At 38.8% G+C, this 72,089-nt stretch overlaps 1 protein-coding gene across 4 annotated transcripts; it reads left to right on the top strand.

The window, feature by feature from the left end:
* The first annotated feature begins 23,076 nt into the window (after positions 1–23,076).
* Positions 23,077–65,982, top strand: sfswap (splicing factor SWAP). Of its 4 annotated transcripts, none has more exons than XM_051072854.1 (20): positions 23,340–23,467; positions 24,418–24,557; positions 25,020–25,183; positions 26,820–26,951; positions 28,814–28,890; positions 31,005–31,230; positions 31,470–31,570; positions 32,386–32,536; positions 35,526–35,778; positions 36,105–36,257; positions 36,408–36,501; positions 42,562–42,628; positions 43,430–43,533; positions 43,653–43,782; positions 47,255–47,451; positions 52,659–53,113; positions 54,863–54,994; positions 55,470–55,610; positions 58,652–58,724; positions 65,225–65,982. In XM_051072854.1, exons 2-20 carry the CDS (start codon positions 24,529–24,531, stop codon positions 65,288–65,290), a joined length of 2,745 nt encoding a protein of 914 aa, XP_050928811.1. In that variant the 5' UTR covers positions 23,340–23,467; positions 24,418–24,528; the 3' UTR covers positions 65,291–65,982. The 4 variants fall into 4 exon arrangements, with proteins under 4 accessions (XP_050928808.1, XP_050928809.1, XP_050928811.1 ...); XM_051072853.1 differs by having other exon boundaries at positions 23,357–23,467; positions 24,414–24,557; XM_051072851.1 differs by lacking the exon at positions 24,418–24,557 and having other exon boundaries at positions 23,077–23,467.
* Positions 65,983–72,089: the final 6,107 nt, after the last annotated feature.

Here is a 72,089-nt window from a genome sequence, read left to right as displayed (position 1 = left end):
TTTTGAACTTACTCAAATGGTTCCATATTATTTTACTTGTTATTACCCGTGTTGTGCAATGCTTTTGTCATTGTTTCTTTATTGTTTTCCCAGTACAGCTATTCTTACATTTAATTGTACATGGTCCATGCTTTAGTTGATGTTTATTAAAGCAAGTTCTCCAGCAGATCTGTGGGTAACATGTTTAGAGATAATCTGTTTGTTAATAGTACCAAGTGCTATTGCTTGGTTTTCAGAATTAAAGCATACCTTGGGAATTAACTGTTGCTTCTTGTCCCTCTATTCAAAAATAATCAGTCAAGCTGTGCCAGACTTTTGCTGGCACAGAATACTACCACGCATTCCACATTCCAAGATCGGTCCTCTGAAGTGGTGAATCATGCTTTTACACTTCAGTCGTGGAAGGGATTTTAACACTTTTACAGTTTGCTTGATGGTAGGCCCATTAGGTATGTGCCAGCCAAAGGTAATTTATAAATTAGCCTAAGTTAATTATTTCCCTGTGTTTGCAGGTGATCTCCCTGGGTATTTTTGTCCAAACCTATGTTTTTGGCCATTGTCTTGCTTCAGCTTTGTTTTTCACTTGACAGTTCAATTCTGCCTTCCCCATATCCAGGTCCTCTTGTAAGCCAACTGGATTCTGTGATGGGCAAAATGGTTTGTTGTAGTGAGTCTGGAGACAGTAAAATCCTAGAGTGAGGGCTCAGGCTATAAGGGTTGTGTTTCTCTGCATGCCATCATGTTAGTTGCTCACTGACTGTTGTTGCACATGGTTGCAGTGTGGTAACTGCAGCAAGAATCATCAGTGGAGCAAGATCATGCCTGGCCAAGGTGCAAACTGCTCTATTCTGCCCCTTGTTTAAACCATATAATTCCTTTGTTATACATGGGCAACGTGGGCACTTTCATGGCTGCCCATGCATACAACTCACTACCAGTTATAAATATGCACCTTTGTCAGTATAACCCCGTTAGAATTCATCCAAAAAGATCCCAGAGAGAACAGGCACATTTTTTGCAGTGTGCACACATGCAACATTCTGTTGCTAAGGAACGCAGTGCTTTCGTGTTTTGTCTTATGTCTTATAATCATTAGTCACCCATCAGCGACTACTAATGGGTGACTAAATAGAACTGTTCACACAGGGTCATCCAGCAAAAAAGCTGAACTTGGCTCAACTTTTGCTGATGTCAACCCGCTAAATGTTATGTTGGCCTATTAAATACATGAACATGCACATTCCTCATAGAATACTCTGTAACATGAACACCGTATTTCTACGGTTTACCTCATTATTGTTGTGATGAAAGATAAAATAGTTACCATCAAGATAACTTTCCACAGTTGTAAAATCCTAGTTGAGTAGGATATTAAAAACCATTGTGCATTGTTATGGTACCCGATATGCTTTTTCACTGGACCTTCAGAGTCTTGTTTTGCAATTCTTACTCTTGCAATACAGCATTTAGTGCAGTCATTTTATTAATTTCTTTCTTTTCTTTCTTATTTCTTTCTGCGCTACATAAGATTCGAATAGTGTAATGTGTGACAGGTCCCTTTGTTGAGAAAGACTGTATGTTAACAATAAGTTTGCAGTGCATACTGCTATTGAGCCTGGCAGGTATATGAATTTTGTTGGTGAATATTTTTACATTGTGAGTGTTCAAAAATCAGTTTGAATGTGTAAGTGTGATCCTGGAATCAGACTTCAATGAAACAGTAATCCCCCAGCAGCAAACTGAACTGTGCCAGAGGAGTGACACACACAGCATTTCAAACAAAATAGGTGCATTTATCTGCTAAAGACTGAGCACTGACAGTGAACAGCAACAATGTAGTTTAAATACTACTAAGGTAAAGGTGTTTGGCCACACAGCATCTAATGTTGTAGACGTGGTCAGACATTAAACTTTAAGGATGGACATACAAGATTTTGTCTATCCTTATAATTTATCTTCAGTTTCAACTCAATAAATATCGAAAAGTAGAAGTGCCTCATTCTCAGTAACTCCTCCAAAGAAATACGCCACCAGCCTCACCTCATCCTACAATCTAAAAACAGTCAGATAGGTTAGTCCCACATCCTGCACACAGCCTTTGAGCCTTTAAACAACTCCCCTCTGGCAAGTGTCTCTGCTGCCTGGGATGGAGGATTGTTTGTTGAGTCAGGTTTGTTTCAGAGGCTATCCGTCTTCTGAAGCTCAGCCTTTGTCCTATCCCATCCTTTACAAACACTGACAGCAACAACGTCAATCAATGTGCACTTTAAGAATTTCAGTAAGAACTAAAGCACTATGAAGTGACCAGACTTTAGCAGGGTTTTCCCCATTTGTAACATTATATTACCACCTCTTACTGCTCCAGATGTCTGTTGGAGGGCTCTCACAAGGTAGTCACGTATGTAAAATGTCATCTATGTTAGCGTTTGTTTGTGTTTGACAGCCCATGATTTTGCTATGAATATGTTTATACAGTCTAGGTTGCAACAGTCTTGCTGTTTATGAAAAAGGAACAGCTCACCATCAAAAAATCATCAGCAATACTCAAAATTGTATTATAGGTGTTTTACAAAAACAACATTTGATAAATCTTAAGGTCCACTTGCTTTTTTTTTTTTTTTTTTACATGACTTTCAATCATTTTAATGTGAGGTGAGGAAGACAACTTAAATCTCCTCTATACCCTTCTCACTCTTTTTCCTTAAGTCTATTCACTTCTACTGCTCTCTGCATTTTTGACTAGGGTTGCAGCTAATGGTTACTTTTGTCATCGCTTCATCTGACAATCAGAAACCCTTTTGGCCATAAATTGTGAGAAAACAGTGAAAAATGGTCATTAAAATTTCCAAAACCCAACAGTGATATATCTAAATTGCTTGTTTTACACACATCCAGAACCCAAATATATTCAATTTATTATCATATATGACAAAGAAAGGCATGAAACAGCATTTGAAATGAGAAGCAGTGAATGTTTTTAGATATTTATATTTTACCAGTGCACTCACAAAGATACTGTGTGTGGATTTTCAGTGTCATTCCTTAATGTCTTATTTTGTTTTTATTTTTATTTTCAGTTTCTTGTTTTCTCTGTATTTCATACTTTGACAGACCAGCAGGTTACTTTCATGGAGATTACAGGTTTTATCCAACATTTTTGACGTCAACAACACAAAAGAAAAAGTAACAGAAGCAAAGCTACTATTATGAGCTGCAGGCAGGTTTTTTTCTTGTGTAAAGGTGCATTTTTATTCACACTTTCAAATCTCCAGTGTTTTCTTGAGGGAAAAGGCACAAGCAAGCCAGTAATTCTAACCTTATATGCTCATTACTGTTCCTGAAAGACGCAGTTGATATTAACATTAACTAAAAACTAAATAAATCACTGCATGTGGCTTAAATATGGACAGCAGCTAAATTTGGACATTTAGGAGGCTGGAGCAAGGAAAACAATGGCTCACATACATAGTGACTTAAACAACAGAAGAAGATGTAGATGCTATGTAAACTCCAGTTTGCATTTAGCAGGCAAGACACACTGTTACCCTCAGATTTCTTTATGGAGGGAAAGTATGTGGCCTGTATTTTTAATGAGACACATGCTCTCTCATTTTGAAAGTTAAAACTGAAGCTATTTGGGCCCCTTCTTGTACAAATATTGACTTGTGCTGCTCCAAGCCTTTCTGAAATCCTCCAGAAGGCAAATAAACCATGTTTGAATGTTGATGCTGTTGCACTTTTCAAGCTAATACACTTACATCCCCTCTGGGAGAGAGGGACATCAATGCTACTGGATCTAACCCACAACCGATTTGCAGCCAGTTGACAGGTGACAGCTTGAATGCTCTGTAGCAGTCAAGTATTTCTAACTGTGCATTCAGTGTCCCAGTTAGAAAACCTCTGGAAAAATTAGGCCAACAGGTTTACATTGTAAGCAATAAGAAATCAAAGGAGACCATTTCTGTTGGATTTGTATGGTCCAAACTGACAGAAAATAAAGATGTAAGAAGTCTGCTTTGTAAACATCAAATACTGTTGCTTTTGACTATACTGCAAAACCTGTTAATAAAAAATAAGACTGACATAGTAATTGGACTACTAGTCTCAACAGTATTTGACACAAGTCTCTTAGTTTTCCTACAACAAGAACTGTTTGAAGGAAACCTACAAATAAAAGATTGGGGGGAAAAAGGATACGGCCATATGTCCTGGTCTTTCTTCAAAAGCACTTTGTGTGCCAACAAACATCCTGTGCCATATGTGCCAACCTGAATACAAACACCTTGACCATATGAAACAGCTTGTGACAACACAACAAAGACTTCACAATTCAAGGAACACTGAACAGCACGTTCAGCACAACAAATTCAGCATGGGTTCAGAAAAAGTGCTGGCAAAGACTTTCTCTGGTTCTATTCACTACTTCACTGGTGGTGTCAGTTACTATTTGACTATGCCTACCTCAAGAGAACATCAGAACTCTTGGGGATCAGTTTCCACCCCATTTGCGTTTAATTTTAACTTAAAAAAGTATTCAGATGGCTTTTTTGAATAATTTACAGCATAAGCAGCACCAACAGTGTCTTTACTGTTGTTTAGTTACTTAAGTCAGTGAATTCACCATTTAGAGCAAATCAGATTTGCTCTGTAAAAGAGCTCTTAAAGAATACAAGCACCAACAAAGATCCTGCTCCCACCTTATTAAAAACTTAGGTCAACATGAAAGCTTAGTCGAGTTAACAATGTGACGACAACAAAGACAGTAACACCAAAAACCTAGCACATAAGGAGGAGATTGGGGTGGTGGAAGGAGCTTCAGCGGCAAACTGTGTTGGCATGAGCATATTAGTATGATAATAATAAGTATCAGGCAATAATGGCTGTTCTGTGTAATGGCATGAATTTAACTTGATGTTCATAGTCAGCTGGTTGCCAAAAAGTTGCTTCAAGCTGTTGAATGAACTCATGATTGGAAAACATGAATGAAGCAGCTGATGGCAATCAGCAAATACAAGTGTGAGATCACTGCGGTGCCTAAATTTAACCCCCCATTTGTTGCTGTTTATAACATAACATAACATGGCCTGTCTACACCACAGTATTGTGGACAGCCTGTAAACCTACGGGAACCAATTACCCACTGAAAATGCTGTTTTCAGTGTGGATTTGCTGGAGTAGCACTTGAAAAAAAAATCAATACCTATCTCTAAATTCCTTCAACACTGAATTTCATGATCCTCAGCGGGAGATTTGTTTGTTGAATTGGCATATAGATTGATGTACAGACTGTGTTCAAATTTTGAAAAATGCTGCTGGTCCTTAGACCTATGTTTTTTTTAATTATTACAGTCAAAACTCCACTACACATAATAGAGCTTGACTTTTCACTGGGTCGTGAATGAATTATTCACTACTAAACGTGAACATATTTCTGTTTGTTCACTTCATTACTACCAGTGCTGCTTCTGAGCATTAAATCACAGTCAAAGATACATTAACGTTTTACCACATACAAGTCTTAACTGTGTTTTTTACTCCAAAACTGACTGTAATTGCTGCTCTCTGGGGCAAATGTCTGACTCTCTGAGCCATTTCTCTAGGGGCTGCCACCTGCCCTTGTCGCAGAGGGAGTTCTTCTTTAATACCATGTACATTTAAATAAGATGCTCATTCCTGTTTCGATCATAGTGGTGGTGGTGGTAGGGGGGTGGCTGTTTACATTTTACCAAGTATAGATTGGCAGGGGTTATGGGATTTAGCAGTTGTGCAGTGGGGGTTATGGGGTTTAGAGGTAGCGTGGAGTGTACAGTTAGCACTGTTGGTTTATATGAGGCTGCCAGTGACATGAATATTTAGAAATGTGTCTGTGAGCATCCATTTGGAAAAGGCACGGGTGGATGAATCTGTATCCTAATGAAGGGGTTTTTCCTGTGAGACAGAGCAAGGAAGTGGCTCTTGAGAAATTCTATGGAAATCAGGGCCCAGTCTCCTTGAATGAGTTGCAGGTTCAGCTATGATATAAGAAGAGAGGATTCAAAAGTTGGTACCTTGAGAGATTGAAAGACACATCAGGAAATAAATCCATCATCTACCTCTTTTGAACACACATCATATGGCTTTCATTTATACATTGAAATGGCACCTGGAGACATTTTCTGCATGTTTTGAATACACTGCTTATGTTCCATTCATTGCGCCTCATGCTCCCCTAGTTGTCCTAATTTTACCTTTGACAGAGAAAATACACACAGTGGTAATTCCCACTCTCCCACATTCCCAGATTTGAATTACAGCATATGACAAAATTGAAACAAAAATGGTAAATCATAACAAATCCTGTATATTTAATATAATTAAATCTCTTTTTCAGTCAAAGTCCAAGAAAACTGAAGCCAAATTGTGGTGTATCAAGGTGTAATATTGGTTTCAAGTCAGGGGACACACAAGTTTTCACTTGTGTGATTTTTGTAGTGTGTTTGGGATCATTGTTGTGTTGGAAATGTCTTCTCCTGCCAAGCTTCTTGAGACTGGGAGTCATCTTTTCATTCAGTATCTGTATATATTATATGATATCAGCACACTCCCACCTCCATGTTTCATGGTCAGCACTGTGCAGTCACTGTGGTTGTCCTGGCAAGGTCCACGCCAAACATGCTGGAACCCATCTGGTCCAAAGAAATTTATTTTGGTTTCATCTGACCAAAGAATGTGCTGCCAATATTCATCAGGCGTCTTTTTATGTCCTTTGTCCAAAGTTTCATGCCATTTTGGGAGCAATGGCTTTCTTTTTGGTCGCCGTCCATAGAGGTTGACTGTATGCAGTGTCCTTTGCACTGTTTTAGCTGTTACTGAAACACCACTTTCCACCCCTTGCCAAGTCAGAAGCACTTACCTGTCTGTTTTTCAATGCAAGGTTGTGTAAACAGTGAATTGTGGCCGCTGTTATTTTTTGAGGACAGCACACTCTGTTATTGATAGTGTTGCTCTTCCCTTTACCTCCTAACCACAGCAGCAACTGTGTTTTGGCTTATGTTCAGTAGCCTACTGATGCTTTCACCCATCTTTCTGAAGTCTCACAATCTGGTTTCTCACTTGTTTTTTATTAATTACATCACCTATTTCACCTTAAAAATAATAGTTATTTTAAGATTTAGTGATATCACAAAGGGGTATACTCAATTTTGTTGCATACTCTATATACCTACGGAATGAAATATCACTCATATTCTGTCTTCAGTTCCCTAAAACTATGAGGTAAGCTATTAGATACACCCACAATATATTGCACTGGCTTGTATACTCTGTTCTGTTGACACTGTTTAAGGGAATTGTTTATTCAACTTGCTGGTTAAAACTAGATGCCATTGAACTTTTAATTATATGCAGAGCTGTGGATAATGATTGTGTGGAGTAAAGTTTAAAATATTCTGATTTTTAATCTATAACTGATGTTACAGGATCAGTTATTTTTCTGAGGGAGACGGTCTGACCCAGTTTTGAACCATTTCCGTCATCAATTTATAAATTTTTGATTATGCCAGTAGAAAATTTGCATTGTTCTTGTACTATCAGATATGTAAAGACATGTTCAGGCATTGACAAGCAGCAATAATCAGCATGAACTTACACGGAAAGTAGAACAGCTGGCAACTACAAAACCACATATCACCACGGCTTAATATTTTCCCTCCAACTATCTGTGCAAAGCAGACAATCCATGCTGCACACATCTCCCTGGGCTTAGATTTATTTGTTGCTTTTTTAGCAAAGACGATTGCACACACAATCAATAACAGCTTTCAGCTGCTGCTCATTCTCAAGCTCAGTTTTTGCACACTTGAGTGAGAAAACAAAGTCATCTTTCCATTCTGTATTCATGAGATGGTAAGATATCTAGATCATAACACCACATATTTTGCTCTCACAATAAAATTTTACGTTGTCCCAAATCTTGTAATGTACAGGTACTGTTACTAAAGTGATGGTGTGTTACAACTGGCTTGTTGCTACTGTGTCTTTTACAGAAACTCATTAAAAAGATGGTTTGGTAGAGTGGAGTTGGTTATTTGACAACCATTTGTTTTTAATGCTTTTGACAAGGTTGGTATTTGATGTCCAGTTGGTGAAGTCCACGTTGCATAATGCCCCTCCATCGACAGAGTTCCTGGAGAATTGTGCCTTTTTCTATGTGTGGAAACCGCATGGTGGTTCCCACTGTTCTGCTGTGGTTCGAAGTCAGACCTTTTCATCAGCTGACAACCATCATTTTTCTTGTACCGCCTTGAGCCAGCTTTCCATTCACTCATAAGAACTAGCAAGTTATAGTATGCAGCCAAGCAAAGGGACCTGTGGAGGATAACCAGTAGTAATGCTTTGCTGCCTCTGTTGACAAAATGCATCTCCTACACATGTCCAGCAGTCTTATTTGTATGTGCCTCATGACTGTAAGTCTAATATTTACTCCTCTTTTACCTCTATTTTACTCTCCACCAATTTTGGAAAGAAATATTTGCTTCTTTAGCTGCTAAATGCACCACTATTCATCAGACAGTCAGTCAGTAGCTGACATGGTAATAAACAGAGGTTTCACTCTCAGCTGTTGACCCAAAAACCCATTTTTCCTTTACTTTGAAATGGAGCAGGGGTGGAAATATGGATATCATGAAAACATAATTTAAATAATCCTTAAGAATTATAGGTTAAACTTAACATTAATTCACTATTTAGCAAAGAAAAACCTCAGAGGAACATTCTTTAATATGATATTTGAGCACACTGTTCAGAATATGTGTGTGTGTGCATGTGCATGCATTCAAGCTCCAAATCAAACAAAAGTAGAAACAGATCTAACTTTCTGACCATTTTGTGCAGTGGGAGATGCTGTGTAAATGAAAATATCGGCACACATCCTTCCTAAATTAGGAGTGGCAAGATTGAAATGTCAAAAACTGTCAATATCATGAGAATAGCGAGGCAGTTCCCATGGAAACACAATAACACTCAGCATGCCAACATAGGCCGGCAGTTGTGCACTTATACACACATGCTGATGTGCTGTGATTTTCAGTGAGTCACACTGAGTGACACAGTTTTATCTAATCATGCTCACAATTAATCACTATATTGCAAAGTTTATAAATAACCACAAGTAAATATGCCTTTCACATATAGGCCCTACACATGATTTAGGTAACAGAACATTCATTAAACCTGTGTTTGATGTTTATAGTTGCTCCAAATGCACAAGATACTTAGGAAATACAATCAGCACCATGGGCAGTTCCATTTAAACTTTAGAGACGATAATGTTCAGCACCAGGGACAGCGACATGGCCCATGTCTATCCCAGATATTAAAAAAAAATTGTTCCTGTTGAAATGCTCTACTTTATGAGAACATGCACCTGAACATACCTGCAGCCATTTCCCTAATTACCCACCCAAAAGCTTTAAATACCAGTCTCTGTAAGAGCCAAATCTCTTGGTCCTTGTAAAACTCAACACTGTGGAAGCCAGACACCCTGGGAATGGAAACTGCAGCAGTGGTTGAGGGCATGCTGATCAGCCAAATGAGCGAGAATCTTTGTGTGTGGGGTCTGTAACCAACGGCAAAGTCTCTCTTTTCCCTAAAGTGGCACTACAGTGCTATAGTTCATGAGGTTTAGAGAGCAGTGAAATCACTTTAGTTTGCTAGGATCACTGTTCACTTTGTTCTAAACAGTATGTCTCTGTCTTTGTGTGTTACAGGTAAAAGTTAATGTCCCAGCTCAAGAACAACAAGCAGAGTAAGGTAAGTCTTACTCCTGTCTGGGAATACTGGGACTGGGAATGAAAAAACAATGAAACTTGTTTGCAGAAAATTCAGTTCCTCTGGGGTTATTGCACTTCTGTATACACACGGGACACGTTGTCATGAATCTTTAATATTATGTAACAATGTTAATGAAACATCAATACCAAAAAAGCAATGGGCTGATATTTGGGGGTTGGAGGAATTTTTATATTTAGCATATACATATGTACAGATACGTATACATGCATATACGTATGTACAGATGTGGATGAGATCTAATGAAAGACATGGGGCCTTGTCTTGGGTCCTTACAAAACTTTGAAAAGTTCAAATCAAAATCTATGTTTATTTATGTTCAGTATGGTTACAGGCTGTTTTTCAAGTTAATAATTCAACATTTCCAACACGTAACCAAAAAAGGTTAACATAATTCTAATCAGATGTGGTATGTATTTTTCATATTTTTAGTCCATATGTTAAGCAGTTTGTTTAATTTTCTGTAAATCTTTTTTTTGTTTGTTTGTGTGGGCATATATGTACCTCATAAATGTTGCATGATAGCTGCAAAGCTGTAAGATAAAAAGTAATGAACACTGCTGCTCTCATTTAGTAGTAGTTGTAAAACAGTAGATCATTAAAGTTTAAACTTTGTTTTGTCTTTTAACTTTTGCTTTTCCTCTAAGCAAATTAAAAAAACTGGTAGCTGTAGATTACATTTCCATATTGTATGGCAAGATAGAGCCATTTATGAGACTTAATTACACGATCAAAACGAATTAAAATTCTATTCTCCATCTCCAGTAATGAGAGGTGTGCCTTCCAAGAATGCATTATTGACAACAGAAGGAACAAATTGACTCATAAATCAGCTCGTGTCAGGGGTGTGGGGAGGGGCAGCTGCCATGTCTAGCTGCAGGGCAGATAATAAAATACGAAAATCAACCGGGCAACAGGTGCCACAAACACAGCACAAGAGACCCATGTTTTCCTATTGGTTGCCATAAAGTATATGTCGCATGTTGTTAGAGAACTGACAGTGAAAAGCAATAGGAGCAATGGGAGGAAAATGCAGGTGGATGACATTTTACCATGTAATCTCCACTTTTATGTCTTTTATGGCTATTAGTGGGTCCTCAGGGCAATCAGAAGCTTAAGTCAGAATAACACTCTCCACGTGGCCTTAAACGTTTTTTCTTTCTGCCCTCTCTCTGGACGATCTGTCAGATCTCAGAGCTTATTAGGTGTCAGGTACAGTGTGCTTAATCATCACAGCTAGTCTTGTTTTCCCTGTGTCATTTTGACAAATGAAAAACAGAAAATGCAGACCTTACTTTATTCCAGGTGATTAATTCTGTTATCGCTTATGCTGGGCTCAGGATTTGCTGACTGATTGACTCCCTGTAGGCAGTAGCGATTACAGTATTTCCACTGTTTGCTCACTCATTATATGTGCATACTTCACCCCTCAAACAGTTTATTACGATGAAACTAAAACAAAGGCAGAAATTAATGATACCTAGATGGAGACTAAGAGAAATAAGATATTTCACTAAGTCGCTGTAGTGTCCAGTGCCAATTCACTGCTAAGTGATGAGTTACGTTTTCAAGCACACAGCAAATGCCATGTGTATATCTCATCATCCCTGCTGTTGGAAATAGATGATGCAGGAAAATCTATCAGCTGCCTCCATCTCCTGTAGCCCAGAGCAGATGCTGCTTCTGTTGCCTGTGGGTCCAGACAGAGCCTGGGGACTATGGAAGTAGAATCCCACAAACAACGTTATTTTTCTCCTCTCTTCCCTCCTAACCCTTTGCAACCCAGGCGGTGGACTGTGGAATCATATCCTCATTACTGGCCTGTCTATGCGACGCCTCATCACAAGTGATCATTTCTCACAATCTGCTGAGGGGAGAAAAAGAGGAAGAGAGTGAGTGGAACTAGATGTTCAATCCTTTTCATGTATGTAACATCTGTGCCTGTCAGATCTGCCAGAACAGGGGTGAAAAAGTATTATGCATGCCACTGAATACATAATGCAGTCACAAAGTGGCAGCACAAACAGCCAAATGTAGTTCCACTTCATGTGGTAAAAAAAAAGAAAAAATAAGTTTTGCAGCAGATTAAGTGGCAATTTACCAAATTTTCAAGTTTTTGTAGTCAGTTACTTCTTTCCTTTTGAACTACATTTCAAGTTTTGATTGTACGTTTGATCTTTATTCTCACTAAACCACATTATGCTTGATTCTTAACAAACATGCTGAGTGCATTTCCAACCTCATAAAACTTTCACAAACCCTTCTTTGTCTTGAAACCTGACTTGTTTACATCAGCTAGCAGATTTCTTCATCTCCATTTATTGGCAAATAAATAAAACCTTTTACGAGTCATTACTGTCACCAGCTGTCGACAGGTGTTACACCCTCTAAAATCAAAAGACATTTGTATCAAATCATCCTCGTACATATATCAACAGTGCTTTTTCAGTAGGGATCAAATACTCCACAGGGTACCTTTAATGTGTGCAGCTCGTGATAGCAGCATGCCTTCTGGTCACTCAGAATAATACTGAAAAGTGCCAGCCAAACCCCCTAGATTAATCAAAATCCAATCACTGATATTTGTTTAGTGCATGAGATTGATGGACAACCAACTGAATGAATGAAGACAGATTAATTCGATGGTCCCCTATCAAATCCATCTTGAAGAACAACAAATTATGGTGACCAATTTAAGTCATGATCATGTATAATAAAATATGTTTGCTGAACAGACTGAAGTTTGAAAAAGACACATGGTGTAATAAATTATTCAGTGACACTGAGATTTAATAGGAAGAAAACAAAACAAAATGTAGGGGGATAAGGACTCGCTGGACACAAAGCAATTGGCTTCCAATTGACTGGCTCTGAACAGGGACCTCATTACATCTCATATTCGATCAATTTGCAAAAAAAAATACATTGCAGACATTCAATAGTTGCCTTTTAGAATCTTTTACACCCGGGTACAAAACAAGCTCTCAGGCCTGTCACAGGGAGTTGAACCAAAGTGGTAAATTAATTCTTCAGCTAAATATTCCCTACAGCAGCAGCTGTGCAGAGACACCATATGCTGACTGCTTTATACAAACAGTGTAATAGAGAGCGGATGCAAGACAATAAATCATTTTTCATGACACTCTCAACAGGTATCTAGAGTTGTTGGTGGAGGAGGCGGTTTCTTCCACTCTTTGTGTGTCTTCAGAGGAAGTATAGGGCTCCTTTCAGGGGATCCAATTTGCTGCTGCCCTCTGTGGCTCTAGACTCCTTCAGTCCATTAACCACTGGGGCTTGTTGATGGAAATCTGAAAGACATTTACTCACATTTTTTGTCACCCATGATGGGTGTTAACTTTGTCTGTAGTTACTGTGTTTTTACTGTAAAAGGTTCTAGACCTTTTAATTTCCACCTATTTCCACAAATTGAAGAAAAAGTGTTTAGTTGGTGGGATTAAGAATGGGGATGTAATCTTCTTGCATAGTTGGCAAGCCACATTCATGAAAAATGGGGACAGAAAAATGGCGACACAGCTGTTAAAGTATATCCGTTTGGTTTTGAATTGCTGTTTGTCTTTGGTCAATGTGAAAAACATTCCTGTGTCAACATAATATGACACTGTAGGGACAGAGAAAGCTCACTCACTACTGATCAATTAAAGCAAAAAACCAAACCCCAACCCCCTCCCAACAAGAAATTAACTAACTAAGAGGAACACAATATCAAGCCATGTGAATTGAGTGAAATGAAAAGGCAGTTCAAACTGATTATTATGCTACTGTGGGTCAAAATAAAGATATAACAAATCCTCAAAACAAAACACTGACCCCAATGCATTTGTCTGCTTTTAATCCCCATTAATGTCCAATATATGTCACAACTGAGGCCTTTTAAGCTGTTCAGCAGTAATGCTTCCATTTTGTGACCACTAGAGTGAGGACCAGCCTAGTTCAGCATGCTGTGATGTCTTGCTTTGCAACTACCTACATATGTTGACACAGACGTAAACAGAGTGACTGAATTATCCTCAGTGATGTCCAGTATTTGAAATATGCCACCATTCTGCCCTCCAGCGCTCTCTCTGTCAAAGACTGTCAGGCTGCCATTCCATTAGATTCCAACCAGGCCAAGATGAAGAATGGGCTCTTTGCTGTGCACTGACCATAGCCCAGTCAGTGCTGCTGAGTTGTCCTATTTATCATTTGCTCAGGGAAAGGCTCACAGTTTTCAATGATTTCCCCCCAGAAATACTCAGTCAAATCTGAAAAGAGGCAAATTTCACCAGTATCTGTCTACTGGCTGTTTTTCTGCCTCTATCCATTTATTGGTTTGTCTCAGTCTGGTGATCACCTTTTGACTTATCCCTCCCTGTCGCTGTCTGTCCATTTCTCTCTCTTTATTTCTCTGCCTTGGCCATTTTCGGTTTGCATTTTCTTCTTTTTGGCAGTCGTAGCAGGGGCAGAAAGTTTATCTTCCTCTCTTGCTCTCTTTCTGCTATTCTGTATCTTTGTGTTTGTCTTTGAAACACATGCTTCTGTGGGATAAAGAACAATTATCCCTCCTGACTGATTACAGTTCATAAATCTTAAGAGTAGCTAACTTCACAGTATAAAAGTATGGCACGTGTGGCTTAGCCTCTGCTCCTCTCTGTCATTCAGCATTTCTTTCTTCACAATGAAGCATGTCCCTGGGGTTTGCTTTCCACGTCTTAAGACAAAATAAATCCACTACAGCAGCTGCAATAAGAAACTGAAACCTTTGTGATTTTAACAAAGTTAAATGATTACTTTGAGAGCACAGGAAACTACAGCTCCCTAAAATGAGTCAGCACAGGTACTTGCATTATCCTTTCTGGGTTTCATCCATATCCATAAAATTGACCAATGTGCAAGTTATTTTTTCTGCTCTTTAGCAGTAATCCTTGTTGTCTCATAGCCTCTATAGTGTTCAGTCATCTCTGTCCTGCTGTTATATCAAATATGTTTTAGCTATAACCGCAACCCCTCAACTCACTCATGGACTCTTTTGTAGAGCTGTGACATTTACACCGCAAACATCCAGGGTTTATGGGAAATGGTGCTAAATATTGAGTATAAGATGATATTATATTTATAAGATACTAGACCGCCCTTTCTAAGCATAGCATTAGCCCTAATGCTGGGTTCATGTCACATGATTACAAGAAAAACTGTTCACATCAACCCCCAACTTGTAGGAGATATTGGAACACCTATGATATCTCCCATATGGTGAAAAGAACTACAGACATGTCAAGATACTATTGACAGAATGGTTGCAAATGCACCGCTACTGGCAGTTAAATACAAATAAAATCAGGAGCTGATGATGGCACTCGATGAAAAGTCAGATCACCAGCTTTATTAAAATTCATCCTGAGGAAAACATGAATATCAGAACCATCCCATAGTTGTTGAGAAAGTTTAACTTAAAACCACGTGTGAAGTTAATGGTCATCATAAATGAAAAGTTAGGGACTCACCAATGTCAGTATGATTCATTCTCAAGAGACCATGAATCTCTGTACAGAATTTCATTGCAAGCTATCCACTAGTTGTTAAGAGATTTCAGTCTGGACCAAAGTGGTGGATTGGCTGACCATTTGACAAAGTGACAGACATTGCCATCCCTAGACCTATGAATAAAAATGACTTCAACTGTAACTCAAAACAAAGCAGAATTTTACTCTCCGCCTGCTCTATGATCAGTGCCAGCTAAGGTGTTTGGTCTCCTGTGCTGTCACAGATACTCTCTGTGATTAAATATCTTGGACCTGCAGCTCAGTGAGTGAAATGCCAAGTCTGGGCTTCATGGAAGCATCTGTATATTCTGAGACGATGGTCAGGAGAAAACAGGTTTTACTCTGCACTAATTCAATCCTGCCAAGAGTTGCTGTCACACAGCATTTCATTTACTCATTGGAAAAGGCTGCAGGCAAAGGTCAATTTACTAGAGGGAAGCTTCTATTGATTATTGATACAATAGTAAGTTTTGATCAGTCCCAGTATAAAACTTCAGAGTTAATGTTTATGACCTGCTGTCTAGTGTGATTTAGGTAGAAGCCAATCTACTTGTGTAGATTAAGTCTTGTATTTGATTGACTTTGACTGAAGAGACTAGATGAGGCTTGATAGGGCGATGGACTCAAAGACCAGAAGTCCTGAAGGAAATTAGAACTCTTGATTTCAATGTGCAATTTCATTCTATTGTTATGACTTTGTGGGACAAAAATCATTAGCATTGATTCAGAGTCTTTGCTCAAACAAATGGCCATTGGTTTCTCTAAGTTAATTGAAGTGCAAATATTGATTTGCAAAATGAAAATAACTGGATGACAAAGGTACCCTCATAGATTCTGATTAGGACTCAACAATGACCTGAATTATAGGCAGAGGTGCAGGTCAGAGAACCAAATTAGAAGGCAGAAAATTCTACATTTATCAATTTATTAGCGTAAATTGAAAATTATAGTCAAACACACTTTTGCGCATAAAAGGACACCTGTTTTCACAGGTAGTCTCTCCTTTCCTTGGCCGAAAATATTGGAAAAATCAGGAAGGCTGTTGATGTAGAGCTTTTCTCCTCATGAAAGTAACACCAGGCATAGTCCAACCGATGAGAATTTGGTTGGACACGAGCATATCGACCAATCAGTCAACCATCACTAACAGACACATTCATCAATTTATAATATAAAGGGTTAACCCATAGCCATTTTAATTAAATACACACCTTGCCCTACATGCAATGTGACAATTACTCTGTGACTGAAAGCGGGACGGTTATTCTGAATGTCACATTTTCCCTTCATGCCACATTAACCTAATCACAACAGCGATCACATACGGAACATATTAAACTAGACTTGCATAATGCTCTTTGCCTCAGCTTGGTGATGACATTATTCACATCAATCTACCCATTACTCATCACTGGGAACACATATCAATTTCATGGCTGCAGACAGACTGCATGTCAACCTGTGCATCCAATGAATGCTGAATATGTATATTGGGTATGGAGGTATGCCCATATGGAGGACTGGATTTACTGGTAATGCTTATTAGCATGTATATTCATACTTTATTAGTCATTGTTAAGCACTTATTAATCCCTTATTCTGCATGATCATATCCTACGGCTACTAGGCCATTAGTAGCCGTAGAGTTTTCCTTCAATAACCTAATTACTACTTGATAATAAGTAAGGAAGTTGTTGTACATGAATTTATGATCTTAATATGCTTTATAATGAATATGCATGCTAATAAACAACTAATTAATGGTGAATAAGTGTAGCCTAATATAAAGTGTTACCGATTTACTATATAAACACACATACACACACTGACACAGTACACACAGAGTTAAGGTGCAAGATACTGCTATATTCCAATCTCATCTTTCTGTGTTCTTCATCCTCTCATTATGTGTGAGTTTGTGTCTATGCACACGAACACAAGCTTTAGTTTTTGTGTGCTTGTGTACATCCTGAATCACTTGAGGACAAATCATAAACACCTTGATGACTTTGGTGGCTAATAAAAGCGAAGAATCTGTCTTAGGTAAGACATAATCACAGCATTAATCAACCAGATATTGTGAAAAGAGTAGATAAGGTCACAAAATATCTCATCCACACAGTTCTCACAAAAAATCCTGATGGATTAGCAAGGACTCATTTGAGAGGGCCATAAATATTCATAAATTAATTTCATACTTTGTTTAACCCCACCTGGTAGGGTTGGCTTTGTGTGAAATAATGATAAGAGCCCAGGGGGTCCCATTAAGCCTCTGTCTAATCCCAATAAATCCACTTGCCTCTGCAGTACAATCCAACTTGACTTGTCTTGCTTCTAAATAATAGTGACAGCTGCAGCACAGAGACATTTGTCCTTGTTGGCTCATGACCTGTCCAACCTGTCAGTTATGGAAAGGATCACCTAGATTGATTGCACAGATCTTGACATGAAAGGTGCATTATGAAACATGTCATGAGTGTGTGATACTGCATGAAGCAGGTGATAAGGAGACTCAGAGGGTCATTTCTAACAGCGTTGCCTGACATCTGAATGTTAAACATAAAGAAGAGCTGACCGTGCTCTAAGCAGTCGGCTATTGTCACTGTATCAGTAAAACAATCCATGTGTAGTCATAAGAATTTGTTCAATACACTGCTGCATGCACTTTGCCATGACACTAAATAAAATTTTCATATACAGGCTTTTTATGCAGCGACGTAGATTTTTCTCTCCTGTCACCCTTGTGAATTTTGACATGTTGTGCCAAGCATAACAAGAAAAAAACAAAGTGTCTAAATATGGAGAGATTTGCATTTTTCATTCATGCTGCCATATACGATCACTTGTTGCAAAAGGTTATGGATCTCACTGCAGGGAACTGGAAGATTTATATTATTCTCCACAGAGGCAGAGGCAAATCTATCTAATATGACAGGTTAATCCTCTCAGAGAGCTATTCAGCAAGATCAAAGAATAGACTTAGAGCATTCAAAGTTTCTTCATGCCCTGATTCTGAGAGCTGATTACTGAGGCGCCTACCTTACTAGGTTGTAAAATGTTACTGGTGAGATATTAGACATAGCATTAAATGTTCTGTCTGAATCCACTACTCATGTCATTCAGAAATACAAATTTGATATTGAAATAATTACAATAATAATAATATGTGAAACAGTAGGTGTTTCATAATAAATTCTGTGGTTTTAATGGTCAAAGTAATGGACCTGTGTCTAATCCTGTTACTCTCTTTAGTAAGAATACTGTATACCAATAGCAGAATTAAAAAAACTGACTTTTTTGGCTGCATCATTTCAAAAATATACAGACCTGTAAAGAGAATTTTTCAAACGTTTTTTTTAATTGCCATTTCTCCACATGGACACACTGCAAAGCCTTGTTATTGAGGCTCTGTTGACTGACTATAAAGAACAGGCACTTGGCTGGATCCTGAAATCTTCTCATAATACCTCCTTTTCAGTGGTACCACGGGGTTTAACAAGAAAGAATGGAGTGAATGACTCTTGCTAAAATCCTTATTCAGTTTTATGTACCAATACTGAAAGAGTTGATGTTGTAATCCTTTGTGCTGTAATACTGTGCACTGTGAATTTATACAGAAGCCCATTTCAGATGTCAAATCAATCATGCACTCACCCACAAAACAAAATTGTATAGAGGGCATTGAGTTGCATTATTAGACAGGCAGCACCATTTGCCACAAACCTATAGCCTAATTGTTAAAGTGGTGAGTGTGTGATTGAATATCTGTCACTGCTCTCTTCGCTGTTGACCATTCACTGCTCCTTCTAACTTTCATGAATGACTAGTACTATCAACAGTTACATTAATATTAGCATGTAATATCATTGTATTTATAGACAAGCTAGACCCTGGTGTTCTTTGGTCATTTTTAAACAAGCTGCACTGTCAGAAGAAAAATTAAAAAAGGAAATAAATACAGGTTGAATGTATGGCAGAGTATACAAGGTACTTTTAGTCAGTCTGCATCCTCTCTTAAAGCTACATGAGAGTGAAACTCTATCCCAAGACAATGGGACACATAATTTATTTGGAAATCATGTAAAGAATAATTAGCAGTCAGCTCAGACAACACTAAAAATCAGTCTCTCCTTGCTGCCATCCAGATGGCCCGTCCTTATGTGCCTGCTTGCAGGTCTTTCATTTTGGCTTGCTTTTATTGTGCCGGAGTGATTTATGTTTCTTTATGTGTGGGTTGCTTTTGAAGTCTGTTTATGCTTTTGCAATTTGTTCTCAATAATGTAGCACATTGTTGTATTGTTTTGTGCATTTTTCTATTAACATTATCCTTTCCTATTTTATGTGCTGCATGTTTTAATTAGCACCTCTAATGTAGCATAACAATGTCCTGTATGATATTTCTTTATTGCTCTTCATGCTTACAAACAATTTCAATAACTTCTTGGGGTGGCTATGTAACAGAGAGTGCAGATGAAAATAGTCTTTTGGCAAGTTTTGATGCATGTTTATTATAATAAACCAATAAATAAATAAAATGAGATCTTAACTGGTGTCACCGTACCTTCAGAGCAGTTTGGCAGGCCAACAATGTCATAAATCCTTGAACAAATTCACTGCAAATCAAAATCAAATCAAAATAGCTTGTTTTCATTTAGGCTGAGGTGTGGATGTTAAAGGGTGAAAACATGCAATTTTCCTGTTAGCAAATTACTAATAATGTTATACAAACCCTGACCATTGCGGTGTTGGCCTCTCTCATGGTTGGCTCTCTGACCATCTGTGAATAGAATTCTTCAAGATATTTAATAACCACCTTGTGAATAAGATTGGGTTATTACAATGCCTGTGAAGGAAGCCCAGCATAACCTACAGTACTTCCCAGTCAGTGTGAACAGCACTTAAAAATGTATATATATCACTAATACTATTATAGGGCAAATTTACATGTAAGTCTACTTTTACAAATGCACCTAGACTGCTCTTGGTGGTGCTTAAGTAACAAATGATGGTTTATTGTTAAAAATATGTATTTTTTTCTAAATATGGAGCACTCTCTCAACCCCAGATTTTTTTTCTTGTTGTGTCCTATATTGTTTTAGTGCATATGAATGTATGAACCTGTATTGTGTTATGGACATATGTTGCATTAATCAAGTTGTAATCATAGTTGTAAGCATATTTAATAACAAACAAAAACCTCATCATAGTACACTATGTATTTGTACAATGAATACAAATGTTTCCACTGAAGTACTCCAAACCATTGTCTAAGTACTCACTCTTTCTCTCTTGCCCTCTGCCCTACTTGTCCCAGCCTCTGCTCTCATGAGTGCGTTAGTCTGAACCTATGGACAAATTTTAACAAAACACATTCAGGGGTTGTAAATAATAGACGGGAGAGATAAAAGCTTTGTGGCAAGGACTACAAAGCCAATCTGCTCTATCTCCTCTGTGTAACTGGCATATACTAGCTCAGCTGTGTACTTCATTAGTCTTAATGAGTTACTCAGATTTTCTGTGAATAAATCATTTGCGTGCATCATAAAAACCTCAATTATACTATATTAATCTGAATGTATCTCAAACACACACACATATACTTATCACAAGATGCCACATTTTCCATGCTTATTATTATTCATCCACCATTTGGTTTGATGCTATATATATGAAAAATACATAAGATGAATACTTTAAATTAATTTTATAGATTTTGAATGAAATCGTTGGAATAAATGCTCAAACCTTGCCCTACCTGAAGGATTTCATTTTATATCTGCTTTCTTCACTTTTTGTGTTTTAAGCTTTTGTTAGACTAAAACAAGTTCAAGAACATCACTGTTAGAATGAAGGGGGTACATTAACTCTCCAGTTAAGTTCCACGGTAATTTATACCTGAATCATTTTGGAAACTGCTGCAGTGCTCATAATTTGGATAATGTCGTCAATGATATCAGCACACACTGTGTGCTGAAGTACTTCTCTGAACAAGAAAAAATATTAAACTGCTCTCCCTCCCACAGTTTTCATTATTCATACACACCGCCTGCGAAAATGTGATGTGGGTTGGTGACCTAGACGAGGAAAGTGCACAATTCATTAGAATGAAAGCGTCTTGCCTGCTTTTTGAAGCGTTACAACAACAAATTAGACTCTTTATGGAAGTGTAGCCATTGTTCCAATTTAACATGTGACATGCTTAGTGTGCTGCTGTATACTCTAGCCACAAGTTAAGCTATTCAGACAGCTGGTCTGCATTCACCTTGAGTGTAAGTGTACCTCTGTCACTTAGACAACAGACCAGAATGGAGAGTGAGGCGTAAATTTTCAGATTTTTTTCTGTTTCAAAATTCTTTGTTTTTCAGTGATATTGAATTTAATTTACCTCATTCTCATTCATTAATGACCATTATTCCCAGGTGTGGGAAGATGTATGTAAAATGCATATGTATTCCTGTAAGTACTCCTCACTCACACCTCTCTTTTGGCTGTGTACATCCATAGATAGCTATGTGGGGAGCTGTTGCAGATGAAAAATATCTTAAGAACAATAAAAAAGTAAAGAATTATGTACACCCTTAATGGGAAGACAAAGCAGTAATTCTATCAAACTCATGAAAAAACCAATCTGCACAACTCGTCCCCAGTATGCTTTTCATTCCCAAGTATCTTTGGCTACAGTGCATTCATCAGAGAAAACAATGGACAGTGTCTGCTTCCATTCCACCATCTGTCCTGCCAGATTTGTGTAAGAGATTACTGGTACAGAGGCATGCTTGAAAAGCAGAACTGGAAAGGCTTAAAAATGTTTTCCACTATTGATCTTGGTTTACCTGTCTAAAAATATAACTGGAAATGAAACTCAGTGATTTACTCCAAACCGGGGACACAACGACATCACAATCTCAACAAAACTCAATCAAAACCTTCTCTGCATCCATCTCTGCTAATAAAAACAACCGTAATCCTAGAAATGACAGAAATCAACCACTATCAGGTGATTTAAGGTCACTCTTCTCAGTACACTCTCTGCTCCCCAAATGCTGAAATACTCTACCCACATGCAAAACAATTTGTGTACATGTGTAATGCCTATATGTAAACTTTTTTCATCACTGCACTGCTGGTTAGACGTAGACCATCACTATCACACCGTATGTGGTCATATAATTTACATCAGAGGCTCTGACGACATGTATCTGTATTTTGACAGAAAATAGCATGGCCTCCATGCAATAAAGACAGAGCAGAAAAACAGCAAAACATTAAAATGTTCCTGAATTAACCCAAAGCAATTAACACTTCCTTTGTCCCTCAGCTCCTTTTCTATAATCTAATTCCTATAATATTAACTTATTCTGGGATAATGGGAATATGTTTTGACCCCAAATATACTCGTCTTTAACCCATAATACTCCTCATGCTACGGATTAAAGAGGTGTAACGAAGCCTTAAACTCACTGTCATGTGGGTTGCCTGATCAGTCCAGTTTTGCTTTAACAGCACAGTTCAACAGCTTGGTCCATTCACTATCAGCACATTCGACAGATGTGGAAACACTGACAAAAGAAATACGACTCACATAACGAGTTTCTATCTCAAAATAGAAACATACGGTTAAATCAAGAATAATGGGTATTTTAATTGCAAATGTTGCACCCAGTAATAAGTTTTGATAATGGAGAGAAATTGTCGTAAGAGCGGACCGGAAACACTGATGCGTCTACTTGCTTGCCAACATGGCGGCTGTTGGCATGTAGACTTATGTTTTTAAGGATAACATCGCGGATTATTGTAACATTTGGACCACCTGCAAGCTATTCGGCTCTCAAGTTCATTACAGTACCGTCGTAACTATTCTGTCTTGCAAGCCATTTTGTTTTCACGGGGAACCGGGAGATGTATCGTCGCGGAGCGGCAAAGAAAGACCACAACAACAAACCGGTGAAGAAAGATGTGAGTGACAGTGATAAATACGCCGACCTCTTGGTGTTCGGCTATGCCTGCAAACTGTTCCGAGACGACGAAAGGGCTCTTTACCACGAGCATGGAAAACATCTTATCCCATGGATGGGGGACAAGAGCATCCTGATTGATAGGTCGGTTGAACAAACTTAGACCGAAACATTATGCTAACCATCTATGCTGTCCGTTAGCCTGTTTCAAAAATGCAAGGGACCACTTGGGAGTTTGTCTTGCAGAAGCTTGGATATACCTGCAACTGTCGACGAATGTTTTATTTCTTGCCTGCTAACTTGTCTTTGGACGTCCTGAAATGACAACAAATAGTATATGAAGTTTCTAGAATAACATGCGAAGATGCAAATCCTAGCCAGCCTTTGCTAACATTAGCTATGATGCTGATCTATTAATATAATTCTCATTTGCCAATTTATATGGCGCAACAGCCTAAAACTAATGCACTTCAATACAACAACATTAAACTTTGTAACCATTTAGAAACAACTGCAAAGATTTTTGAGTTTCATAATGTTAAGACAGCATAGGTTAGCTTTGAGGAGGGCTTTGCATCCTGGCATGTTGGGAGAATTTCCTCTGGAAACTTTCACTATATGCACACCTTGTAGTTAAAAAAAATATGGCACTAAAATGGAGTATGACACAGAAGATGTTTCATTCTTTCTGTCTTTTTCTCAAATTTAGTTCTGCCTGAAATACCAGTGTGTACTCAAAGCAAAAGACTTGGAATTTTATCATGCTGTGCTAATATCCACAAGGCCAGAGCAAATTCTAACCAAGACTAAAGTTACTGCAGTTAAGGTGATTCAAAATATCACATTGTCCTTGTAAATTTTTTGACTAACTGGTGTAATGTTTAAAAGTGATTTTAGGTTCTTTGGAAAATATTGCTGCAGGCGATGGAGCAATGTTTTATTGCAACCTCCATGCAGAACACTTAATAAAATACCCTAACCTCAGAATTTGGCCATTTGAAACACCTTGATCTGCAGTGGCCCAACTTGTGTTTCATTTGAACAGCTTTTGTATGTGTGTCTTTATCACATAACCCAGTTTTTTCCCCAGCAAGGTAGGTTAAGGGGTCCTGCGAAACCCCGAATGCCAACCACAGCACCCCATTTCTTTGCCTTCATGAAGAAACTGCAACTGAGAAGTGCCGTAGAGGGACGAACCCTGGAAAATGTCGTCCATTTGGGTTCTTACGGATAGGTATTTATGTGCTCGGGTTTGTGTGAATGTAACTATCTTTGCAGATTTAGAAGTATGATGAGTGTTACAGGGGGGGGGAATTGAACCCTGTAAGGTAAGAGGCGAATTGCTTTGTTTGTTTTTCTTTTGTTTTTCTTTTTCTTTTGATGTAGGGTTGTTGGTTTGTAAGACTTGTCCAGGAAGGAAATAGAAGCAGAGAACTTGCTAGGTATCTTAAGAGCACTATTGACAATTAAGCCCAATGTCTTAATTAGGGCATTATTGAGTGGTCAGTATTTTGAGAAATTTTCGCAACTTCTAGTATTTAACAAGTATATTCCTTCATAACAGACTAGAGGTAGAGAATTTTTGATGTTGTAAATTTTGGGTTTTAGGTCCTCTTTCCTTGGTAAGTAGGTCCATGTTGTGCATTAAAAATCTTTGTCAAATTCCTTCTCTCTAATCCTTTTTATCATTCAACAGGTACGATGGGCGCGGTCACTTACATGACCTTTCAGAATATGACAGCGGGTCATGGAATACATCCTACCAGCTGTCGGAGGAAGAGGCCAGGATTGAGGCACTGTGCGATGAGGAGAGGTACCTGGCTCTGCACACTGACCTGCTGGAAGAAGAGGCTAGACAAGGTGGGCTGGGTGCCAGTTCTGACACTGGGAAGACTGAGAATGTTTAAACTCAAAACAAACATTTTAACACACACACATCTACATGTCAGTCTGCTCATAGTTGGTCGTGCAGATTTCACATTTAATGAAGGCAAACAGGCAGCAGAAGTGATTTTGTTTGAATTATTGCCATTTTTCACCCTGTCATCCTAAAATGTGATGGTGACCAACCATAAACATAAGACATGGGATGACTTAGTCGTCCATTTACAAACTTTTGCTGTGTGACTTCTACCACCAGAGTTGGAAAGTCAAAAGCAGGTAAATATGGAAATGTGGGATGTATTAAAAAGTTAATTTCTTTTTAAAATGAGCAATTGCTGTTGTCTATATACAAAATTTTAGAGTAATATTATTATTTATATAATTTATTTACCATTAACATGGACAGTAGAAAAGACTCCTGGTTAGAAGAGTCTTATTGGCACATAGCAGAAAACATTGGGATATGTCACTGCTATCTTAATGACATACTTACTATCTATGAATGGCTTGACAATCACATCACACTGACAGATATTAATGCCCATCAGCAGCAGTCCTAACCCTTGTATTTTACTGGCATATGCTGCTCCTTCCAGGCAGCTGTCTCTTTGTGGTGGTCCTGGTTGTAGGGCAAGCCACAACTAAATACAAAGACTACCAACATGGCACAGTAGCGTGGCTGCAGAACTGAAATCTCTCCAAAACTTTGACGCTTTGTAGACTTTATTGCTTCCTGTATTACTGATGTGTCATACACTAATTACTTGAATTCCTCAAGTCATCGTTTCAGCCCTTGTCAGTGATGTCTTGCTGTTTGAGAGTGACAAAGTTCACTCTCTTCTCAGGCTGTCTCTGTTTTAATTAGTGTCCAGATCATTTTTAATCTCAGTCCTCTTCTAACACTTGGGCTAATATGACAAGTCTGTCTGTTCAAATAGAAAAGTGGCATCTCTTGGTTGCTGTGTACTTTAATCTTGGCTTCTTAACGAAATCAGATTTTCCAGAGTGACAACTTCTTCCAAGGCATTTTCAGCTTTCCATCTCTTTAAAAAGAACTGGCTTTGACTCTGAGCTCAAGAGCTGCCATTTCTATGGAAATCACTCTTAACTCTCATCTAGGATAGTTCCATCTCAGTCATTTTACATTATAATGAAACAGGCTGTTTTGATGACAAAGCACCCTTCTGAAAGACAGACTTAATGACTGTAATTGAATTAATAAGCCACAGTTTTAAGTGAAATATGGTGTATTATGCCCAAACTGACAGCAGAATGAGCCAGCTAATGATATGTGTCTCACACACTCATACAGTCACTGCAGAGGGTTCATCCCCCAGGCTGGTTTGCCCTTGAATATGGAGGCCTGACCCCATTCACTCAGGCTATTACCCATCTGTCCGGTTAAGGGGTAGCAGGAAAGCATTAGAAATATTGATAGTTTTAAAGGGAATTTTGCCCTTGCTTTTTTAATAAAGATATAGTTTGCCATGAATTTCAATTGAAAATTGGTGTAGTGTGGGACCAAGTAACTACATATATTTGTCTAGTACTCAATAAGTAAGTTCAATTTCTGTCATTGATCTATTGATCAATGCTTTCTTGTTTTCCACAGAGGAGGAGTATAAACGTCTGAGTGAGGCTCTTGCTGATGAAGGCTCCTATAATGCAGTGGCCTTCAAATACAGTGCCGACTACTATGACCCCTCTCAGCCCACCGAGGAGGAGGATGCTAACAAGGAACCTGGTGAGAATGTACATCACTCACAAATTTTGCAGAGTTAGTTTAGTAACACTCACATACTTATGGAGTTGGCTAATCTACTTGAGAATACACACACAGGAAGACAAAACACAGCACAACTTTCAGTGGTGGAGCTAACAGTACAAAGGACCGGAACTTGCAGAATACTGCCTTGTAAAGTCTATATATTGTCCTGCACCTATACTGTGGCACTAATGTGTTTCCTGTATGCTATCACACATCCTACTTGACTTCTGGTTATTCAGAATAATCGCATTACAGTGTGCATATAAATACTGCATGAAATCGGGAATTTCTGACCCTTATGTCTTTGGCATGTTGCTAAGTGGGCTCTGTGCATAAGTTCTAAGCTGCTTGACTTAGTTTTTTTAAGTTTTAGCTGCTGCAGTCTGCTGTGAAGAACTCAGCAGCTCTGTCTAATCCATTTCTTTTTAAAACCATTCTAATCCATGCAACCATCTGCAGATCGACACCATACGGGGGGCTGCTGAAGTTGAATTTCTGCCTGCAGAGCACACATTAAATGTGTTAAACATATTTTTAAATGTTATATTTAATTCAGTTATAGACAACAGTATCATATCTTCTATCTGAAGTTTGTCATGAGAGCATAGAAAACCCCTTATTTGCAGCACTATAGTTGTAGCATATACAGATTTCCAAATTTCAGCTATGGGTGGAAGGAGATAAGACATTTAGACTGCTAATCACCTGTGAACGCCACTGTCAATTTTGGTTGTCATCCGTCTATCCTCATCCATATCTGACCTGATACACACACTCCTGCAACTTTAAATATTTGATGTAGACATGGCTGGAAGCACTTTGTCCCTTCCAGTGGCCTAACAGTTAAGCTGACTAGATGCCTCTCTCTGGGGAGATTGTAGAGCTGAGTCAAGGGTATGAATACATTTGCCAAAGCTCCCAGTGCCAGTAGAATTTGCTTTTCTGGGAAATAAATCAGTTAGGGTCACATCACACTGCCCATTAACATTTCAAGTCAATTTCAATTGAACCCCTGCTATAGTTTTAGACTTTTGTTTGTTGACAGGTCTGTCCCTTCCCTACTTTAAATACTTTGACATCACAAATACAAATTCATGAAAAAGAACCTCCCTCACAAAAATGCTAATTATAGCCTCAGAAAGAGAGTTTTAGGGCTGGCAGATACAGAGACACATGATCGAAATATAAATCAAATGATTATCACTATTATTAGTTCTTGAGGGTAAGCCTAATAAACCAGAGGGTTAATTGCTGGATGTTTTGTTATCTGCTCTCTGTCAAAATATGACAAATCTAATATATCTAATATAAACCACCCTATAAAACCCCACATTAAGTGTCACTCAGTTATTTCATAATACACCCACTAATTACATATCCTGTCAAAATAAGAAACGTAATTTGAACATGTGGTGTATTTATTAGTTAAATTTATTTAAATGCACCTGCCAGAATTCCATGTATTTCTATCTGTTTGGGAGTACTGGGTGTAGACAGCAGACTGCCTTATTGTCTTTCTGGATGGAGCTGCTGAGTAAATGTGTGGCCATACCCTAATTTTGAATAAAGAAACAGTTTGTTACATGAACAAATGGATGGAATCAATGCTGGAGATTTTGGTGGTTTAATTATAATATGTGATAACAATCGAGGTTTAGATAATAAACTTAGGGCTTGTGAGTCTCCTGCATTTAAAATATTTTAGGAACTCAGAATTAATCTTGTGTCATTGCTCAACTGGGTATGCCTGCAGCTGGGTATGTTTAGTTTTTTGTTACAAATGAGAAACAAAGAGTTGATCTCATTCTTTTTGTCATAATATCTCATCACATGCGTAGAAGAGGCAGAGCCTGAGGAGAGTGAGGAACCGTTTGTTGCTCCCCAAGGGCTGGCTATCCCTCCTGATGTGGAACTGGTGAGTATGAAATGTCCTGCAGACTTATTGATGTTGATGCCCTACTGCGCTCACAGTGTCTATTCACAACATGCACGTGTACAGTGCTTTGACACAGTTAACAGAAACATCTATATGCAATCCAAACAAAAAGCCTTTAATAAATAATACCTGTTTGAATCCTTTTGTGTTTAGATGTTATGTACGTAATTTCCCCAAGGGAGTCATCCCAAAGGGATCAATAAAGTCTGTCTAAGTCTAAGTCTAATAGTTCACATTATGAGAGAACATATTCTGATGCCAGTGTCAGTCATTCTCGTATTGCCCACTTGAGATCATTGCCCATCTCAATTGCAGAGTGGGAGAACTGTTTGTTTTGTCTGACCAGCAGTATGAAACTCTTAAGATATTTAGTTTACTTTTATAGAAGACTAAGAAAATCCCCAGCTATTCACATTTGAGAGGCTTGAAACCACAGAAATTTTAGCATTTAGCAAATTAACTTACACAATTAATCAGCAATCAAAACTGATACATCTGTCCAACTGATTAATTGACCAATTGTTTCAACTTTAGTGGAAATGCCTGCAGCTGCAGAACGGTAAACCAGTTTTGCCCCAGGGCAATGTTTACACATCCCATTTCATAATAAACATAGTGGATAGGTTACGGTCCAATCAGAAGCCAGTCAAGTGTTTGTTACGTGAAATAGCACCTCTTCTCTTTCCCCCTTAAAAGTTAAAGGTGTATGTCGTAAAAGTGCATTCCTTTTCATGATGTTAGTCCTCCTCTGCTGCAAAACAGTACATATTCATCATGTGTGAAAGGTTCACGCTTCACATTGACATAACATCCAATGATAACAACAGGCAAGTAGTAATAGACTGAAATATTTAAAATGCATTGCTGTTGCAGCGCTCTATCTGATGTTGTGTCAGACAGTTTTCCTGTAGGATCAGGCCAGTCTGCATCCAGAACCCCTATTACGACCCCCTTGAGTTGCTGCTTCCTTATGCATGAAAACAAAGACAAGCTTTAATGTTGTCATGGTCTGTGTGAATATTCAGTATGTACCATGCTGGGCATAAAAGAGCTAAAACACCCTTGTGCATACCTACAGAGCATGACATAGCTGTAGTACATGATATGCATATAGTATCAGACTCTACTTCCTGGATTTTGAAGGTTTATGCTTTTCTCTTTATACATTTCAGTATATGTTTTGTTTGTGTGTTAAGAATATTCCTACTGTATATGATTATTCCTTTTATTTGATAGTTACTGTAGAGAATAACAGTTAGCATGGGGGGAGAGCAGGGGAATGACTTGAGTAGAGAGTCTTTCGTCTTTAAACTTTGTATGCTTTATGACTGTTGCTATGCTAGTAATGTATCGCTTTGGTCTTTGGTTTAGCAACACTGTGGCTAAGTCATAGCTGTGAGGGAGGACGCTTTCCTTGTGTATATCTTATCAACATAAAATATGCATTACACACCTCCTTTTTCCTTAATGGCTAAGTTTTAAAATCAGAGTGAGATGGGTCCATGTATGTCAAGAAATCTTTGACAGCTTAGAACACAATAATGGTTTGTTCAGGTTGGACATGTTATTTCTTTTTGGCCACTGTCTTGAAAGGTAGTATTTATTATGACTTTCGTCTTGATGAGATATGTGTGTTCTTTTGGAGATTGCTGCACTTCTCTGTACTCTCTAGGTAATGACAATGATTAATCACTGAAAGCATACAAGGGGAACAATAATGAATGAATAATGGACCATTTCTTGTTCCACTGATTTCTACCCCATGTGTATTTTCAGAATTAATGTCATCGAAGTGAACATAAGAGTGCTTGGCATGAAAATACTTTTGAGACAAAATGGCTTGTGTCCTTGGTACAAAGAAGCTATTCATAAACTGTGCATTGCATCTTAATGTTATGTGCAGCAGACAGGTTCACTCACCATTATTATCTATGGCACTGATGCTTATTTTTCACTGTTATGGTTTGAGTTTCAAAACAGGGAATAACTCCTGATTTTATTTTTTCCCAGAAACAAGAAAAGTAAACTGAACCAGTTTGTGCATTAATTATGTTCAGTGTTAAACATCACATTTCTTGACCTTCTTTTTGTAGCCGGCAACCATCAAGACCCATAATATCATCGAGAGGACAGCCAACTTTGTGTGTCAGCAGGGGGCTCAGTTTGAGATAGTACTGAAAGCTAAGCAGGCTGGTAACTCCCAGTTTGACTTTCTTCGTTTTGACCATTACCTAAACCCTTATTACAAACACATCTTGCGAGCCATGAAGGAAGGTCGATACAACCTTGTCTCCGCCAAGAAGCAAGAGCAGTCACAGGGTGAGTTATTGAAAGCCATCACCGAATCCGTGTATGTCTTCAACACAGGCATTAAATTTGCAGAATCAAGAAGTGTCATGTGCTGTAACTAATGCATAAATATCAGATCTGTAATATATGAGCAATCAAACAGAAGGATACAGTAAGAAACATTAATTATTGACATTAATTTTCCTGTTAAACATTTTTGCTCATGCATATATTCATTACTTTTTTTCCCTTTTGCTGTCTTCTCATAGAGTCCCACTCTGATGATTCGGATGAGGATGGGGATGGCAGCTACCTCCATCCCAGCTTGTTTGCCCCTAAAAAGAGCTCTCGCCTGGAAGAGCTGGTGAAGGTAATGTAAATAGGCCACCTACTGAGGAATCTGTTTGATACAGTTACGATATATATCTGGATATACTGCATTTTAATGAACTATGAAAAACATCCTAGTTTTCCTCTCTCTCACATTTTTCAAGTGATAGGATGAGGTTTTAAACTGCTTTTTAACTGTATCTTCTCACCAGTTTATCTGAAAAATTAAACCACCAATTTGAAATGCATTGTTTACAGTGGACAAATTGAAATTGGCTTTATTCCATCCTCATCATCATAATGTTGCATAAGAATGCTGCAATGCTAATCAGTAGGGAACCACTGTCCACTGTCATGTGAATTACACTGAAATCCCTTTTGTGCTACCCATGTCTGTTCTACTAATCTACGGTAATAACTATATTCCCTGTTCCAACGCTGTTACAGTTCTGTAACATTTTTTGCAAGTACTTTCATGTGCCTTGTCAGGATAGCCATTAGTCTTTGACTGAGCAGCAAGAATGGAAGCATGTCTTTTAACAGAAACATAATGAGCTCATTTCAGGAGAAAGCAGTCTAACAGTTGCCTCTTATCAAGAGGGAGTTCCTTTTCAAATCAGCCTCTGCAATTTCCTACTAAGGGTGCATTTTTAATATTTTATGAGGTTATGCTTAAATATTGCTCGGCATTCAGATACTTGCTAATACTTGCTTGCTTGTTCATGGTTTCTGACTTCTGAAAGCTTTGGATGTGTGGTGTATGTATTATACTGTAATATTAAATCAATATCAAACAAAAGATAACATCATGGTGGGACATACTATTTTCACCAAACAGACCTTGTTGTTTTGCAGCCTCTCAAAGTAATGGACCCAGACCATCCTTTGGCAGCACTTGTACGAAAAGCCCAACAAGAAAGAAATGGCACTGCAGCAATGACAGCCAAACCAGAGGAAGTGACAGAACCAGCTGCATCCAGCGCACCAGCGCAGTATAGTGCTGACCGTAAGTATAGTGGTTTTTGTTTTGCTCTAACAACAAAAGAAAAATCATCTAATATTTATTAAGACTCTTTATAGTTTTCATCATATGTTGGGTCTGGTCTATTTTTTCTTCCATCTTTACTTTTTCATTTCCCTGTGCACCAAGTGGAGCTGTCTACCACTGAGTGCAGAAATGGTTTGAATTGTAAAAACAACATGTATATATAAAAACTCCCTGCCCTCCTGTACAGGTATTAAAACAGCATTTTTTTGGAGAGTACTGTTGACCTCTGAAAACTGGCGTTTGACTTCATCCTTTAGGACCATTCATCTTACTTAATTATACCATTGCTGGTTGTTCGATGCAACTCTTTATTACTTGATGCCGACCGTCTATAATTGATGTGAAGGCGTTTTCCAGGTCTTTCACCAAACTAATATTGAGCTTAGTGGTGTTCTGGAGCAGACCTGATTTCCAGAGGACCTGACCTGAAACAGCTCTCAGGTTCATACTTTCTAGTCCACCTGAATTCTGGGTCAGGTCAGACTTAATAAGTGCTCTGCAAGTTTCACCTCTTTACTTAAAATGTCATTGCCACGGTGTCTTTGTTTGTTACCACAAGGATTCACCAAAGTCAGAAATCTTCACGTTCTTTGAATAGGGCTTAAAATTCCTATTTATAAAGCATTTCTTTTGGAAGCTGACCATATCGGATTGTGTTCGCTGTATCCTTGTACCTGAATGTAACAGCCAAATAACAATACAGATGCTTGTGTGCTGCTTTAGAAAATCACATGAATACAACTGTTATAACAGTTTTGAGGCTAATGTAATACCCCGCACTTTCCCATATAATAAGTATAAAATATTCAAGTACTAAGTTGTAAGTAATAAGTTGCTCCATTACCTCTTTTGTACTGGACTGCCTCCCTTAGTTTAGTGAATGTAATCACTTCCTCTGAACCTACTGGATACTATGTGAGTATGCCAAAGAACTTACAATAAGAGCAGCTACAAAAAACACCAAGTTCAACTTGAAAGTCAGTCTATAGAATATATCCAGAGATCTGATCATCTGTCTATCTGACTCTCTATCTATACATTGAATTTTGTATTTCTTTTTTGGCCTTCCACTTACATGTCTTAATGCTTCATCCCAACAGTGGCACATGTCAAGCTCTTAAATTAGTGGTCCTGCTTTGGCTTTCCATTTTCCTGACTCGAGAAAATTGGATGTGTCATTAAAGTCAACCAGCTCAGTGACTAATGTGTTAATATCACACTGTCTCCACATTGACACTTACCATTTATTTTGTCCCTGTCCCTGTAGAGCCCCATTCTCCTTCCCTCTCTCCCCCCAATAAAGGGGTTTTTGTAATACAAACTCACTGATGAGGGAGATGACCTTTTTTGCACATAGGTCACGTGTTGATTTATGCTCACTTCTTTCTGTTGATTGAAATTAATTACTGCGGTGGACATTTTAAACATAATACAAAAACATAGCTTGACAGTGAACAGGACAGCACAGTACATATCAGTACCAACACAAAGGAAGCCTTAGAATCAAAGTCCCATCAGTGTGTTATAATGAACAATGTCTAACCACAAACACACTAATATGCTGCTGTCTAGTAGCCAATTTAAATGCACTTTGCCTCCACCTCTAGTGTTGACACAGCATTTCTAAGAGCAGGAAATCTTAAAGCAAGTTCACATAGTAGCACTTAAGTGATTCAGTTTGATTCAGTTTTGTGTCTTTTTATTTGCTAATTTTGTCAGTTGTCTCACTATATTTACAATGAAGAAATAAACCCCGGGTGTAGGGTCAGTTTAGTAGTAACAATAGAAATATAATAATAGAATTAAGGATGCAAAGGCATTTAACAACAAAAATGCAACATAAGGTGTGATGTGACAGATACGGAGCGATGGTGCATCGGGGTGTTGAATGCCATGTGGTTTGTGTGAAATATTGCGCATCATCAGTGGCTTAAAGTGACGTAGGCAAGTGTTACACATGCTCCAATGATGGTAGCATATCAGTGAGTTCAGTGGTGCTGCAGCTTTTGGGAAACAGCTGTTTGTCAGTCTGTGTGTGCGAATTGATCTGAAGCCCACCCCCCCTTAGCTTATACATATGGAGTCCAGGGTGTATAATGTCTTTTATGATGCTCATACTCCTCTTCGCACAGCCAAGTGCTTTGGAGTTGTGGCAGCTCAATGCTAACAATGTCCTGTGCTGTTTTCACAACACGCTGGAGGGCTTATTTGTCAGCTTTGGTGCAGCTGTTGTACCAGGCTGTCATGCAGTTTGTTAGGATGCTCTCTGTGGTGCAGGTGAGAGGAGCACAAAGCTGCTGCATCTCTGCGCATTGCCATCTTGCTACCTAAATCCCTGGAAAAGTTTCTGTGGTCATAAAGGGCTATTTCTGTGTCCATATTTTCCATCTTTCCTACCTTGAAAATGTAATTTCAACCCGTGACTAGCAGAAATGTGGTATTTGTGTTATTTATAGGCTCACTAAACAACCCTGGTTTGACATTTTCCATTTCCAGTGGCAGCTGACTTCTCCCTGACCTGTTGATGTTTTTCGCCAAGGTTGAAATAGGAATATTACCATGTCAAGACAAATGAATTAGTAAATCATCTCTTAACTGTTACGAATGCACCATAATTTCTTATATTTGTAAACAGTTGTCTCTCTGTACTTTCCACTTCAATTTAACTATACAGGAGATAGGTACAAGAGCAACACTATACAGCCTTTTGCGTGTAAGGTCAGCTTAGAGTAATGGCTGGTAAAATGGATGGGATTATGTTTGTGTCCATGTTCAAAAGCGGAGCACTTTCACCCATACATCCCAGCTGTTAATGCAAAGCTGTGAATTCATTCATTTATCCCTCATGGCGCAACATAACTGTTTGTCCTTCATCTGGCACAATTGAAGAATCTATGAAAGGTGTTCCATTTAATGATGTTTTCCACATTTGTTTCCTCCAAAACAGCAATGTACTATGGGTACTACATGCTCCCTGATGGAACGTTCTGCTTGGCCCCGCCGCCCCCAGGGATAGATGCAAGCTCCTACTATAACAATATGCCCTCAGCTGTAATGGCTGCTTCTGCTAATACTTCTGGGGCTTTGCCTCATTTGGGGACAACACCCACCCCACCTGAAACTATTGCCATGTCACAACCAACTACAGCCCCCTCTCAGGTCACCAGCACTGCTGCTCCATCAACTGTACCAGAAACCAGGTGCGACATAACGGACCAAACTGTGTAATACCATTTTGTCCTTCATAGCCTTAATGCCATTTAAAATGAAGCAATCTGATTTAAATATATTCATGAAGTATGAATGAAATGGATTCTTTGTAGGCTGAGTTTAAGTATTTATCTAAGAAGGTTAATTAGTGATGTTTGCTCTGCCTTGGCTGTCTGCATGTTTTAGGTATATTGAGTTCATTACTTTAAATGAAATGTGTTATGTACAGTACTTAGACGCGTAAAAGAGAGGACACGGTTTTAAAAGTATGAAATATTTCTCCCAATTTAACATCTTTCACTTCCTCTGGAAACAGCTCGAAAGCCGAAGCTCAAGTTTCCACAACAGCAGCACCAGCCATCATTCCCCCACCACCTGACATCCAGCCAGTCATAGACAAGCTGGCCGAGTACGTTGCAAGGAATGGTCTGAAGTTTGAGGCCAGTGTCCGTGCCAAGAATGATCCCCGGTAAGTGTTCTTACCAGAAATAAATCTGTTGCTCGGGTCAGGGCTTGGTTTTAGGAACTCTTATCACCAACTTTCCCCTCAGATACTGCAAAATCTCTTCATCATCTTCTGGCTCATCTCAGTATGTGTTCTTCCCCCTGTCTACTGTAGGTTTGACTTTCTGCAGTCTTGGCATCAGTACAACACATATTACGAGTTTAAGAAAAATTACTTCATGCAGAAGGAAGGAAAAGGCTTGTCAGAGGTAATAGCTTTTTGCCTATGTACGTGTTGTATCTGTATGTGTTTCTGTGCATTAGGATCAGATCGACCCTCTCCATCTTTCTCAGCAATTTAACCTTTGATCAATGTTTGTACTCTATATTTGACACAGGAATGTGTTTGATATAGTTCACAATACAACTACCACATTGCCATGAAATACGACATGGGCAGTCATGGTTCTTAGATAATGAATTCTAATGGTTATTGTTAAGCCATTTTATCTGCTACAGAATCATAAATGATTAAAACTCCCACACAGTGCTCTAAATAGCTTAATAAAGTTATGCCAAGTGGCGTGTGAGTAACAAAATTACTGTCATGGATGTGGTTGAAGAGGATTTTTAAAGAACCGGTTAAGTCAATTTTCAGAAAGAAAGGTCAATGTAATTAGGCCCATATCAGTCAAGTAAAAACAACTTCAATTCTGCCATTACAACCCTCAGACTTAAAATTGCATGCAGAGCTGATGAAATTAAATGATAGCAAATTGAGTTCTGTGTGCACAATTGAAAGGCACAGTTGTTGGTGAACCAACAAGCATGAACAAAATCAGCAGTTAGTGATTAGTTAGTGCTGGGGTGGGGACAAACATTGCATGTGTACAAGGATGAAAAATCATGTGATAAGGTATGCAATCTAAAAATTACACCAACTCTGTCCATCTGTCTCATTCTAGTGAAAGTGATATCTTGGTAACACCTTGAGGGACAAATATGGCATGCATGTCCACTTGGACTCAGCAATTGGTCATCGAAGGTCAAGATCACTCTGTCTTCACAAAACACATTTTTGGCCATAATTCAAGAATTCCTATACAAATCATGACAGAATTTCACTCAAATGTCTAATAGGATAAACAGGAGAGCTGTAGCTATGCTTTCCCTTTGTTATTCCCTTATTCCCTTATTCTGTCTATTTCATTTCATTTTCATTGCTCAGTAGATGCTTGGTATGAACAGATGAAAGCTTAGTAAATCCAAGGTTAATCATTCGCCACCAAAGACTTGCATGTGGGAGAAAGACTGTTCTCTTATTTGTCTCCTGTCATCAAAGTCACTGTTCTCTCCTCCTGTATGTAATTCTGTTTTAACAGCATTTGCAGCCAAAGTTTAAGCATAGAAAAAGGTTATCTAAGCATTCACTGCACTTACAGTCAACCTTGAAATTAGCTGCTTCTTGTTGCTGATATGCTTGGACCTGCCATGGTGAAATTAGAGCTATGCTGATCCAAAAGACTCAAATGAAGAGCAAGAGAGAGACAGAGGACAAGAAAACGATTAAATGACTGCATGCTGTTAATAGGTAGATCCAGGGCATTATTTCAGTTGTTCCCACTACAGTCTCCCTTTTATATTTATTTTATAGAATAAGTGTCAGTATCTTGAAACAAGGCAAATTGCTGAACCACACTCAAAACCTAAAACCTAAAACCTAAACCTAAACTAACTGATCTACAGACTTTTCTCTTGTTGCTTCACTCTTTTAGCCTCGTCAGTGCTGCAAGGCATTTCTACGTACTCTCTCATCACTGTCTGTGCACCCACACCGGAGCTAAAATCCAGTCATAGAGTATCAGAACCTTAATGAGGCATCCCACCTAATTAGCAATAGTGCCAACAGACACGCCAACAGGCTCTTCTTGCTCCCTAATGGCACGTTATAGATGCTGTATGGTGTACTGGTCAAAAAGTTACTCCTGCTAACAAATTCCCTGTGGTTAGGTGAGGAATGATTGTGTCCTGGGATGGCCTTAAGGTGTCCTAGAATGCCACAGAATGTTCTTTGCAAATTTGGGATAATTTTGAGGTGAGGCAATGTCTGATTTCCTCTCAGTCATCATTTTCCGTAAACTGTTACTTTGCATCTCTCCTTTAGATATAGTAAGGGTTTGGCTCAACACTTTTTTTTTTTTGTTTTAGTACATGTCACAGTGAAAGACTTGCTCAGTAATATACCTGTAATCTTTACAACAGAGCCCCATACAGACTAAACTTATGGTGATTGGAGGATATTGCACAGGATGGCCAACTTCTTCAGCTGTGTATCCCCTGGTAATGGGCACTTACAGTGTAATTTTGCCATCTGTGGGGTAACCGCCAAATCATATTCAATGAGTTCAATTTAGGTGTCTACAGGAATGGAGCCCCTGTGTCACTATTCTGAGTCACACAGCTCTCCCTGTACCTTTTGAACCAATATAAGTTACAATGAGATAATTCTACCAATATCTATATAATATCTATATAATCTATATTTCTGATTCTGATTCTAATTCTGATTTGTATCACTGACTTGGTCCTGAAATAATTTCATTGACATTATACTGCATCTAAATACATTCAGCAAATACTAACATACAAATATATCCTTACAAAACTCATGAATTAATGTAAATAATTAATTCAGTGTTATGAAACATGGATTTGAAGAAATGTGAAACAATCCTTTAATTCATCTCAAAACAGTGGTTGAATGCCCACTTGATTTGACAATCTCAGACAAGGCTTTAGCAGTCTATTCACCAAATCCTGTTTTAATGTACATACATCCCTGTGACTATTAGGGCAAGAGATCTGTCATATATGTTGTCTGTACCAGTGATAAATCTTACATACTGCACAAAATGAAAACAATTATGAAATCAACTCCTTAGAAGCACAACCTGTTTTCCTGCTAATATCCCTTTAGAATATGATCTTTCAATGCCACCGAAGAGGGAACGAATTATGTATATTATAGAACATTCACCAGATATCGAAGTTGTATCAAGGTTTTAGAATTGCAGTTAGTTTTCCTGGAATGACTTATGACTTACCACCAACATACTATATATATATATTATATATATATATATTATATATATATATAAATAATATATATATATATATATAAAATTAGATATATTCAAGGTTTGTTGAGTGTGCTTTGTGTCAGATTGAGAGAGGAAAAAGCGAGAAGTGAGTGAGAAAGTTTTGCAAGGGGCAATTTGTCTTCTGACGAATCAAATCCATTAGCTTGTCAGAGTGCAGAGCACTGTGGCCCATTATGACACAGCTCAGGCTGCTCCAACAAGAAGCTGCTCAGCTTTTCTATCAAGAAACCTGCCTTGTGTTTGTGATTTGTGCTGCGGGTAATGGGATGCAGATATCGCTGCTCTCAGTCAGTGCTATTATTTATAGTTTCATAGTTAATGAGAAAAGTGAGAAAGGGGGCTAAAATCAGTCAAAGCAGACAGCAGGGTGTGCGGCTGCTGTTCCTTTGTATAGGTATCACTAAAATCTCTAAAGTTTCCAGAATGCTGGCACTTTGGGAGTGGATAAATGAAATTGTTTCTCAAAAGGAGCATTTTCCAAATACTCCAAATAATCACAAGACTAATCTCCTTCATGTTTGAAGAGCTCTGCTAATAAGGTAAGAAAGTCATTGATTTATGTTGATAATGCTGGGTTTAGTGTGACACCCAAATTCTTAGTTTTAAGTGATAAACACATACTTTCAGCAGTTAGAAATATGCTTTCCATGTACTAGAAAATTCCAGCCCCACCTCTGGGGACACCAGGATTGTTAGCCAGTTCAAAATAAATAATTAACCTATGTGAAGTCAAATTTAAGAGAACCTTATAACGGGGAGAGAAGACATTATCCATGTGAAGTTTCACTAAGACTGTTGAGTTTGGGCATATCACTGCAAGCGTATTTAGTATATACTATATAGCACTGTAGCTTTCATCCCCTCTTCTCCGTTATTTTCCCTGATTGAGTCAGTTTAACAAAGTGCAATGGTCTATATTTTGCTGGACATACTATTATAGTCTAATGTTTTTCCTTATCCAATGATTTTTTTGTGTTTATAATCAAAATGTAACAATGATTTGTTGAATTTATTTTGGAATTTAGCTACCATGTCAACATGGCTTGGGTGTCAGGTAATTTTTAAACAAATCTGTGGAATGAAACAAAGCAGAAATGCCTTTGCTCAACAATATAATTCAGTTTGGGAGAGGTCAAGCACAGGCTATGTGAAAGAGTCTGAAATCTAGCACTGTATTTGTTTCAAACATTTTTTGTTTGCAGCAAGCATTTTTCATTTAAAATTCCTGTGAAATCAGACTAGGTTTGCAAAGCTCTCCATCCTTAACCAGTGCAGAGTTTGCAGCCCTGCTATGAAAGGCTATGCATTCCCATTCAGGGTGTGGTGTGTGGTGTTATTATCTTCTGAACTGTCTTGTGCTGTGTTAACATAACACATGGGAATTAATGTGTCTAAGAATTCTAAACACTAAGCTTAAGGTGTGCATGTGAGCACGATCAAATTTCTGCATATTCCTGCTGAGGTCTTCCCACAATGGTTCAGAGTGAGTTTCCCCCTGCTTCTTCCCCTGTGAGCTTTGATTTAAGAGTTTTTTTAGGAATTATATTCTCCCAGGCCTCTGTAAAGTGCTTTGACTGTTGAAAGCACTGTTCAATTACAGCAGAATAGTGGGAAGCTGCCTTTGAAGCATTCTTCAAACATGGTAAAATGAACCTCATGAGGTTAGGTTTTTTTTCCCCTCCTGTGGTATTGGCTTCATCACCACATTTCTCTCTGATTCCATCAGCGTCTTATATGTGGTATAGCAGCTAAGAGCACATAGTGCAGGTACTGCAGGTGTTACTAAAGAGAGTTACTGGATATTTGGCCTCTGCACACCAGCTGGCTATAAGGGCTATGTGAAGATACTTTGTTGATGTGAGGAGCAACAGACCATACGGTGAAATATTAGAAAGCCAATTAAGATAGTTAAAGCTTTTTAAGCAACTAATTAAACTTCCAGACAAGTAATTGTCAGAAAAAGATTGAAAAGTATGATCAAATGTACAGAAACAACTATTATATTTTTGGTGTTGTAGAATATAAGTACCATCCTGCTAATGATTTACTGTATTATTTACTCAAAAGCTGTTGTGTTAATGTTCAATGTTCGTCACCGTTTACAATAAATAAGGTCACACTATGATGAGTACAACTTGGAAAATCAATAGAATAATGGGGGGAAAAACACAAATTAGCTACAAATTATATATCTAAGTAATTCACTAATGAATTTAGAGTCTTTGTACTGCTCATTATTTCTTTTGTTTCCATGGTTTTTCAAACAAAAAAATATGACACATATCCATGCCCAGTCTCTTGCTTAATTATTTTTACTTATTTTTTCTCTCATTGTGGATTCAAAGATCAATGGCAGTGAGCTGTGTTTTTCCTGTCAGGTGTAAGATGAGTGTTCATGTTTATGTGTGAGTGAAAGAGAGACCTGTCAGTCATGTGTTGTGCAGCCATCCTGAAATGCATAGTAATAGAGGCAAAAATATGGGTTTGCCATGACAGACTAGAGAAGATAATAATTTGTGTTTGCTTTTTGCGTCTTTCTTTACTGCACAGTTTAGTGTAAAATCTCTTTTTTCATCTCATAAAATTGACTCAACTCTAAAAGGTCCTCTGCTTTTGTTAATGGTCTCCTGACCTTTTCTGTTCTGCCCAGTACCCCCACATGCTGCCACTACAAAAATATATAAGTACTGAAGAGTATCCATTAGGTCGCAGCCAGAATTTTCTGTTCTCCACAGTTGCTGTTAGTTCCTCTTCAGCAACATTTACTGTAACACAGCAGGGAGACATCTTTAGAAGTGTAAACCTTAACCATGGATAGCATCCCGCAGTTGAGTAATTACAATAATTAAATGCAACAGTTTCATTGGAAAGCAAAGCAAAGGAGTAAAGGAGTGACTCATCCAAACATTTCGGATCCATCCAATCATTTTTTTAAATGGACAGGCTGATAGACAACCAGCACTTCTGGATGCTTCTTTTAAAACTTTCCAACTTTTTGCACATATTGCTGCTCTGCTTCCTTTCCCATCATAAAAGTATATAATGTGAAAATGAAGCCAAGTAGTTGTCCGTGAATTCTCATTTTCACCACCATCTGTCTCTTGTCAAAGTCCTGCTTTACCCACAATGTGGATACATTTCCTCTCTCTTCTTTTCCCTTTCATCCAGAGCGAGATAGAAGATGAGGATAAGCTTCAGTCAGACAAGTCACTCAAGGAGTCCAGGCTGACCAAAGGTAGGACACTGACAAAGAAACACCCTGCTTACTTTTACTTCCTCTCTCTAGTTCGTTCACTCATTAAATGAGATGCGTAAATATGTGTATAGGTGTTTGCATGCACATATTTGCTCTAGTGTGTACGTGAGTATGCCTCATATGTTGTGTTGGCGTTTATGCATGGCTGCCTGTTGGTATTTATGCTAGCAATTTTATATGGTGATATCAGGCTGGAAATGTCTATGCTGAGATGAAAGAGTCTGCTTACCACAACACTTGCGGGACGCATAAACATTCACATATATGCAAATTAAGTCATGCGTTCACACACCCTATTTGGAAGCGACAGGTCATGGAGCAGGCCAAAGAAAACTAATAATTTGAGTCGCTCACAAATAAACTATCCAGCCTTACACAATAAGGATCAAGGTCCTATATTTAGGTTGGGAATGAGGCACACTGTCTACTCTTTCGTCTCTCCTAGAGCCGACACATTTGATTACAAAATAGAAATTAATTTGACGCACCATTGCTGCTTCATATCTAAACAACTGCTTTGTGGCCAACTCTCTGTTTGTCTGTCTGTCCAACTGTTTCTCTGTCAACATCGTATTCTGCGCCTCGTCCAGCTTGGTTTTTTTTTGTTGTTTTTTTTTTAGTCTGTGTGTGGATGATTATTTTTTTTATTTTGCTCTGTATTTGTCAATCAAAAGAAGACAGGGATGTAATTGTCAACCTGTTATGAACATACACTCTTCTGTATCATTTTTGCTCTTCATCAATGACAATTTAACCTTGTGTGTCTCTGTGCCATTACAGCCTCATTTGCCCCCATCTGTTTTGCCATTAAGGCAAAGGAAAATGACTTGCTACCACTAGAAAAGAATAGAGTTCGACTGGATGATGACTCTGACGAGGACAAGGTCTATTTCAGTTTTGTCTTTTTATTGCACATAGATGTAGAGTTGGTTTTGTATGGATCCCTGAAGATATATTTTTAGTACCCTGAAATTAACAAATTATCATGCATGTTTGATTGAAGTTGCTGGAGGAGGAGGGGCTGGAAGCTGTGATGGGTGGAGCTGAGATGGTTGACAAGGAGCCTCCTCCAGTCAGTGCACCAGAAGAGAAGAGACCCTCCCTCAGTTTGGAGGAGTTGGAGGCAAAACAAGGTAATATTATATTAGATAAGATTGTAAGGAAAATTTAAAAAATATATATATCAGCATTTCATTTTAAGGAATGGACTGATAAAAAAAACATATAATCATAAATATGTTTAAGTGACTACAAATTTTGATTTTGGTAGGGTAATGATTGCTATACTCACTTTTTTTTCCATATCTCTATCTGTCGGTTTGTGCATTCAGACAGTCGTCTGCCTCAGTCAGCTTGCATGATTGACAGAATGTTAATAAACCCCAGCATATGTTGATGGTTATGACAGGGCCCATTTCAGTCCCTCTGTCCCCACTGCCCCTTCTTTTTTTCCTCAGCTCCACGTCTTTAGTGTGGGTGGGCTAAAATTGAATTGTGCGTCTCAGCATCGACAAACAAGTACAGGTGCTTACAAGACATCTCTGTCACTCCTACTGGCAGCTGTTACTTTCTGGGAGGGTTGAAATTGGAGGAAAAGAGGAAGAGAGATGAATAAATCAATTGAGTCTGAATTATACATTTTTTCAACAGGGTGCACCCTGTAGTCAGAGATGAGCAGTGTAGTACATTAAACAACAGTCATATATCTCTACAAAAGCCAAATGGAGATGCATTCTCTCTGTAGTTGTCTCTGTTTTTTGTTCAGTTGTGGATATAGAATATTAAACCCTGGGTCTCTTCAATCTTTCCTCAACTTAAGAAATGCAACAGCAACCGACTGCACTAAAAGAAACAAGCACAGTTACACAGTCATATTTGTCTGCATCAGAATGCACACATGCACAAAAACATTTAGTCCTGCAAGAAGTTTAGGTATGTGTCTGCATCCTCTGATAAGGATTTTTAGGATTGATGCCATTTACAAATGATACCAAATATACAGTAAATCAGCTTGGCTGAGGATCTTAACCATTTTTACAAAAAACTGCTGCATAAGTAACTGACAAAAAACCCCTTACTTTCAAGGTTAGAGTCACTTCTCTAAATTATTCATTTATTCTTATGTATCCCTGGCTATTAATTTTAAAAGCAATAGGCTTTTTTACTGGAAGCTGGAGGCTATTGTATTTGAGGTTGATTCATCGCATCTTGTTATATTTTTACGCCCTCCAAAATCAGCAATTGCTTCCTTTTAGCCCCCCCCCAAAAAATTGGACAGCTTCTCCCTGCTCTTCATGTCTGTTTTCATCACAGAGCAGTTGAAATATAAAGTGCTGCTCAAAAAAGACATTTTCAAATCTTTGTCAGTCAAATAGATGCCACTCTACTTAGGAATATCTGTAATCCATTTTACCTGACTCATTAGCAAGACACATAAGCCTTCTATATCAAATGTAACAGCAGATAAAGGTAAGCAACATTGTCAGAAGCCTGCAATTATTTATAGCAATTAATAGTTACTTTTTCTGCTGATGATTTGAGAGGAGCCTCTCCAGTGAGCAAAAACCTGCAAGAGCTTTGGCTGCTAAATGTCTTATCTCTATGCTTGTGCTTGAGGGAGTGATTTCCTACAGTCCCTTACTTACCAGACTGTACTCTGATTGAATAGCATGAGGTTGCTTGTCAGAGGCACATGATTGAGGTACCACTCCTCTAGTCAGTTGTTCAGCCAAATACCCTAAAGACATTGTAGGTCTTTTAAGACACTGATTTCAGTGTAGTATTCTCGCTTAGACCATGAAGATAGCTGCAAAATAGAGCCCGAAAAGATGGACAGATGGATGGTCAAAGACAAATCTGCTCCTACTCGGCATCAAGGGGACTGACAGGTCCCGTTTAGGTTCAGTGGAACAGTCTTAAGAGTGTAATGCTCTCTCTCGGGCGCTGACAGACGGCCAGAGAAAGAGGCTGGAAAAGCCTAATAAATAGCTGACTGAATTGGCTTTGCTATGTGGCAAAGTGGCTGTCAGTCAGCAGGCCTAACTTGATCAGATAGCAGGAGAATCAGTGGCAGACAGCAGAACTCTAATCTGTATTGATGGGCCGGAAAACAGCTGCACACACTAAATGCGGTTTCCAGTGATAAGTACATGAATCGTTTAGGCTGCAAACATTTCTCAGTGAATGTGCAAGTTTAATAATAGAAAATACTGACACTGTATTTTCAATAAATGTGGAGATGATGTGAAAAGTACTGTAAATATAGATGTACTTTCTATATTCACTGAAGGGCTTACAAAGACTCTTATTTTGTTTGACGTATAAATCCATATTTTAGGTTGCAGCCAGTCATTATTTATAGTCTGTTAGTTACTTTTTGTCAGTTGTTAAATGATTTAGTCTTAAGTTATTACCATTCAATAATGTAAAACAGAGAAAAGCTGGATCCAGAGGATGTTTTTTACAGTGTAAATCACATAATCTTTTCAGAACTTTTCATATTGAATGAATTATATATACTCAAAATTGCTAAATATATAAACCCTCTGGACATAAAAGTATCTCAAAGTATGTGTTTCATGTTTGTTTTTATCAAATGAGTCTGTAAATACAGTAGTGGGACTCAGACTGGCCAGGGCTCTTGTGTCACTGTCTGGGGTACAGACAGTAGGATTCTGCTCCACTTGGCTGTTGTTCACACCATACTCAAATATGATTTGCCTTGGCAGCCAGCCTATTTTTAACCCTGAAGAGATAACAGTAGCCCCAGTGGTTGCATAACTTAAGCAACTTGTTTTCCACAAGCATTTGCTTTCTACTTCACTGTCTCATCTTGTCTTCTCCGTCTCACTCATCCTATTGTTCTCTTCGCCCCGCCTTGTTCGTGCGCTCTCCGCACCTATCTATCCCCTACCCGCCTCCGTCACTTTATATCCTTATATCCTTACCTGTCTCCGTCACTTTATATCCTTATCTCATCAACCGTGCATATTTTGCGTCCCCCCGCCCCCCTCCCAAAATTGTCGAAGATGTTTGTCTCTGCTCCTCCACCCACATGTTCCCTCCTACTCTGCTTTTTTGTGTAAACCTTGAATTGCATAGAATTATGTATCGCCAGAGAGTCAGTCAGGCCTTATCATTTAGAGCAGGAACTTAGTCAATCTACAGCAGTTGGAAACTCCAAAATGCCAGTTATCATCTTATTTAGATGTGACAGTAAGAGTGGAAAATTACTCACCCTTTCCTCCTTGTCCATCTTTCACTTTGTCCTGTTCGTTACATCTCCATTTTTTCTTCTCAAGTCTCTGTATGCATCTTTAATCCCTCTCCTTACTCTCTCTGTCCTTCTTTTTTTAATTCTTTACTTTCCTAAGACTATTCATTTGTGGCCAGGAAAAAACTGGCCCGAGTGAAAAAGCAGAGCACAATTATTCTTTCCCTCCCTTTGTTTGCCTTTTCACTCATTCTCTTCTCCCTGATCGCTGTTTAGTAGAGGTGCAATACATTTAGCTGCAGTAAAAACAAAAAAGGGATAATGATTACAATTTTTTTCATCTTCATCCAACCATCTCTCCTCTGTTTTAACACTCATCTCCTTGCCCTTAGCCAAGCAGAAACTGGAGGATCGTCTCGCAGCTGCAGCCAGGGAGAAGCTGGCCCAGGCATCTAAGGAGTCCAAGGAGAAACAGCTACAGGCAGAGAGGAAGAGGAAGGCAGCACTCTTCCTACAGACCCTCCGCAGCCCCTTTGCTGGAGAGCCTGAGGCCAAGAGAGTTGAGCTAGACTCATCTGCACAGCTTGAGGTAGGTGATTTGTAAATATCTAAAATATTGATCTAGCTATATACAAAATATTTCCATTACTGTTGTCCCATATGTGCTCTTGAGAAACTGCTGCACTCTTGATTAAAGTTTGGGACAGAAAAATCAAGGGTGAAATCATTTTGGTCCTCTAATATCACAAATGTTTTGTAAAGGGAGGCCCCTAATGTGAAAATCATTTTACTGGCCTAACTGCAACTTTTTGTTAGAATAATAATTAGATTAGCAAGTTACATCAGAGCAAAGATACAGTTTCTACAGGATGTGCATTTCTAAGATGTTAGGTCTAGCTGCAAATACTACTGAAAATGTCACTGCATTATCTGGATTATAGAGCAGAGAAGATGGTTGTGTGTGTATGGTCAGTAACTTTCTTCCATTCATATTAAGGTAGCCTCATGTAAACCTGTCCTTTGGATGTATTTAATCAGATATTGTTTTGTTCATTGTTCAATACCACTTGATGTTTAGCCAGCATTAATGCTACAGTTCTCTTTTTTGGTCTTTTGTCAAGGCTCTCAGGCCATTATTTACCTCAATATTCAGAGGCATGTAATCTTTCAATTTCAGCACAAAGTATACCAGTCTAAACAAATATTTTGACATTGTAACTGCACATTTTAGATAATCTACTATTCTTTGCTGTGTAATGCTTCTTATTTTCTTACAGCTACATTCACCATATATTGTTCTAAAATCTTTGAATGAATTACTGACTGGGGTAAAATTGGAATTTTTGTGCTTTTTTTGTAATATGTGGTTGGACAATACAAGGTATAAAGGTGCACCCATTCATGCATTACTGGCAGTGGATAAATAAGCACAACTTTTGTCAGTACAATTGAAACATAGAGCTACATCAAGTCAAATTGTTTTAACTCTACACTCCTGTCTAGACCTGCCTACCATGAGGCCTGAGGCCAGTAGCAGATTTTTTGCTGTGCTCTGCCTTTTCTTTTTAGGCTCTTATTTTTTTCATGAGTCAAATTGTGGTCAAATATTTGGTCAACGAGGCTTAGTAAATGGAAAAAAACATTGTCTATAGTTGGTCTAGCCTCACAGGCATCTTATAATATTATTAGTCCATTTGTGTTTATGTGTGTGTGTCTGTGTGTCAGGCTGTATTGATAGCGGTTTTCAGTTTATGTAACCATACAATAAGACATTATGAGATGAATGTCTGGTTGCTGAGGGAATATCTTCAGATACATCAGTAACATGGAAGGGAATACTGGTAGGTAACATACACTCAAAAGTCTTGTATATACAACTGATAAAGCATATCACATATTTTTATTGAGCTCTTGCTGTTGAGCTGAGTCTGTGCTTAACTCAGTGGCAAGCTTATTTTCATATATAGGCAACCTTACTCCTGGGGTGTGACATCAATGCCAGTCAGTCAGTCATTGCATGAGAAAGAGGTGGAATTTGTATGCTGAATAAGTTGAATACTGTGCATTGTGGAGGTGGAAAATTTATCACCAAATCACCCAATGTGCCTCTCCTGATAGAGAGAGTTAAACATTGAATAATAGAAAAATACCTTTCTCCTATCCACCATTTCCCCTGATCTCTGCTTTGGTCTCCCAGAGATAACGCAGGGTATTTCCATTTTAAAATTCTCCTTTGTAAAGTTTCATAGGGTTGGTGCAATAATGCAAATCGTAAAAGCCTTCTGTCTGTCATATTAAACATAGACAAAAAAGGCAAGAATACTTTATAGTGTAAATAAGACTCTGAGGTGGTCATTTGATGTGTAGATTGCCCATCCATTTGATGGATGTTGCATGTCAGGTCCTCATGTGAACCCAACTGACGCATGGTGAACTGGCCTATTGCCTGTTAGGCCAGGTGGCAGTGGGCAGGCCCCTGTCACTATTGCACCAGCTCTGTCACTCTTCTCCAGATGTTCTGTGACTTCTGTAGTAGCCTTGAGAGCCTACGTATCCTAGAGGAACTACCGACATTCAGGTCATTGGCCTGCTGATGAATAAATGGATGTTGTAGTTGAATGTATTCAAAGTTAGAGATTCTTGAACATTGAACAGTGAACACTGGACAGTCAGGCAGAGTTTGCTTTGAAGGTTTCCAGAGGTTAGATTGAGGTATTGGTAGCACAATGGGAAAATGTGACCCCCCCTCCCACCCCCCCAGGTTTTCGGAATGGTATGGTAATGAGCATTCTGCTATCAGAGGGCACAGGGTGGAACAGAATCAATGCTGAAGTCCGATAAATAGGACAGTCCAAGCCTGCATAATTATTTGTTCATTAGATGGAACACTTTGAAGAACAAGTGTTACCTGAATTTTAGCAAGTGAAGGGAGCTCAGAATGACTTAATGTATTGAATTTTCTGTCAGCAGTATTTTGGAAGTTGATGCTGATTTTTGGAAGGTAAGAAAACAGTGGTGCAGTACTACACTCTCAATGTGTTTGAGCCCAGGTGTGAATGCTGATGTCATGTCTTTGTAGAGTTGGCAAAATGAGCTGACTTGGATCTGTTGATGTAAGCGCTCCATGTTTCCCATAGAGCTCATCGCGTTGTTTATGCGACAGCACTGTAGTAGCTAGTGTAAGCTGTCAGGAGTAAACAAAAACCCGCTGAATAAGCTGTACAGGCCGAGGCCTCTTTGCTTTTGTAAGTGACTCTTTCAGTGCTGCGATTCTGTAACATAGCTGTTTCTTGGTACATTTTGACTCATCATGATGATGGTGAAGGTGACACAAGACCTATGCACTGCAGGGGCTGCAAACTGCTGTGCAATGGCTTGTGTTTGCAACAAACCAAGAGGTTTCCAGCTGGATTTATCTGTCTGTTAAAATTATGTTTTTTTCCTTTGTCAGTCAGACACTGGTAACTTAAACATAAATATTACAGTAAGAGCCACAGTGCTCAGAAGGAGAACTGTTGCACTGCTGACAAGTGCAATTAACTGCAGAGTGATTATATGAAGGAGTATGAAAGAGTGTTCTTAGTTCTTTCACGGGCTGCAATCAGTGATGGATTTTAAATCTTTATTTTGCAGTTGAGGCCGTAATTAATGACAATTGTGAGCATGAGGGAGACTCACTGTAAATCTCCTAATAAATTTACTCATCAGTTTCCACATTCATTATAGATTTCTGCTGTCTAGCCCGTTTTATAGTCCAACAGCACACAAACATAGAATGAAAACAAGTAAAGAGTCTCATTTATTCCTATTTGCTCGCATCCTGGAGGCAAAGTATTTTGCTGATGCTTTCTCCACAGCCTTGGCTTAGATTAAAACAGAAAATATAGAGCGCTAAGTTGTTTGTTAGGCTTATCTTACACGAGAAGTTTCTTAACAATGTAAAACTGGCTCATTCACAGTGGCTCACAGTTTAGGAGATGCTAATTAAGTGATGGATTTATTACTGTGTTTTAATCAGGACTAAAATATGTCTGTTCAGTCTGTTTGATTTGTTGTTAACCTTGCATTGCTGCAGCTTTTGCATGAATCTGATGGCATTAACTTCCAATTTGTGCTATGGTGAAAGTGTTACAGGAATGTTACCAGGTACAACTTTGTGAGACTGCGGTTGTGACTTATGTAAAAGTGACACACAGGCGCATGATACCAACCTGTTAAGTAACATCACATTTATATAACAAGATGTATGTCTGAAAGGGGTTTAGACTCCCACCCAATGTCTGTATTTTCAGCTTTAAGACTGCCCTGGATTTTCTGCCTCCTCCCTTCTCTCTCCCTCTCTTACCCTGGGACTGTAACTTTTTATTGTTACTCCTCTTACTGTCCAAACTTCTGTATCTCGCCAGAGCAGGTGTGAGGGAGCACACATTTTCTGGGCCCTGTGTTGGGATAAGCTTCCCATATGTCAGTCCTAATTTTAAACCAAACCTTGCTTCCTATCATTTCATTATCTCTCCCTTAGCCCAGACACCAGATAGTGTGCAAACCGAAAGGTGTGATAAATATTCTTCCTTTCTCTCGTTCCCTGCCTGTTTTTAGATACTTATTGATTGTCTTCTGTCGTGAGCACTTCTTCTCGGTTTTTTCCAGCCTCTACTTCTTTACCTCATTTGCTTCTTTCTTTCATCTTCTTTCATCATCATCCTTTCCCTGTGTATTTTCTTCTGTCCCTCCCTCTCTCTCGTTTCATGCTCCACCCATTCGTACAATTTTTAGTAGATGGGCGCGAGTGGGAGTTATTGTATTGCAGAGATTGAATTTTGAAAGAGAGAAAAGCTCACTTGTTATTAAGTTGAATTAGGACAGTTAAATTTTATTTGAACTAGAATACGACACAATCACACATTTCCTTCCATGTTGTCCATGTTCGTTACTTCATTATATCACTTGGGCAGTCATGCCCTTTATATTAATGTTAGCATTTAAATTATGCCATTTGATGTCTGTCTTTATCCAAATGCCCTTATATTACCATGAAATGCATACATATGTAACGTGGGTGGGGCTGAGAGCAATTGTAGACCTGACCCTGGAAGATGAAATCTGACCTTGGAAGATTTAGCTGTTTAGTTTAATCCACTGATAGACTGAAGCCATCTTTTCAGTGTGAATCCAGCAGCAGACCAATCTAATATGAGCAGACAGACCCACATTGGGGTAATTAGAGGCACTTTGCAGCTGACATTTGTAACTCAGTGTGTAGCCAGAGGGCTGCACTGTGTTGTGTAACCCACACCATCCTTTAATCAGCTGAGTAAGGGAAGAATGTGAGTAATAATTTCCCAGGAGAGCAAGGGACTTTGACTTTGCCTGAGCCATCCGTTTACGAGCCCATGCCCCTTCCTGTGCATACATGATTATTTGTAATATCTTCTCTAAAAAAACTCTCTCTTTTAGTTCTTCCATTTTCACTAGATTTGCTTTATTCGGTAACAGGCAAGTATGGACATGGGGGACATGGCATAAATAATCTTTATATACAATCAGCCTCATGCATCACCTGCTTAAATAGACAGGCCCACAGATTATCCACAGATGTACAGAGATATTAAGCATTTGGGAATTTGTGCAGCATCTCTAAACTCAAAGAGTAAGACTTAATTTAATCAATAGATTTTCTTTTCTTTTCATCTTTAAACCAATTGAAAAGAAAGGTCCAGCGTCCAAATGTGTCTGTAAAAATGATGCTCTCACTGATGTGTGTCCCATCTGTGTCCCATCTACTATTGTCTCCAGATGCAAGAAGCCCTTTCTGTTCTGTCTGACCTTGCGCCTACTCAAGTGTCCTCTGCGCCACCTGCGTATCCTCAGGATCAAAGGCCCCCTGCGGAGAACCAAGGGGCCTATCGCAGCAGGGATGCCCCATCCTGCTCGTCCTCCTCATCCTCCCACATTACCTCCAGAGGAGCAGACAGAGAGAGAGAGAGAGAGAGAGACAGAGACCGCGACCGAGACAGAGATAGAGATAGAGATAGAGATAGAGACAGAGACAGAGATAGAGATAGAGACAGAGAACGAGACAGAGACAGGGATAGGGATAGGGATAGAGATAGAGATAGAGACAGAGACAGAGACAGGAACAAAGGGAGGGACAAAGAGAAAAAGAAGAAAAAACACAAGCGGAGGTCAAGGTCAAGGTCCAAGAGCAGACACTCCCTTCCTAGTGCCTACAGGAGAGCCCGCAGGTCCCGGTAAGACTTTGTGCACACAGCCATTTACTCATTCACAACTGTCAGTGGAAGGGCTGAGATTCACTCTCCCATGTTTTTGATTTACATATTTTCTTGTCCTGTATGACTACATTCACAGTAGCATCATTTTTGTGCACCATGATGAAGATGTTGGGGTGATAACTTTACACATTTAGTGAAAAAAAAAAGAGCTGCAGCTGTTCTTTGTTGGCCTCTGCTGCTGGTAGCTAAAGACACTGAACACTGGAAGGAGTACTTTTAATGTCCTCTATTGTTTTATTATGTTGTTATTTATTTATTTGCTTATTTATTTATTTTCTGCCCTGCTGCAGAAAGAATTTCCCTTTTGTGGGAAAGTAAAGATATGAACTGAAGAGGAGGATGTTACAGTAGTTTTACAGCAGTGAAAAGACTTACACAAGCAGTCCACATTCTTCATGTTCTCCTGTTTTGCTTAAATTTGACAGGTGTGAGTCAAAAAACAGAAATGTCTTTATTATCTCACAGCTTTCCCCTTACGGTTGGGGACTTTTATGGGAAATCATGAGTTAATGTAACCATGTAGATGTCTATTTAAAATATGACTTTACTGACAGAGTCGCAGTTTTGAATGTGAGCTCTACCGAATAAAATTTTGTTTAAGGTCACTACAGACTGACTAACGTGACAGAGTTGTCGCTGTGTTTCAAAATAACATTTCATTAAGTATAGAAATCATGACCAGGCTTTCAGCATTTCACAAACAGTACAAACAATGTTAATTTCCAATTCAAAGAGGCCCCTGTGGATGGTACAGCTGCCATTAAAGGTAGACATGTAATGTGACAGGTTGAGAACATAATGATTAATCACTCACTGTCTTGTACTCTGCGCCAGCTGAACCTTTAGTGAATATCACACTGCACCTGTATGAACAAAAAATTAATAGAAAATAAATTCCTCTTCCTTCTGTCCCTTCACTTTGTTCTCTATTTGCAGTTATGCTTTCTTTCACTTGTATTGCCTCTCTTGAAATGGAACATTTGAAGAAAGACTTAAAATAAAGATTAAGGGTTGAGATAAAGTGATCAGAGGCAGAGATTAGTCTGCTTTGTTTGTGCCATTTATCTGTCAGGCTAAAGTGAACAGTATTGACCAGACAGCTTTGTTTTGCCACCCCAGCACAGGCTGACATTACCTTGGCCAGCCAAGTGGTCCTCTCTGGGTTTGTTTTTAGAAATAGGGGTATAATTTCCTTTTCCTCACCCTGGCTATTTCATGTTTATAAACGCACATGCTCTGCATACGAGCTAGTGGGAGAAAATGAATTTAGTTGTGTGTCTCCTTTATGGAAAGGAATCTGAGAAGTGCATTAATCTCTTATATTATCCATTAATATTTAATACTGTTTTCTTTCTAGGCTCATTTAGAAAAACAGTATTTACATATTTAGTGTCCATGTGATATAATGTTTATTAAAGTCACAGAATTATGATTCATGTTTTTGTCCTGTGGCCTAGTTGCACTGAACTTATACTCTCTTTAACCATTTTAATGTAAATAATGTTACATACACATCAGGTCTAATGGAACCCTTAGTCATTGTTTCTCTTGCACATTACCTTTGTCATTATCCTGTCACTCTTTCCTCAACCTCCTCTGTTTTTGTTCTTAATTTCAAATACATCAGCTCATCTTCTAGGCTCTGTCTTCTGTAACTGAATGGCTTCCTCCCATCTCACATTTTCTTTGTCCTCCTTGTGTGGCCAGATCCCGCTCACACTCCCCGGGGAGAAGGGACAGGAGGGGCAACTCATCAGACAGGAGACGTGAAGAGAGAGAGCGGGAGCGCCATCATCCCAGCAGCAGCTCCGGCCTGCCCAGGGGGCATTCACGATCCAGGTAAACCTAACAGCAGGTGTGATCGGTCTGTGGTGAGAGGAAGAGTCATGGGTCTGAAAATATTGATTATTGCAACTGTCAAAGCAGAGAAGGGGCACTGACATTGCCACAGTTGGGTGCTGAGTCTTTGATTTTTTTTTTATTAGTTTATGACTAAAATTATTGGCAATATTAAAATTTGGTAAGCTGATGATACTGTGAGTGTATCACCTAATCCACTAAAAACACTGAGCAGTCTTTTATACTGAGTCATTTAGACTTGCTTTAGCCAACATACCTATAACAGACACTTAATCCCTAAATGACCACTGAAGAAAGCTTTAATGGGCAGCTTCCACTTGCATGAATTTAAATTAGGGCTTTAGTGAATACACAAGCCCTGCCTTTACAAAGTATTCCACCCCCATGATATATTGCATATTGTCTGGTGTCACTGTCTGAATCTAAAATGTTTTAACTTGCTTTTGTCTCCCAGGTCCCCTCCTGAAAAAAGCAGGAGCTCCTTGTCATCCTCAGGGCAGATGCAAACTGTGGGTTTCTCACTCTCTCCATATTCCTCACCTGGCAGAGTTTTGTCCCCATCGGCTAGCCCTGCCTCCAGCCTGGCCCACTCCAGGTAACCAACTACAAGCCCTTCAGTCAACCTCCCACGTTGTAACTGAAAGTCTCTTAAGAACAAAAGGTCATTAGGAGAGCTAAGGGCTGACAAATGAGAGGATTTATATAATTTACACTTCTTGCTTTTATCTGTTTTATTTAGACTAATAGATTGCTGCCTCCAGGCCTGTGAAACTTCTGTCTCTCATGCACCAAAAAGAATCATTAATATACAGTCACATCTAATAGTTTAGTAACTCAGCAGTTGGCTATTATAGCAGCCTGTCAAAATGGTGCTGATTTCACACAAAGGCCAAACTGAAGATGATGTCTAATTAATCTTCTCCCTTTGAAGTCGTCTGACAAATGCTCACGCTTGCTCAAAACGTGTTTCTGCCATTATTTTGCCACCTTGTGGAAAGAATTGAGCATTTGCTAAACCCTTCCGTGGCACAGCAATTGTCCAGTCACAGATTAGAAACCGTGACTGGGCACAACATTCCTGTCAAACTTTGGATTTCTTCACATGTTCTTCACATGTGTTGTAGGCTGTAGTAACAGCAATACCAAGCGTTGAATGCAATTTAATATGGCCTTTTTCAGAGAGGCAGTTGTCTTGTAATTTTATCCATGTGTAATATGCCATCATTATAAACAGCAGTATCATGCAAAAGATGTCCAGAAAACAACCGTAATACCAGCTTTGTGAATATGAAAGTGGGTAAAACAAAGCTTGAGTCTTGTCCATGGTGTCTGGGGAATTCTAAATCCAGTATGGATGGAAGATACTTGAAGCAGTAAATCTAAAGAGCCAGTGATATGATGGCTTAGAGCCAGCATCTTTCAGTTTCAAGATCTTCAGGCACAAAGGCATCTGTGGCAATGGACATAATCTCTTCTGGTGTCTGGGGGTTGTTGGTTTGCTGTTTAAAATATATCCAACAAGGAAACAATTAAAGCTGCATACATTAACTTTTGAATGCTAGAGGGAAAAATGTGGAACCACATGGACAACAAAATTAACTCAGAGCTAAACCATCCCCCATGCTCCCCTCCCTGCCTGTCTCCAAACAAAACGTAAATCCACTATACTAAAGTGCCTAAAGTAGGGCGAGCCATTTGCAACATCAGACCATTATGGATAAAAAAAGAACATTCACTCTCTATGTAGTAAAGAAATCATTGTCATGTGTGCAAACATGACAAGCAGAATGGAAAAGTTTACTTAAACAGATCAGGTGTAATTAATTCTTTTTGAGGCAAATTCACTTTAGTTTGAGTTAAGTTTTTTATTTTTATTTTTTTTCTTGACATAATAGCACAGAGCTGAGGGTACAGCATCAAACCAGCAAAGAATATAAGAAAGCTGGAAAGTGACAGACTGGATTTCAGGTCGGTGACAAAAGATGGGACTGCTGCCCTTCACATTGCATGGGGTCATATTACTCAAGCAGATGTCAATGTTAATTTATTCAGCTCTCAAATCTTTATACATATTGAAGCAATTAACTTCTCCAGAGCAGCAGTGTCAGATGTGAGATTGGAAATGCATATCAGTAAAATCAATTTGTGAGAGCCTGATTATCACTGGTATGTCGTGCATTAACATAATAGTTAATGACCACAGAAATAGAAATACACCGGGCTAGATACAACACAGTAGTCCTCTCTTAAGTTACAAGGAATAATCCCTTTCTTTTCCAACCTGGAACTTATCTTCATAGTTTTTAATATAGTTTATTCCCATCAGTTATAACATTTTATAGCAAATTTCTGAGGTCATGTGTATCAGTTTTCACTTTCTGTAAGAAGGAAATAACACTGAAAGTATCATGAATAAAAGTACACAGTGTGAAAGGATCTGCAATAAAATAAAAAAAGTTTTAGATATTAAAAAATGAAAGCTGCATGTTATTATATGCTCAAGCCTACCTGTATTTATCCATGATTCTCTTCAAAAGTTTCCAAATCACAGTTGGTAGATTTGGAGGCCATTCCATCTCGGTTACAAATCAATACCAATACATTATAAATGCTCGTTTGTGAAACTGTGTGTTCAAGTTGTGCTGGTAAAATCTTGATTTGTGGAACCCAGTGTAACCTTTAAATAACTCTGTTTTCCCCGAATGATGACATACCATGTAAATATTTGTGCAGAGACAGACTGGTTGCTCGTAGCTAATGTATTTCGTAATCCACAATTTCATGCATTTTAAAGCATTGTTGGCCAACAACATCCACCCTCACCAGTATCACAGCAAACTGATGCCTCTTGTTGTAGGTGAGAAAGCTAACGAAGAAGGATTTCTTTTGCTTTTTGTTGCTCATATGAAGAGAAGAGATTCCTGGAGGAGATTAGCTTGTTTGTCAATTTATTTTGCTATCAAAAGTTCTGCATCGCCTATGTAGGCGGCTCAACCAATAAATGATGGATGGATGGAGCAGGTTTGTGTCAGTATGGGTTTTACTGTTTACTTACTACAAGGGATGGAACTAGAGCAGCACCCCTTAATAATCTCAAGTTATAAATGTAAAGAGGTGTAATACCCAAGATTGACTGACATACGCAGACATACACATTTCCCCTGTGGGCTGAAGCCTGGAAACTCTGTAACATCAGCAGCAGTCAGTTCTGCAGTTTCTTGTCACCTGTTGTGTTCAATCTACTTGATGCACATGACTTTTTCTATTTTAAAAATCCCTTGATAAATTATGAAATGTTAGACAGTAGAGAGATTAAAAGCTTTGGACAGAGTCATGAAGTTGCATTTGAGGTCTCCAATTTTGGCATTTTTGCTGTTTGTCTGCATGATTATACACTTGGCTGCATTTGACAGTGTTGACATGGTAGTTTTTGGTTTGGATATTTTAGTTTTTACGGGTCACAATTTTCTCTTACATCTCTGTCTTTTCCCTCTCCTCTCCTCTCTGCCTTCTGCTTCCCTCAATACCTGTCCAACTTTGAACATTTCAGAAGATATCATGAATATTGTATATCCATTCCTGTTAACATGATTGGTTTTCTGCCTCCCTCTCTCTCTGCCTCTATTCTCTCTACAGGGGTGGTTCTCAGGAGAAAGACAAGGCAGTGTCCTCATCTATAGTATCCTCTGTTCAGTCCAAAATAACTCAGGTATTGTTCTTTGCTTTTATCCCTGATACGTCCTCTGCTGAACTTTACAGCCTACCCAGTGCAAGCACCAAGCGGTGTTCTGTTTCCACCATGCAAACAGGAACAAGTGCTGTTCATTTTCACACACAAATATATGGCCTAGTTAAATATAACCTGAGTGAATTCATTTTTTATTCAATCTACATATTCTGCTTTATCTACTGCATGTTTGTACAACACATCATGCATTATATTTTATTACACTGTTAGAACCATGAATATCCATCTGTCTTATCTTCAGCTCTACATATTTCTCATCTGCATTAGCTAATCTGTTACCTGAAGTCATTTTCTACTGCACAGGTGTAAGCCTGTTTGTGCGTGTGTGTGCGTGTGTGTGTTTGAGAGAGAGAAATAATTTTCTTTGAATGCCTCTCAGAATTGCATCTTTGTCTATAACATAGTGAATTTTGGCCTTCACCTCCACCAATTTGTTTACATCACAAGTGTGTGTGTGAGTATTTGTCCTCATACATCCCGTATTCAGCGTCAGTATAATCCAATCTAGTACACTGCACCTGCAGAAAAACAGCCTTTGTGAGTTTGAGCTTGACTGTTCATTGCTGAACTAGAACTGTCTCAACTCAAGGTTCACTTTCTCATGTGTTTTGGAGCTATTGGCTGTATCACGTGGTCTTCACCAGCAGATCTATTCTGCTCTTTTGCCTTGGAATTGTAGATCCTGTCCATGATTTTGACATCTCTAGGACTTCTCATCCATATCAACTTAAATGCGGAGCTTGATGATTCATCTCTGACCTTAGAAACAGTAGACAGCAGAACAGTCTGATGGTGATTATTTTATCTGGTCAAAAGCTCCAGAAGAAGCGAGCGAGTGGACCTTGAGTTATGATTGTTTTGTCAAAAGTCTCTGTGATAGGCTATAGTTATGGTGGTGCATTGCATTTTGAAAGGGGCTCCTGGTATTTTGTCTACCTCTACAGGAGGTATATGTGATGTCAACACTATATTAGCCATATGCTGCTATTTGTGACACTGGCTGAAATTGCACTTTCACCCCCTTCATTCTTTCTGGGAGTGTAGCCAAGAATTTTGGAGGAGAGAGGCTAAATATTGCTTGATGCAAGTAGGCCGGCAGGCGAAAGCAGAGGCCACGGCTCATGCCCCTTACTGCAAAAATTATCTCTTGGGATTTCACCTCTCTGCTGAGGAAGGATGCAGAGCTTATGTGCTGCCCTGAAGCTGTTTGTCGTCCGGCACTTGTAAATTCATATGGAAGGGGAGTTAACACTACACTGCTGAGGTACTGAAGGTTAGTTTTAATTAGATGTTTTCCAAAAAAAAATTACTTAATCAAAACCTCATGTGAGACATTAAGTTAGCAAAAGTTTCAGTATTTTCTAATGGAGATTTGGCCTCCTCAGCTGCCGTGTGTCTACATTCCCCCCCCCCAATCTGACCTTTAAATGTCTGTCATGGATATTTGTAACAATGTGTCTAATGACTGACAATGTGTCAAATGAAAATGTAAATGAGATTGGTTGTAGTGATGAGCCAATGGAGGATTATCATCTGAATCTGTGACTCCCCTCAACTTTACAGAGCTTTATAGTGATTTTCAGTTTATTGTTTAGATGTCTAGCCAACACCTTCACAGTTTTGGTTAACTCTTGCTGCTCTCACATTCATTTTGGTGACAGCAGGCAGCTGTTTTCACTTAAAGGCAGAGGGACAGAGTTAGCAACTAGCTGGTGAACATAGTGGAGCATTTAGCAGCGAAAGAGCCAGATATTTCCCTCAGGACTTGGTAGAGAACAAAATCAGAACTAAAAGAGAATGAGTACTGGATCTAAATTAATCTTTTAGCTTGCTGTAGGGGTGGCTAAAAAGCAACTGTTTGCTAACATGATATCAACTTACAAGGTGACGATATATCGGAGTTGTAAGCAGTTACTGCAGGTCTAACAAAAGCATTTCAAAGCGCTGTCACCAAGAGCTCACAGACACCACAGTGTTCAAGAAGGCCTACACACTTCAATCCATAAAAGTTATACACTAGGCTCTGCATGTAGCCACGTTCAGAATGACAGTGCTCTATGCATTGTACTTGTCACATCAGTGTCCTGCTGATCATGTCACCGTTGCACTTGTATTTAACAGCAATTCATTGTGGCACAAATGGGCCTTGACATACTACAATAATGGCCTCCACTCCCTCTGGGCAGGGTTCTGGATGATCACAAAATTTTAACTGGCTACAGGGATTCGCTTCCATTCATCCACAAGAGCTTCAGTGAGGTCAGCTTCTGATGTTGGGCGATGAGGGCTGGCTTGCAATCAGTGTTCCACAATTCATTGGAAAAGGAATGGAGTTTAGGCCAGGTTTAAACAGGGAAGGACCTTCCCCAAACTCTATGTGACATTTTAAACATAGTGGTGGGCTGTGTCTGTGTTTTGTTTAACTATGGAACACTGTTCCCCATTTGAGTGTTCAGAGTTCACCACTCATTAGTCTCAATGTAACCTCACACACACCTTGCCAATAAATTCTGACCCTGGTACACACTCTCCCTGCTCTGCCCTGGTTACAGTGACTGTCTAATTTATCGCTGCTTTCAGAAATACACCACAATCAAATGCATATACATGCACCAGCTCTGGAAGAAATATATGCAGTATGATTGCCCATTACTAAATGGACTGAGGGATGGAAAAAACACTTGATTTTCAAAAACTGCTTGTCTTTATTTTTCTTTATAGGAGCTTTGTGTCACTACTCTCTCTCTCCTGTTGTTAAATGACTAAAAAGGCTCCAAAGGCTATCAATACTAATGTGAGCTGCAAGCCAATGTTCAGCTCAATCAGTCATTATTAAGGCAAAAAATCACACACTGTTCAGTTTACCTTTTTTATTTTTTTGAGTGTGGCTTGCCTTGCTCCTTCACCAATGTTGTGATATACTGTTAATTTGCTTAATTTTTACTGCTGTAGAAGCATGTAGAAACATCTTGTATGGTTAATTTAAAAATCAATTTCACTGATTTGTAAAAACCTTTAAATCAATTCTAAGATGAAAGACACTTCCACCACTGTCTTGTGTCACAAATTGTACATTCTTCTTTGCATTTTCAACCTAGATCACCATTAATATCTTAGATTAATAATTCTGAAATATCAGTAATGTCATTTGTACTTGTAACTCTGCTGCAAGAAGTGATACAATATTTGATGTATTGACTCTCATGCAATTGGTGTGCAACTACATGAATGAGACCAATAGTGTAGGGTTTAGTGTGTAGGTATACATAGTAAATGTGAACTGTAACCTGGGTAATATCTGGAAACTAAATTATTTATAGAACATGTAGTGTTGCAGCAGTTACACCTACAAGAAAACAAGTGTTACACTGAATGTAATGCTGCAGTGTGAGCCACAATCCAAGACGCATTGGGACTTGAGCTAATGGAGGTCAAAACCATGTGAATGGGGAGGCACCACTAGCTGTTTGTGAACACTGATACGACTTGTACTGTGATAAACAGAATTTGGCCGTGGGTGGGTGGGAGAGAGTGACATTGTCTCTCAGAATGAGTTTCCACTGTTTACTAACGAGATGCACTACAGATACAAAAACCACACGTCTCTTGATGCTTCTCTCTCATCAACAAAAAACATCTTCTTTCTTTTTCTCATTATCTCTCACAAACAAACAAGCTTTTCTAATGCCTTCATCCCCAACATACCAACATAAGCTAGCACACTGTTCTCTGCTGTTGCAACATGCGCTGATTCACATCCACTAACTACTTATACCCCGTCTGTGATGTTTTACAAACACATCTTGAATAATTCAGCACATCCTCATCTGCCTAATGGTCTCCTCTTTCCTGAGGGTGCTTTGCTGCTATTTGCCTCATCCTGTCTTTCATTTTCCTGACGTTTGTCTTCGTTCCTCTGTCTTCTGTCCCCTCTCCTTCTCTGCTATATGTTTGATGTGGTTTACTGTGTTTGATACATACTCTCTGCACATTAGAGAGTAGCTTTTAGACTTGCAATGGGTCTAAAAAGAGAGCAATTGAGGAGAACTTATCTCAGGCAAGTGTGTGAATATGTGTGTGTGTTAGATGGAGAGAAAGCTCAAGGTGCTCACTCAGAATATTCCTAACAGTATATTATAGTCTTAATGTTTGATGTTGCAGTGTGGGTATGTTTGCAATTAGCGGGAAATCTTGAGAAATTTCTTTCCAAGTGTGTGATGCAACTTGCTTTCAAAGTGGTCAGGATTTTAAAACTCCTGTAATTTTAGTCTGGACTAAGACTACTTAAGACCACAACAAGTGTTAGATGGGGGCAGAAATTGCACAAATTACTCATTGGGTTAATTGTGTTTCCTCCATCACTGGTCTTTTTATTAAAACTGAAGTTTTGCCACAACAATGAGAAAAGTTCTTTGTGGAGAGACAGATCTCTTCCACACAGAATAACTTTTTGTTTGACCATGCAACTAACCTGCAAGTTTTTGAGTGAGAAGAGAAAGGCAAGACAGATGGAGAGTAATTAAAAAGAACATTTAAAAAAAGCCCAAATAAAGAGAGAGTCTGATTGCTCTGGTACAGCAACTGTACGGTATTATGTGCTCACAGTATTATTGCAGCTTTTAAGTCATGACGGGCAAGGTTTGAGTTCAGGTTGATTTAGCAACAACTGTCATCAGTGGTTGTAACTGCAAGTGTGATTTAATAATCACAAACACTGGGAAAGACAAAAGCTGCAGAGAAGAATGACATGGACTATCTGTTGCCTGTTACCTCAGGCTTTTCACATGCAGCACTCAGTAAGGATTGTTCATTTCTAAGACAGGGTCAGTAATTTGGGTGTTCCTTTGAATTAATGACATAGTAAGTAAGCATTCCAATTACAGGACCTCCATGGGTAAAATGTACTGCATCAGATTTAAATATGCCACTGCTGACTTACTGTGTAACAGATCGGTGTAGAGTATGTTGTTTCTTAGACTACAGCTGCAGGCAGTAGTCAGTGGTGGATTTGGAATCTTAAATTGTTTTCAAATGCAGTCTTTTAATGAAGAATATTTAGGTCAACGTTATATGTATTGTTTATTAGAATTCTTTACTGCATCCTCCCTCAGTATTATTACGTAACCATAGTTGGCTAATCCATGTGTGACAGCTGTAATGCAATGTGATATGATTTTTGCTGGACTTTGATTTGCCAAGACACTCTCAGCTGACAGGATTTCAACTGAATTTGAGCAACTTTCCACTCAGTTGATAACAATTTGGAGGGTTGTTTGTCACATTTTGTGAACACTTCTTTGTGTCTGTTTATGTGTCTGTTCTGATACACCAGGGTTTAGGGAGAAACAGCCTTTTGAGTGATTTGATATGACAGCTCCTTCCCTCTGTGATTACAGCTGTTAATTTGTCTCATCTGTCAGCAAAGCTCAAGGGTGGATATTTGTCCATGCATGTATGAATCACTCTTGGGATGCAAATTAACACTTCCTATTCTGCAATGCAAGCACTTGCCCCCTGGTCAGCAAAATTTGCATTTCTACCTGAAGAGGAAAGGAAAGGAAAGGAAACACTAAAAATTGATTTTTAGAGACTCCTCACTCCACTCTCATTATTTCGCTGTTGAGCTCAACTGAACTCTCTATATATTGACAGTGTTTTCCTTATCATTGACTTAATTGCATAATACATTTTCTGTTTGCCACTAAGCAGGTCAGCTTCTAAAATTAATAATTAGATGCCTGTACATAAAAGGAGGTACTTGGTATTACTCTGAACTTATGTCACATTTAAAGATGCATTAAGGATTTCCTGGTGGTGGTGATGCAACCATACAGACATGGGAAAGCAAAACAACTGCTAAAACAAAACAAAGCATCTAAAATCTGAATAGAACTGAAAATTGGAAAGTTGATTCCCAGTGGGAGCAGCATTACTAACATCTCCAGGAAGACACTGCAGGAAGTAAATTGATTCAAATTCCACGTAATCCCATTTGTATTTGGAATCCATTTGATTCCACTTGTCAATTATTACAAAATTGAACCATTTGCTCACTGCTGTTAATAATGGGTTGGTCCCCAGCCTAGATGTTGATTGTAGATCAGCTGGACTTCTTTATTGGTATTGGAGAGGAATCAATAGATGGGTTTAAGCTAAACCAAAACATAGAGAACCATCATCAGTTTGTGCAGGATTTAGAGCCATTGTTGGTTTCAACAACAACACACGCTCTCACACACAATCTGATGTAAATATCCCTCAGGCCCTCATCAGTTTGGCAGTGGCTGCTGTAACCCAGTCAGTGGTATTGTTGTGCCCTCAGGTGTATAACAACTTGCTAGTCTTGTCAGTTGTTACACCACTTTCCTCACACCCATGATGTATGTATCCAAGTGTCCTTCATGATGCCAGAGATGTGAGATGTGTCGTATTAAACTAATCTGTCTCTCCTCTGTTATCAGGATCTGATGGCCAAAGTGCGAGCCATGCTTGCCACCTCCAAGACCTTCCAACCTCCCAATTTGTAAAGAGGGCACAGATTTCCGTTAGCCACGACAACCTCAGCTAACCGGTGGGCGGCATTCTCCAATTTCCTGGAGATTTATCTGATCTGGATCTGTTTCCTGTGTTTTCTTTGATTTATTATTTCATCATGATTTGAGCATCAACAGATTCAGTATGGCTACAGTGTGTCCTCTGTGGCATTCTCAGAGTGAGGTAAAGGCACTAATTAAGCTGTAATATCTGGTTTTACACCTGACCTGAGAAAACATTTTATCAGTGGGGCAATCATGCCAACAGTTGACATATTTTGTTGCAGGGAGACTGAAATGTGGAAATAATCCATATGTTATTTTGCATCCTGTTTTAAGACACTCTACTTTTCTCCCGCGTGTTGACAGTCATTCTTTGCAGCATTACCTAAAGCTGCTGGAGGTCTGTATTCTCTCCTTCTATGAAGGGTAGTGTTGTTTTGATATTTTCATTTCTCTCCACCTTCATCTGCTATCTTCCACTGTTGTTTTCCCTCTCATTCCTCCCCCAGTTGTCTTTTCTCTTCAGCACTTCACATTTACTTGAGAAGCTGTTTTAATTTTCTACTCTGTCCCTCAGCTCTAGTGCGTGGCCTTCTATTTCTGTTCCTGGTTTGTACTGTAATGAATTTAATGCAGAACTACTTTCTAATCCAAAAAGTCAATAAAGTTTCATTTATGATTTACTTGTGGCTTTTACTCCTTTTCTTCTTCTTTTTTTTTTAGGGACAGTTTTCTTGATCATCTTCCTCACTTTGATGGACTCAACTCCCCACCCCGTCCTTCTGGGGTACACTGATAAGATGGAGGGAATTATGTTTTTCTGCCCCCAAACCTTCACCCCCATTTACTGTACAAAGTTAAATGTCACAGCAGCGTTGCTGGTAAACAGTTGACTGGCTAATATCCTCTGGGTGTTCACTGCTGCTGCTGAGATGGCACTTGTGACCCAGTACGCAGTTAAACCAGGGTACAGAAATTGTTGGTAGATTCCTACTTGATGACCTCTTGCAGAGTACAAACTCGTACAGCAATAACCCTTTTAAGGCCATATGCAGCCTTAAAGTAATCAATAAAACATTAAAATCAATTCTGAAACAAACGGGCGACCAATGAAAAGACTTAAAAAGGTGAGATATGTTCCTTTCTCTTCTCTCTGAACATACTGTTGTCCTGTTTTTGGTTACATATGATCTGACTTAAGCCTCACCAACTACTATCCAGTCTAAGAACAGTGTGCGCGCCTGTCCTCACATGAAGAACATCCCAGCTCCTCTGCTTACCTGAAGGCTCTATAGTTCAAACCCCCTTTCACTACAGGAATAGTCAAATCTCCCTTTCAATATCAGGGAAACTCTACAAAAGTATTAGGACCCACACCAACAAAGCAAAGAGCTGCTTCAAGCCTCAGGCCATGAGAATGCTGAATATTCCTTCCCTCCTGACAAACATAAACAGCTGACACAAACACACAGTTTGCAGCTGATGTTCTTTTTCTCCTGCATCATTTTCCCATATTGACTTACTGTTGTCTGTAACCTACTTGGCAAGTTAGAATTGTTCTATGTACACGTTTGATCTACCAGTAACAGCCCTTAGTTTGGTTCCTTTTATAATTCAAGTCAAGTTAATCAAGCTATCAGTACTCTCATGTCAACACTTCTGTCACCACTAGACCGTTCCAAAAGTTTAATTCTCTCGACTTTATTTGTTGTAAACTAGGCCACATCTTAGCCTGTCTACATGGCAGAAAAGCTAAACCACAAATAGCATACTGACTTTTATCACATGATGGTTTCACTTTATCACAAGTGAAACCATAAAAAAATAGTTTCTGACAACTTAGCCGCTTAAAATGTTTACCTTCTGAATTTTGGTCCCATTACAGCACTCACCACTGACCACCAATTCTGGCAAAAATTTCAGTCCGTGTTCATCCTGATTGTAGTGCAGTGTTGTCCAAAGAGTGCTAGACGAAGTGGAAAATTGGGCTGGATTGTTTTTTTGTTTTTTTTTTTTTGGCTCGGGTCTTATCTCCAAGTGTAAAACTACTTTGTCTCCTCTGGCTACTGCAGCAATTGACACAACAGCACTAACGCCAGAGAAATAAAGTGAGTAATTTTTGTTTGAGAATATGTCTGAGAAGTGTTGATTCAACTCAGTGGTAGATGAAATCTTAAATTGGATCGCATTATACTTGTTCTAGCTGGTGGTCAAAATAACAGAAATACTACAATATAATACACACTAGTGAGGTGTTTCCTGGTTATTGATCATAAACATCATACAAACTAAACAGGAAGCATCTCGTGTTTTTGTTTGGTCAATCACTGAAATTCACACTGACACTAATATGCACATAGCATTTAAATAAAATAAACTGAATATTCAAACATATGACTAAAGTAAAATCGCAAATACGATGATCACTCCAACTCGACACAAAACTTTTGATTTAGCCTGCCAATGCAATTTTGCAGTGGTGGATAGAAGCAGCAGTCCATTTAATCGGGCTACAGCAATAGTAGTCTCCAAATTCCCAACAATGAAATACAAGAAAATTAGTGCAGTTAAATGGAGAGAAGTTTGGCGTGGAGTGGAGTCAGAACTTATTTCTCTATGCATTGAACTTAAAAAGGCAAAGACTCCTATCCAACAGATATTTTATAATGATATAGCAACCATTTGCACAATGTCTCTAATCATAAATAAGAAAAACATTTAAGGAATTCAAGGACTAAAATCATTCACAACACAATTAAATCTGTACATACTGTGCAATAGTGACATTTTTGTTCTGCTGGTAATGTTAGAGCCCTCACTATACTTTCCATCCCTGTGTTTTTTCACTTTTAAGTGAGGGAGCTGAACATCTTAGCAGAAAGGTCAAGAAAGAGGTACAGCAATACTGGTGCAAGCCAACAACAGTCTTACATTCGCCAGCACTTTTCTTTTGTATGTGAGGGTTCTTCAGCGCAAGCTGAAAGTTTCTTTAGTATGTTACACTGGACTGTTAGATAACTGTGGAGCTCTTTTAAAGTATTTTAGAATATGTCCATCTGAAGTAACGAGCCATTTGAAACCAATTCAAGTCAGTAACACTGAAATATGAGTCTCATGTCAAGTTACAAGTGCTTGAGGGCAAGCCTCGGGCCTGTCATGCACAAATGAAAGTCCTACGTAGTTATAATAATTGTAATTACAATGGCACAATACAGTAATTGCATTTGCAACAACTCAAAATGCATGTTAAAATTGTGAGAGCAGGCATGGCTACTAAAATAGACCTGTAAACTTAACCAACACTGCTAAAACAAAGATGCTGTCCATAAAACAAAAAGAAAACCATTAAAGGAGTCATTTAATTCACACAACACAGGATTGTGTTTCTATACAATGGTTTGCCTGGTCTATCATTCACTCTCACAGTGGTGTTTCATAGTGATGCCAAAAAGGAGACTGCTTTAAAGTGCTACAAACAACCTTTAGCCTACCCGTTGCTTTTTCAAATAATGTTTTGTACTAAGTTCTTTAAAGAATTTCATAAGCAGGTGTTATCCACCAGCTGTCATAAACAAAACACATGCCTTAACATCACTGACTATTGTACAGCCAGGTTTGCAGCAGCCTTGAGTGTTTCAGGAGAGAGTAGTGCATCAGCAGTTTTCTGCTCTGTGTGATTTGATGTAGCTAGTCTCTCATTCTTTATTGCATTTATTGAACTGTGCTCTGAAGACCTAAGACTTTTATCTTGTATCTGTGACTGTTTTTAAGGTTCCCCTATTGCGTGACTATGAAGAACTCCTTTTGGTTACATGATTCGTTATTTTATTAAGGGTGGGCTTGCATTATCACAGGACACAGGTTGATAATTTTATCATTTTATTTTATTTGGGCAAAGATCATGAGTAATACAGTGGTTCTTATAATTCCCATTGCAATATACAGATGAGAAGCTATCAGTTTTAATCTTCTATATTTTACAGAAATGAAGAACAGCTCTATGAATAACAAATAAGGAATCTGTGAGCCATTATTGGATTCATTTATAAATGTCGAACTCAGCTACAGTGTCTGAAGTTAGTTTTTCAGCAGATGAGTCCAAGTCTCAGCTGTACAGCCTGGGGAAGGTAGGCAGACAAATGGACAGTATGCACTGTGTTCTTGTTCACAAATTTTACACAAGGCCAATAGGAACAGCAGAGGAATCAAGATTTTTAGAGACCGTGACAATTTTTTCTGGTGTATGACTGCAACAAACTTAGACATGCGACCTTCACCATAAGTTTTTGAGCTGATAAATAACTTAAAACAGATTTTTGGCATTCCTCCCTCCTATCCGCAAATGTCTTGCCTTGATACTGTACGACACATGGGTCAAAAATTCAGCAAGCAGTACATCTGGCCAATCCAGAGTGTGTGAAAAGACACTTATTTTATTATTTTCGCCCTTTATCTGTCTGTACAGCTGCACTGGTTTTGATAAGGCTGGCGAGTGATGCCTTATGCAGCATTTTTCAACGGGTAATTGTGCGCTACCACTGAGGAATAGATAAGTATGAGTCAAATGGAGTCTAGTGAGGAAGATTTATATGTGGGATGAGCCTGTATCCCTTTATTACCAAAGCAGATATTCTCATACTCCTTCTAAGCACGTGTGTGTAACATTTGGCTCTTTTGGCCCATATTCCAGATGTCAATAGGAGACAAGAAAAAGGTAGCTGACACAGAATCCCGGTGTTTGCCTCAGCAGACCTCCCCCCCAACTCATTTTATGTATTTAGCATCTGAGTTGGCAAATGGTGCAGAGCTGATTATTCTGTTGTAACTGTCACCATAAATTAGGGGTAATGGCCTACAAGGTTTAAACTTGCTTGTAGAGTTAATTGTGATATCCTGGCAAAAAGCTGAGGGGAGTAGTTTTTAACAATGGACAAACAAGGTCAGCCTGACCTGTGTTCTTTTTCTTCTTCTTGTGATAGTGATAAAGCCAGAGGAAATTATCACCCAACTCAACAGTCCACCAGAGCTGTATGAGCCATTTCTGTGCCATTCAGCTCATTGTTTTGGTTTTACAGCTGGCAACTTTACCGTTTTTTTCACCACTGAATGCAACTTTGCCAACACCAAATGACAGATATGCAAAGATAATGATTTAGCTGGTGAAAATGGTCAAGCATTTAGCTGCTAAACAGACTTTTTTTTTCCATCAGGAGTTGGTGGAGACCAAACCAGAGTAAAAAGGAAAGTCAGTTCAACTTGCATTCATCTTGCGGCTAGAAACACAACTCCTGGTGCTGTGCTAATATTGCCTGCTAGATGTGTAGATAAGCAACTGTTACTTAATATACTCAAACATTCACCATATTAACTTAATGTGGTGATATGTCAGTGTTAAGTTTGCAGCTTGCCGTGACGCCTCCAAGTGGCCAAAAATCAGGTTTAAAAATGGATGACCACAGTATAATATGCTTGTTTATGAACAATAATTGCTTCCCCCCCTTCGTCCACTTTATATAAGGACACTTCACAAGGTGTTGTTGCCTACAAAAATCTGAATTTGGTAGAATACTTCAAAAATAAACAAGGCAAGTACTGCAATCTTGTTGATCTTGACACCCACAGAAACTCAGGAAAACATCAAAGTGTTCATCTTCCCTATAGCTAAAAGACCTGTCTCAAACAGTTGCTGGAGTTGGTATTGAAACATGATGAACTAAACCAAGGTCATATTTATTTTTTAACATCTTACATATTTAACAACATACTTCCAAAAGTCTTTGGATTCACAATATTTTAAATACTACATACATAATACCCTGATACATTGGTGCCCACAGCCCATCAAAAAAACAAATAAGTCATGTGAATGGCCACCTCCGCATTGATACCCCCATCAATAGTGACTATAATAACCACAAGGCCCCAGCCAAACATTAAATCACAATTTTATATGTAATCAAGTCGAGCTCATCACATCTGCACTGATTGATTCTAGACTAAATTGCTGCCTGGCATTTGCAATTTCATTAACTCATGCTGGCAGGGGCAGATTGTGTGTGTGAGTAAGACATTGAAGGCGGAATGGGAGAGTGCGCAGTGGCAGGGGAAAGTGAGTCGGGAAAGTAGTTAGAGAGAAACATGAGGGCAGAGGAGTGATTTGTTTGTTTTACGGGACCTGAATCCATCGTAACTCAGTGAGACGTGAGGAGATGGGGGGTCGGGGGTGGGGGTTACAGAATCGGGTGATAAAGGGGAAAGGTTCCATTCCAAAACACAATTCATGTTTATTAAAAATAATAATGTCTTATACTCATAGACTTTATGGCCAAACATTAAGATGATTCAATCCCGAGGCAAATGTTTTGGTGAGTAAGTATTGAGCTTTAACTGCAAAGTGGACTTAATTCAAGTGCCACATTTTAATTCAAGTGACTCATCCATGATGGCATTTGACATGATGCTGATCTATCATATGACCCCCAGCGCATGTCTCTGTGATGTTTCATTTTGAGGAAATGCTGCTGTACCTTGGTGTAATCATGGTTCACGGCTTCAATATATTCCAAGGAGCACCATGGTGGCTTTGACAGATGTGGTCTGACCGCCAACTAGAGGAGCTACTGCACATGGAGTTAGGACTCAGGGCACCTTGGCCGCAGACCCAGACAGAGACACAGTAGTCTAATTAAAATGTGGCAACAAGAAAGAGAGCAGACTGGCAGAAATCCCAGTGGTAAACAGAGTCTAGGATGAGACAGACATCTACAGATGCTATCCATCTATCCATCTA

This window comes from Lates calcarifer, linkage group LG9 (genome assembly GCF_001640805.2).
Source record: "Lates calcarifer isolate ASB-BC8 linkage group LG9, TLL_Latcal_v3, whole genome shotgun sequence".
NCBI lineage: Eukaryota > Metazoa > Chordata > Actinopteri > Centropomidae > Lates > Lates calcarifer.
The sequence above is the reverse complement of the archived record's forward strand: the minus strand, read 5'-3'. Positions and strand labels throughout refer to the sequence as shown.

Bases quoted from the DNA above. Each gene is read 5' to 3' on its own strand.
- sfswap (XM_051072851.1), top strand. From the start codon at position 23,268: ATGTATCGTCGCGGAGCGGCAAAGAAAGACCACAACAACAAACCGGTG. The intron at 47,452-52,658 runs GTAGGTGATTTG...TATTGTCTCCAG, and splicing joins ACTCATCTGCACAGCTTGAG to ATGCAAGAAGCCCTTTCTGT. The intron at 58,725-65,224 runs GTATTGTTCTTT...CTCTGTTATCAG, and splicing joins TTCAGTCCAAAATAACTCAG to GATCTGATGGCCAAAGTGCG.